The sequence below is a fragment of the Leucopleurus acutus genome (genome assembly GCF_964270905.1).
Source record: "Leucopleurus acutus genome assembly, chromosome: X".
NCBI lineage: Eukaryota > Metazoa > Chordata > Mammalia > Artiodactyla > Delphinidae > Leucopleurus > Leucopleurus acutus.
Genome location: NC_139148.1, coordinates 89,242,869 through 89,314,957, shown reverse-complemented (window position 1 = coordinate 89,314,957; position 72,089 = coordinate 89,242,869). Strand labels below are relative to the sequence as shown.

Here is a 72,089-nt window from a genome sequence, read left to right as displayed (position 1 = left end):
CGGGAGAGGCCACAACAGCGAGAGGCCCGCGTACTGAAAAGAAAAGGGGGCTGGAATCGATACGCTGCAGGCAGGTCGTGCTCGTCCAGTGCAGAGTGGACGGAGGCCTGTCCAAGGAGCAGCTGTGGTGATGGGCAGAGGAGGCGAAGGACAGGCAAGAGTCTGTAAGGAGTCCGTGAAGGTGAAGGAGGACACACTGGGGACCGCGTGACTGGCCTGCCCCACTGTGGGCACTTACTGCCAAGCGGGGGTGGGGATGGGGTCTTGCAAGTGTGGAGTCTGGGGACCTGTGGGGCTCACTGATGAAGAAGCCAGCCCAGCAGGCACTTGGATAGCAGGTCGAGAGCTGCCTACTGAAATGTGACTTAACTAAAATCAAATTACAGTTTCAGTTCGTCGGTTATGTGGCTGCCACCCTGGGCTGTGCTGCTGGAAGACACTCCCACCAGCACAGAGGATCCTTCTGGATGGTGCTGGGAAAGCTCTGCACAGACTTTTCAAACACTGTCGCTCGCAGCCAGCGTGTGCCAGCCCTCCCCAGCCAGGTCGACGCCAGTGGTGACCCGCAGCTTTCTCCCAGCCTCCCGTGCTCTGCCTGTCTGCGGACTCCAAACAGCAAGTGCTTAGGAAATGGAGCCCAGCTTACAGAAAGTCTTTTTTCTCTAGAGCAGATGCTCTGAGGACCGTCTCTGAACAGATCATCATTTTAGAGAGCAGGGAACACTGGGGACGGACACACACACACACACACACACACACACACACAGGAGGGTCTTGGGTGCCTAGGGCATGAGGTCCTGAAATTCACCTGGAAATGACCCCGAGCAGAGTAAGTGCCACCCACAGTACAACCGGAAGGCAGAGCCCTCATCCCAGCATCAGGTGACCAAGGCCGAGCCACCCACTCCTGGAGCTTTAAGCCACCTGCGTAACCCCACAGCAAAGTGTGGAGCCCCGTGGCCAAGCAAGGCCGGCTCCAGAGGCCAAGCAGGACAATGCTGGCAATTCCAAGCACTAATTTTAAAAGGAAAAAGTCAGGTTTATTTTTAGGTAGCACCTGTGCATGCCACCAAATAAATATCCTCAGGAAGTAGGTTAGAGACAAAGGAAATTATTCTAGTCTTCTTGAAGGCCCCAAGACAAGAGAGGCATCATCATAACACAAGAGATACTGCAAGAGGGAAAGTCAACTTCTCTCTCAACAGCAAAACTTGTTTCTTCTCCTGCCAAGAGAGGATCACCCACATTAACAAAGTCCCCTTCCCCATGCAGCCACAGCCACTTCAAAGCAGCAGAAGCCTAATCACAAAGCATAAGAAAATAAAAGACCCAATTAACAAACTTCCAATAATCCAGGGGAGAATGGAGGCGGAAGTCTCTGTTTTTGACAAACTGACTTAGACAGAAAGTGCTGCCCAGGAGCTGGGCTCCCACCAAAGCAGGTGCAGGCTGAGGTGCAATGGCAGCTTGGGCAGCCAGGCCGCCGACACGTGACCTGGAGCCGGCTTCTGACCTCTGCAGCCTCCTTTCTGTGGGCGGCACCCTGAGTATAGAGGGAAACACCCCCTCGGGGTCTGGCTGGCAGGATGCCGTGAGATAATCAAGGGTCCAGAACAGCATCCGGACGGGAGATGCTCCCCAGGCACCATGCCCCTTCTCTGGCCCTCCACAGGGCATTCCTGCATCTGTACCCCCAGAGCCACACTCTCCCTCCTGGCGGTGTCCCCCTCCTGCCTCCAGTGGCCCTAGACCTCTGTCCCAGGTCCTCTCCTCAGACTCTTTAAAAGCACCCGAAGGATCTCCCAGCTGAAAACGCACCCGCCCTCCCCTGACAGGAGGCTCCCCAAGCTCCTGAGCTCTGGGTCCCGCGGACTCTGCAGCTCAGCTGCACACCTGCCCACACCCGAAGCACTGAACTTCTGGGTTGTTTTATGAAATCTGCCAATTTTTAAACGCTGGCAATGAATTTTTAAAAAAAGACTTTTGGGCATCCCTGGTGGCACAGTGATTGAGAGTCCGCCTGCCGATGCAGGGGACACGGGTTCGTGCCCTGGTCTGGGAGGATCCCACGTGCTGCAGAGCGGCTGGGCCCGTGAGCCATGGCCGCTGAGCCTGTGCATCTGGAGCCTGTGCTCCGCAACGGGAGAGGCCACAACAGTGAGAGGCCCGCCTACCGCAAAAAAAAAAAAAAAAAAAGACTTTAGCAGACTTCTCTGGTGGCGCAGTAGTTAAGAATCCGCCTGCCAATGCAGGGGACACGGGTTCAAGCCCTTGTCCGGGAAGATCCCACATGCCGCGCTGCAAGTAAGCCTGTGCACTACAACTACTGAGCCTGCGCTCTGGAGCCCGCGAGCCACAACGACTGAGCCTGCGTGCTGCAGCTACTGAAGCCCGCACACCTAGAGCCCGTGCTCTGCAACAAGAGAAGCCGCTGCAGTGAGAAGCCTGCGCACCGCAACAAAGAGTAGCCCTCACTCGCCGCAACTAGAGAAAGCCCGTGCACAGCAATGAAGACCCAATGCAGCCAAAAATAAATTAATTAAATCAATTTAAAAAATAAAATGAAATAAAAAAAGACTTTAGCATATGGGCCATCAAAACATATCTGCACAACACCCTAGTGTGGGATGAGACCCTCCCAGGGGTGGACAGACAGGATGAGCCGCCTCCTGTCGGCACTAAGGACAGGAGTGGGCAGGTCTAGGAAAAGGTCAGGAGGTGCCCTAAAGGCCTTCCAGAAACAAGCAAATGGCACTTCCTACACACCCACCACAGCCTAAATAATGTGTTGGGTACATTTAATCCTCTCAAAATATGTTCATTTATTTAATTCAACTCAATTATTTGTTTAATTCAAATATTACTGAGTAAAGATAATCCACAGAATAGGAGAAAATATTTGCAAATCATATACCTAATAAAGGACTGGTATTCAGAATACATAACGAACCCTTACAACTCAATAATAAAAGCCAAATAACCCAACTAAAAACAAGGGCAGGGGGAAGGCGGAAGATGGCGGAAGAGTAAGACGCGGAGATCACCTTCCTCCCCACAGATACACCAGAAATACATCTACACGTGGAACAACTCCTACAGAACACCTACTGAAGGCTGGCAGAAGACCTCAGACCTCCCAAAAGGCAAGAAACTCCCCACGTACCTGGGTAGGGCAAAAGAAAGAAAAAAAAAGACAAAAAATAGGGACGGCACCTACACCAGTGGGAGGGAGCTGTGAAGGAGGAAAAGTTTCCACACACTAGGAAGCCCCTTCTCGGGCGGAGACTGCGGGAGGCGGAGGGGGGAGCTTCGAAGCCTCGGAGGACTGCACAGCAACGGGTGCGGAGGGCAAAGCGGGGAGGTTCTCGCACAGAGGATCGGTGCCGACCGGCACTCACCAGCCCGAGAGGTTTGTCTGCTCACCCGCCGGGGCGGGCGGGGCTGCGAGCTGAGGCTCTGAGGCTCGGGTTTCGGTTTCGGATGGAGCACAGGGAGAGGACTGGGGTTGGGGCTTCAACATAGCCTGAAGGGGTTAGTGCACCACAGCTAGCCGGGAGGGAGTCCGGGGAAAAGTCTGCACCTGCCGAAGAGGCAGGAGACTTTTCCTTCCCTCTTTGTTTCCTGGGGCGTGAGGAGAGGGGTTTAAGAACGCTGCTTAAAGGAACTCCAGAGACGGGCGCGAGCCGCGGCTGAAAGCGCGGACCCCAGAGACGGGCGCGAGCCGCGGCTGAAAGCGCGGACCCCAGAGACGGGCGTGAGCCACGGCTGAAAGCGCGGGATCCAGAGACGGGCGCGAGCCGCGGCTGAAAGCGCGGAATCCAGAGACGGGCGCAAGCCGCGGCTAAAAGCGCGGACCCCAGAGGCGAGCGGGAGACGTTTGTCCTAGGGTTCTATCCATCCATGTTTTTTTTTTTAATTTTTTTTCTTAATAATTAATTTTAATAACGTTATTATACTTTACCTTCGTTCTTTCTTTTCTTTCTTTCTTTCCTTCCTTCCTTCCCTCCTTTAGACAACGAATCATCCCAAATTGAGGAGGTGGTCTCTGACAGCAAGATTTATGATTTTTCCCCATTTACCTCTTTTAGTCAGGGTGTATGTGTATGCTTCTGTGTAAGATTTTGTCTGTATAGCTTTGCTTCCAACATTTGTCCTAAGGTTCTATCCGTCCCTTTTTTTTTTCTAAAGAATTTTTTAATTCAATAACTTTATTATACATTATTTTATATTTACTGTATCTTCTTTCTTTCTGTCTTTTTTCCTTCTTTCCCTCCTTCCTTCCTTCCTCCCTCCCTCTCTCCCTCCTTTCTTTCCTTCTTGCCTTCTTTTCTTCTTTGCTTCTTTCTTTCTTTCTTCCTTCCTTCCTACCCTCCTTTCCTTCTTCCTTTCCTCCTATTACTACTAATTCCCTCTACTTTTTCTCCCTTTTATCCTGAGCCGTGTGGATGAAAAGCTTTTGGTGCTCCAGCCAGGAGGCAGGGCTCTGCCTCTGAGGTAGGAGAGCCAACTTCAGGACACTGGTCAACAAGAGACCTCCCAGCTCCACATAATATCAAACGGCGAAAATCTCCCAGAGACCTCCATCTTAACACCAGCACCCAGCTTCACTCAACGACCAGCAAGCCACAGTGCTGGAAAACCTATGCCAAACAACTAGCAAAACAGGAACACAACCCCACCCATTAGCAGAGAGGCTGCCGAAAATCATAATAAGGCCACAGACACCCCAAAACACACCACCAGACGTGAACCTGCCCACTAGAGAGACAAGATCCAGCCTCATCCACCACAACACAGGCACTAGTCCCCTCCACCAGGAGGCCTACACAACCCACTGAACCAACCTTAGCCACTGGAGACAGACATCAAAAATAGGAGGAACTACGAACCTGCAGCCTGCAAAAAGGAGACCCCAAACACAGTAAGATAAGCAAAATGAGAAGACAGAAAAACACACAGCAGATAAAGGAGCAAGATAAAAATGCACCAGACCTAACAAATGAAGAGGAAATAGGCAGTCTACCTGAAAAAGAATTCAGAATAATGATAGTAAGGTTGATCCGAAATCTTGGAGATAGAATGGACAATAGATTGGACAAAATGCAAGAATCAGTTAACAAGGACCTAGAAGAACTAAAGATGAAACAAGCAACGATGAACAACACAATAAATGAAATTAAAAGTACTCTAGATGGGATCAATAGCAGAATAACTGAGGCAGAAGAACGGATAAGTGACCTGGAAGATAAAATAGTGGAAATAACTACTGCAGAGCAGAATAAAGAAAAAAGAATGAAAAGAACTGAGGACAGTCTCAGAGACCTCTGGGACAACATTAAACGCACCAACATTCGAATTATAGGGGTTCCAGAAGAAGAAGAGAAAAAGAAAGGGACTGAGAAAATATTTGAAGAGATTATAGATGAAAACTTCCTAATATGGGAAAGGAAATAGTTAATCAAGCCCAGGAAGCACAGAGAGTCCCATACAGGATAAATACAAGGAGAAATACGGCAAGACACATATTAATCAAACTGTCAAAAATTAAATACAAAGAAAGCATATTAAAAGCAGCAAGGGAAAAACAACAAATAACACATAAGGGAATCCCCATAAGGTTAACAGCTGATCTCTCAGCAGAAACCCTACAAGCCAGAAGGGAGTGGCAGGACATACTGAGAGTGATGAAGGAGAAAAACCTGCAGCCAAGACTACTCTACCCAGCAAGGATCTCATTCAGATTTGATGGAGAAATTAAAACCTTTACAGACAAGCAAAAGCTGAGAGAGTTCAGCACCACCAAACCAGCTTTACAACAAATGCTAAAGGATCTTCTCTTGGCAAGAAACACAAGAGAAGGAAAAGACCTATAATAACGAACCCAAAACAATTTAGAAAATGGGAATAGGAACATACATATCGATAATTACCTTAAATGTAAATGGACTAAATGCTCCCACCAAAAGACACAGATTAGCTGAATGGATACAAAAACAAGACCCTTATATATGCTGTCTACAAGAGACCCACTTCACACCTAGAGACACATACAGACTGAAAGTAAGGGGATGGAAAAAGATATTCCATGCAAATGGAAACCAAAAGAAAGCTGGAGTAGCAATTCTCATATCAGACAAAATAGACTTTAAAATAAGGACTATTAAAAGAGACAAAGAAGGACACTACATAATGATCAAGGGATCGATCCAAGAAGAAGATATAACAATTATAAATATTTATGCACCCAACATAGGAGCACCTCAATACATAAGGCAAATACTAACAGCCATAAAAGGGGAAATCGACAGTAACACATTCATAGTAGGGGACTTAAACACCCCACTTTCACCCATGGACAGATCATCCAAAATGAAAATAAATAAGGAAACACAAGCTTTAAATGATACATTAAACAAGATGGACTTAATTGATATTTATAGGACACTCCATCCAAAAACAACAGAATACACATTTTTCTCAAGTGCTCATGGAACATTCTCCAGGATAGATCATATCTTAGGTCACAAATCGAGCCTTGGTAAATTTAAGAAAATTGAAATTGTATCAAGTGTCTTTTCTGACCACAACGCCATGAGACTAGATATCAACTACAGGAAAAGATCTGTAAAAAATACAAACACATGGAGGCTAAACAATACACTACTTAATAATGAAGTGATCACTGAAGAAATCAAAGAGGAAATCAAAAAATACCTAGAAACAAATGACAATGGAGACACAACGACCCAAAACCTGTGGGATGCAGCAAAAGCAGTTCTAAGGGGGAAGTTTATAGCAATACAAGCCCACCTTAAGAAGCAGGAAACATCTCGAATAAACAACCTAACCTTGCACCTCAAGCAATTAGAGAAAGAAGAACAAAAAAACCCCAAAGCTAGCAGAAGGAAAGAAATCATAAAAATCAGATCAGAAATAAATGAAAAAGAAATGAAGGAAACAATAGCAAAGATCAATAAAACTAAAAGCTGGTTCTTTGAGAAGATAAAAAAAATAGATAAACCACTAGCCAGACTCATCAAGAAAAAAAGGGAGAAGACTCAAATCAATAGAATTAGAAATGAAAAAGGAGAGGTAACAACTGACACTGCAGAAATACAAAAGATCATGAGAGATTACTACAAGCAACTCTATGCCAATAAAATGGACAATCTGGAAGAAATGGACAAATTCTTAGAAATGCACAACCTGCCAAGACTGAATCAGGAAGAAATAGAAAATATGAACAGACCAATCACAAGCACTGAAATTGAAACTGTGATTAAAAATCTTCCAACAAAGAAAAGCCCAGGACCAGATGGCTTCACAGGCGAATTCTATCAAACATTTAGAGAAGAGCTAACACCTATCCTTCTCAAACTCTTCCAAAATATAGCAGAGGGAGGAACACTCCCAAACTCCTTCTACGAGGCCACCATCACCTTGATACCAAAACCAGACAAGGATGTCACAAAGAAAGAAAACTACAGGCCAATATCACTGATGAACATAGATGCAAAAATCCTCAACAAAATACTAGCAAACAGAATCCAACAGCACATTAAAAAGATCATACACCATGATCAAGTGGGGTTTATTCCAGGAATGCAAGGATTCTTCAATATATGCAAATCTATCAATGTGATAAACCCTATTAACAAATTGAAGGAGAAAAACCATATGATCATCTCAATAGATGCAGAGAAAGCTTTTGACAAAATTCAACACCCATTTATGATAAAAACCCTGCAGAAAGTAGACATAGAGGGAACTTTCCTCAACATAATAAAGGCCATATATGACATGCCCACAGCAAACATCATCCTCAATGGTGAAAAACTGAAAGCATTTCCACTAAGATCAGGAACAAGACAAGGTTGCCCACTCTCACCACTCTTATTCAACATAGTTTTGGAAGTTTTAGCCACAGCAATCAGAGAAGAAAAGGAAATAAAAGGAATCCAAATCGGAAAAGAAGAAGTAAAGCTGTCACTGTTTGAAGATGACATGATCCTATACATAGAGAATCCTAAAGATGCTACCAGAAAACTACTAGAGCTAATCAATGAATTTGGTAAAGTGGCAGGATACAAAATTAATGCACAGGAATCTCTGGCATTCCTATACACTAATGATGAAAAATCTGAAAGTGAAATCAAGAAAACACTCCCATTTACCATTGCAACAAAAAGAATAAAATATCTAGGAATAAACCTACCTAAGGAGACAAAAGACCTGTATGCAGAAAATTATAAGACACTGATGAAAGAAATTACAGATGATACAAATAGATGGAGAGATATACCATGTTCTTGGATTGGAAGAATCAACATTGTGAAAATGACTCTACTACCCAAAGCAATCTATAGATTCAATGCAATCCCTATCAAACTACCACTGGCATTTTTCACAGCACTAGAACAAAAAATTTTGCAATTTGTATGGAAACACAAAAGACCCCGAATAGCCAAAGCAATCTTGAGAACGAAAGAAGGAACTGGAGGAATCAGGCTCCCTGACTTCAGACTATACTACAAAGCTACAGTTATCAAGACGGTATGGTACTGGCACAAAAACAGAAAGATAGATCAATGGAACAGGATAGAAAGCCCAGAGATAAACCCATGCACATATGGACACCTTATCTTTGATAAAGGTGGCAGCAATGTACAGTGGAGAAAGGACAGCCTCTTCAATAAGTGGTGCTGGGAAAACTGGACAGGTACATGTAAAAGTATGAGATTAGATCACTCCCTAACACCATACACAAAAATAAGCTCAAAATGGATTAAAGACCTAAATGTAAGGCCAGAAACTATCAAACTCTTAGAGGAAAACATAGGCAGAACACTCTATGACATAAATCACAGCAAGATCCTTTCTGACCCACCTCCTAGAGTAATGGAAATAAAAACAAAAATAAACAAATGGGACCTAATGAAACTTCAAAGCTTTTGCACAGCAAAGGAAACCATAAACAAGACCAAAAGACAACCCTCAGAATGGGAGAAAATATTTGCAAATGAAGCAACTGACAAAGGATTAATCTCCAAAATTTACAAGCAGTTCATGCAGCTCAATAACAAGAAAACAAACAACCCAATCCAAAAATGGGCAGAAGACCTAAATAGACATTTCTCCAAAGAAGATATACAGACTGCCAACAAACACATGAAAGAATGCTCAACATCATTAATCATTAGAGAAATGCAAATCAAAACTACAATGAGGTATCACCTCACACCAGTCAGAATGGCCATCATCAAAAAATCTAGAAACAATAAATGCTGGAGAGGGTGTGGAGAAAAGGGAACACTCTTGCACTGCTGGTGGGAATGTTAATTGGTACAGCCACTATGGAGAACAGTATGGAGGTTCCTTAAAAAACTACAAATAGAACTACCATATGACCCAGCAATCCCACTACTGGGCATATACCCTGAGAAAACCGAAATTCAAAAAGAGTCATGTACCAAAATGTTCATTGCAGCTCTATTTACAATAGCCCGGAGATGGAAACAACCTAAGTGCCCATCATCAGATGAATGGATAAAGAAGATGTGGCACATATATACAATGGAATATTACTCAGCCATAAAAAGAAACGAAATTGAGCTATTTGTAATGAGGTGGATAGACCTAGAGTCTGTCATACAGAGTGAAGTAAGTCAGAAAGAAAAAGACAAATACCGTATGCTAACACATATATATGGAATTTAAGGGAAAAAATGTCATGAAGAACCTAGGGGTAAAGCAGGAATAAAGACGGAGACCTCCTAGAGAACGGACTTGAGGTTATGGGGAGGGGGAAGGGTGAGCTGTGACAGGGCGAGAGAGAGTCATGGGCATATACACACTAACAAACGTAGTAAGGTAGATAGCTAGTGGGAAGCAGCCGCATGGCACAGGGATATTGGCTCGGTGCTTTGTGACAGCCTGGAGGGGTGGGATAGGGAGAGTGGGAGGGAGGGAGACGCAAGAGGGAAGACATATGGGAACATATGTTTATGTATGACTGATTCACTTTGTTACAAAGCAGAAACTAACACACCATTGTAAAGCAATTATACCCCAATAAAGATGTTAAAAAAAACAAAAAACAAAACAAGGGCATAGGATCTGAATACACAGTTCTCCAAAGAAGATGTACAAATGGCACAAGAAAATATCAGGGAAATGAAAGTTACAGCTACAATGAGATATCACATCACACGCACTAGAACAGGTACAAATCAAAAAGACAGCAACAAGTGCTGGCAAGGCAGTGAAGACATCAGACCCTCCTACACTGCTGGTAGGAAGCAAAGCAGTGCAGCTGTTGTGGAAAACAGTCTGGCAGTTCCTCAAAAAGCAGACACAGGGTTACCCTCTGAGCCACCAATTCCACTCCTATGGATAAACCCAAGAGAATGGAAACATGCGTCCACACAGAGACTTGAACACAAACGTCCACAGCAGGATTATTCATAAGAGTCAAAAAGTGAAAACAACCCAAATGTCCTTCAACTGAGAACGGATTTTTAAAAAGTGATCCATCCATATAATGGATACTCTTTGGCCATAAAAAAGGAATGATGGGGGAAGGGAAAGGGGAGTTTAATGGGCACAGAGTTTAGCTTTTGTAAGATAAAAAGAGTTCTAGAGATGGAGGCCACTGAACTATAAACTTAAAAATGGTTAAGATGGTACATTTTATGAAATATGTGCTTTACCACAATTAAAAATAATAAGATTTTTTTAAAAAGGAATGAAGTATAGGTCACGCTATACCATGGATGAACCTTGGAAGCCAGACACAGAAGGCCACATATTGTATGATTCCATTTATACGAAATGTCCAGAATGGGCACATGGGCAGAGACACTGAGTAGATTAGAGGTGGCCAGGCCTGGGGTCAGGGAGAAGGTGCAGGACTGCTAATGGCTGTGGGGTTTCTTTTCGCAGTGATGGAGCTTAGACTGTGGCAATGGCTATACAACTCTGTGAAGAGGATGAAAACACTTAAGCGTGCACTTGAAATGGGCAAATTTTATGGAATGTGAATTATATCTCAATACAAATGTTTAAAAACAGCCTTGACTGTCCACTCTGTGCCTGGCCCTGGCCTGGCCCTAGAGCCACACAGAGGCCTCCAGGCTAACGGGAACAACAGGTAGAACGCCTCCTGGTCACCTCAGGTGACCCAGAGCTCCAGAGACCATCATCTCTGTCACCCTGTGCAGCACGGCCTCGAAGGCCTGCTGGTCAGACAGAGACTCGGGCCCAGCCTGGTCCAGGCCCTGGCCAATGCAAGGATGAGGGAGCGGGGAATAGGTCTCAGGGCTTAATTTACCGGTTGGTTCCTGGGGCGCCTGCCCAAATCTTATTCCAACCTGGATGGAGTGATTCTGAAGAAAAACCCAAGAGCCACAAAGGCGATGCTAAGTGAAAAGTTTAAAAGCAATTTATTTTAAATGATTACAGCTTTACCAAAAGCTGTGGCTATGATTTCCTTCTGACTTTGATTATAACCTTCCAGCAAAATATTCGTCTCATCAAGGCAAGTCTGCATTATTTTCTATTCTTAGCATGACTGCAAAATATTCTTTGATTTAACATTTGATATGTTTTGTTCTCAAGGGCAAGCCCCACGAGAAGAAAAATGTACCTCAACAGAATGAAATATGACTACCTGCTGCCACTTTTCTTTCTTGTTGGTTCCTGCTCAAATATTCTGCATTCATTTAAACTCAAGGCCGCGTCTCTGATGTTATGCTCCTCCCACACTGTTACCCAAACACAAGCAGTCACCCACTATCCAGGGGCAGAGAAATTGCCGCAGACGGAGCTGGACTTGCATTTCCTGGAGACGCTGAGGGTGCTGAGCTTGGAAGGAGAGGAGGTCCTGGCCAGGTGCGCACTGAGGAAAAGGAAATGAAGACCCAACAGATTCTAGGAGCTAAAGAAGCTAGGGCTAAAGAAGCATTTCCACTTACATCAACGCCTTTAAATATGCCTCAATATTTTAGGACAAACGTATGATACCATAACATAACACAATGCATTTCTGTTTTTGTTTTTGTTTGTTTGTTTTGTTTTTTTGCCATACGTGGGCCTCTCACTGTTGTGGCCTCTCCCGTTGCGGAGCACAGGCTCCGGATGCACAGGCTCAGTGGCCATGGCTCACGGGCCCAGCCGCTCCGCAGCATGTGGGATCTTCCTGGACCGGGGCACGAACCCATGTCCCCTGCATCGGCAGGCAGACTCTCAACCACTGCGCCACCAGGGAGGCCCAACACAATGCATTTCTGGACAGATTCATTAAAAGACTAGGGGCTAAGAAAACCAGAGTATCTTTTTTTGTTTGTTTGGTTGGTTTTGCATCAGAAAAACACCCATATTCCTGGGGTGGTTAGGCCTCCAGTTTGTCGTTTCTGCTTGGGCCACACCGCCTGCTGGGGACTAAGCGCAGACACCCAAACAGCAGTGTAAAAACCTGGTGGAAAACACACGGTCGTTCGCACATGAACCTGTCTCATGGGTCCAAAGAGAGCATCTCAGACAGACTGCAGGCGCACTCTTGGATAAAACAGCCCAAGGGACCATGCTTCTCCATGTTGTCACACAAGCACAGAGAGCTGGAAAAACAGAGAAGGGGAAGTAGCTTAAGTGTCATAAAGAATGCTCCCTCCCAGAGACAGGCACCCCCCAGGGCTGCTGACTGACCTCCAAAGCTAGGAGCCCTGAGTCACACTTGCAAGGCTGTGGTAGATCAGCTGCTCCAGCCAGGGGGGTCCAGAGAGGGCCCAAACCTGGCAGGAAGCACCGCTTAAATGGAGGGGCGTGGGGGGTGCACAGGAGGCTAGCGATCAGGGTGACAGTCATGGCAAAAGAGCTGCTGTTCATTAACCACAGGAACAAAAGACTGGGAGACAATGCACTGTTAATCGTGGCAGCCACCAGAGGACTATAAATTGCCAAGCCAAGATACCAGCATTTTTCAGACCTCTTCCTTCCTGCCAGAGTGAGATTGAGGATGGATCCAAGTCCCTCACCCCCACCCAAGTCTTTAAAACATACATTACTGAATCTTTTTGAAGTTCTAACCCTGAAAGATTTATACTCTAAAACACATCAGAGAAAAATACTGCCCAGAAACACCATCAGAGGGCCTGGAGCGGATGGGCACCCTTGTCCACTCACACTGAGAATGCCCGTACTCCAAGGGCAGATCAGCGTGGGTTCAAACTAGCTCTGACCCTTCTGATCTGTGTTCCCTAACCTCCCTGAGCCTCTGCCTTTGCATCTGTCCCATGGGAGTATCACCTCTTACCTCCCAGATTGCTATGAGGGTTAAACAAACAAAAAAAGTCACAATGCTGGCACTAAATACATGCTAAGTACTGTTGTCACTATTAACCCCCAGCACCACTTAGGAGTTTTATCTATGGCCACAGGGATCAAGAAGATAAAACCCAATTTTCTCTAAGTTAAAAAATGATCTTTTTGTACATGAAAGTATTTTGGGGGAGCGATGGAATTAAAGAGAGCTGGCTTTAAGATACACTAAGCTTTAAAGGTATCATCATGGAACTCAGACAGTCACTCTAATTTCCTTCTGCTTTGGATAGGGCATTTAGCAAGGGGTCTGAATCACTCCCAGTGAGCTGGGAACTGCAGCGGCAGCCCCGCCTCCCAGCAATCTGGGCACAGGTGCGCTGCCAGCTGGAGTCCCTGCTCAGCCACCTTGCCTCTTTCTAAAGCTCTGGCCTCATCACATCACAAACCTACTTTAAAAGCATTCCAAGACCCTTAGAAGAAATCTGCACTGAGGGCCCCATCTAAGCCCCACTCACCACTCTACATGATCCCGCCTTTACCTTCCACACCTCTCCCCACTCACCAGGCCCATTTCCAGCTGCTAAATGCTGGCAGCTACCCCTGGCTCTGAACAGACAAGACAGCAGGCTCATGCCTCAGAGCCCCACTGAGGCTGTGCCGCCACCAGGCAAGCTTTTCTTTCTCCACCATGTCCCGCAAAGCAAGTCACCCCTGTGCAAAGAGCCCTAATGAGTCACTCTGCACACCGCACAGCACTCTTCTCCTGGCTCTGCTGTCAGCCCCCAGAGGGGCCCTGCTGGTGACTTTCAACCCGCCCCCCAACCCCGGCTTCATTCATTTGGGACTTCCGAGTGCCTCCTACATGCCAGGCTCTGGCCCAATTCCTGCTATGCTCTTGTGGAGGACAGAGGCCATCAACAAGCACATCAAGCATATCAGACAGCACCAAGGGCTAGCAGGAAACAAAACACGGACATGAGGAAGTATGACGGTAGAGAACTGGGGACACTTTAGGCCAGTAGGTCAGAGGAGGCCTCTCCAAGGAGGTGACACTCGAGCTGAGACTTAAATGAGGAGGGCACAGCAGGTGCAACACTGGCCCATCCAATAAGTAGGAGAAGGCCAGTGTGACTGGAGGTCAGGAGCCATGGATGAGCCTCAGGGGAGGGCAGAGGCCAGATCGTGGGTCACTGCGAGGGCAATGAGCGCCCGGACAGTCTTCAGCTGACGGCTGACCTGATCTGAAGACATCCATAAAAGGAGCAGACTGTCCACCATGTGGGGGGTCAGCAGAGGGAGGAAGGGAGGGCCCATAGTCTGGAGAGGAAGGACAAGTAAAGACACACGTGGCCTCTGCAACATGAGGATAACGAAGGGGATTCACCAGACCCGGGTCAGGGGCGGCAGAGCAGGTTCCAATGCCTTCCAGGGAACTTGACTTTCCAAGCTTCAGTTTTCTCATCAGAAGGGTGGGGCCCATGCCCCCCTACACCCCCATCACTCAGCGTTATCGCACAGACACAAGTTTGTAGCCACAGGCGTGGACCCGGGCAGGCACTCAGATGCAGCTCCTTTCCCCCCAAAAGAAAAAAGCCACTTTTTCTTCTCACTTCCCTGAGTGGAGGGTGGTAATCTCATCTATTGAAGGAAGAAGAGTAGCAGCCCTGGTCCCACCACTGCAATGTGCTCAGGTCACATGTTAACACCTGTAAGAAGACAAGGAGAGTCTCCTCTCAGGGGTGAGAGAAACGTAAGAGCCGCAATGTTCGTACAACAGGAGAGAAATCCCTCTTCATTTCTTCAACAATTTACAGTCTAAACCAAGGACTTGTCAAATGCTTGGAGGCGTTATAATTTGGTGCCTGAAACCTTCTGTCCTATGAAGAAACACCACGAACGTACACGTGGAAGAGGAGGGCAGAGTACAGTGACCCGGGAAGTGGCAGCTTTGGAGTCAAGCAGAGCCCTGGGTCGGCCACTTCCTAGCAGCCTCCGCGAGTCCCAAGTCCCTCGATGGCTGAACAGTAACCACCACACTCCCTGAAGCGTTTGCCCGGGAAGTGGCAAACATGCAAGAAAAGCAAAGCCAGTTGAGATCTGCCAGAGTTTGGACAGTCCAGAATCACATCCGAGGTCACAAGGTCAGTGAGGGAGAAAGCCAGGCCTCACCACAGACTCCAGAAGCATGTCCTTCACTCCCTACACCTGTCACAAGAAAAGACCAACAATCTGCCTTCCCATTTTTTAACCTCCAACCTACACTGGCTCAGAGAACGTGTCCTAAAATGTACCTGGATGTGACCAAACAGAAATCAGTTACAAGGGGAGGGGAAAGCAGAGAGGATTGCGAGCCCCTTCACATGCATCTGTGGCTGGAGCACAGCTGGAGTAGAAGGTGTGAGGCGGGGGACCGGAGCAGGTTCCTGCTCCTCTAAGAGCTTCCGGTTCCTCTCCTGAAAATGGGGAAATTATCTCAGACTGCCCGCAGCATGGACCAGACGGGAGGTGATAAGGTGAAAGTACTCAACACTCATCATACAGCAGGGCCCGCTATGCCCAGCGCGCGACCAGTGCAGCTGCCCACCAGCAGGCCGATAAAACCATCTGACCAAGAAGTGTTCCTATACGTGCTCGTGGGTGCAGAGAATGCCACCGGAAGGGACTGGAGGAAGTGGAAAGCAGGGAGGTACCAGGTCCCTGAGTCAGCAGTGAGGAGTCTCTGAACTATATATCCACCCTTTGTGCCATGTGCTACCATTTTTCTTTATAAACAAAACACCTGTCCATGGAGTCAAGTATACTGAAATGGATGTGGAAAAGTAATCCACAGAGGTGTACTAGTGGCTTCCTCTGGCGAGATGGGAGGGGTAATTAGGGGCCTTCTGCCTGGTTTGTAACATTGTATTTCTTCAGAAGTAGAATGTATTCATGTACTACTTGTATAATTAAAATTAATTAAATGGTACATCTCAGGAAGGCTTTTGGGCAGTACCCACCACGACTCTCTGCCCCAGCATCTCAGTTCTAGGGTCTTTCCTTACAGACACACTAGCACACCCACCAAAGACATCTGTTCTATAAAACTCACTGAAGCATCGTTAGCAAAAATGAGTAACGACATAAATGTCCATCATTAAGACATTCAGAAAACGGTGGTGCAAGTGTACAACAGAATTTCATGTGACCTTTAAAAAGAATGATGTTGCTTTATATGTATGAATGGGCAGGCCTGAGTATTGAGTGAAGTACTCAATTGAGTGGTGTTACCATTTTGTGGGAAAAAAAAAAAACGAGAAAAGGAGGGGTCGACATATACACAGGAACGCTGCCTGCACACGGAGTTCCTCCGAAATGGCACAGGAGGTGACAGCGGCTGACTCCGGAGATGGGCAGCAGGAGACCAAAGGACAGCGAGTGGACGCCTTCTGGGCACTTTCAGGGTCTCTGCGTTTCCCTAACCTGTGCGTGTATTACGAACGCATGTGGTTAAAAAAAAAAAAAAACAAACACTTTCGCTGTTTTCGGGGCGGCGCGAGAGGCTTCCCGGCGGGCGCCCCAGCCCTGGCGCGTCCGAGCCCCGCACCCCCCGCCCGCCCACGCTCACCGCAGATGATGGTCCGGATGAGGGAGGCGTGCCCGGGGCAGTCGACCAGCGTGACCTGCAGCCGCGGCTCGGCCCCGGGCTCGGGCTCGGGCTCGGCCCCCAGCGGCGCCGGCCGCAGGCGCGCGGGCAGCGGCACAGAGAAGCACGAGAAGCCCAGGTCGAGCGTGATGCCGCGCTCGCGGCTCTGCGGCTGCTTGTCGAAGGCGGCGGTGGAGGCTGTGGTGCTGAGCGCGCGCGCCAGCGCCGTCTTCCGCTGTCGATGTGGCCCAGGACGCCCACGTTCACGTTCACCCGCCGGCCCGCCATGCCGCCGCTGCTGTCAGCCCGCTAAGCAGCCCCCGCCGCCCGCGCCCCGCTCGCGCGTTCCGGCGCCGAAGCTTCCGGCCGCGCGGTCAGTCCGCTGAGCCGGGGAGCCAGGCGCCGGGGCCGACTTCCGTCCGTCCTCGCGTTCGTTCGTTCGTTTCCACGGGCTCTAGCTGAGCGCCCTCTGGGCACCCGGCGCCTTCTGTCCACCGCGCGGGGACAGGTCGCTCTCCCCGCAGGACATGGGGGAGCTGGAGGGGGGGAACAATAACCGGGAGTAAAGACGGAACCAGACCACTACGGACCCCGAGAAGCCCTGGGGAAATACAGCAGCGGTGGAAGGACCAGGCTCGGGGCAGGGAGGGCGGGCCGCGAAGCTGAGCCCGTCCTGCCGAAGAGCCAGCGCGGGGAAACCTGGGAAGGCTGCTTGGAGAATCTCGGACCCGGGCAGTCAGCCTGGCCTCAGGGGGCTGCCAAACTGTACGCAGAAGGTCGTGTGAGTGCGCGCGTGCTGGGGAAGGCCTGCAACGCTCATTCTCTTGAAATGTCACCCACAGAAAAGGTGTCGCCTACGGGCAACAACACGGATCACAAATTTAAAGGTCTGCCCTGCCCAGGCAGGTGACTCGCCAGAGAGTAATCAGCAGGGTTTAAGGTGCCCGGAGTGGTGGAGACTGCGGAGGTGGAGAGCACATGTCCTGTGGCGACAGATGGGGAGCCACGGCTCAGCTTTGGCCAAGTGACACCAGGCGGGAATGCTAGCCCAACATTGCCCCATCTTTCCGCTTTTCAAGAGACTAGAGTGTTTCTATGTGAAATCTGAGAGACATTTTGCCTGGTGAGGCCGCCGAGACTTGGGGCTGCGGGCTGTAGCTGTTACCCGGCCCGACTTACACCTAAGCGCTCACCAGCAGCAGGGCTGGGGCTTTAAGCCAGGTCTTACCGTCTCCAACTCCCACCACAGCTGGCTCCAAGACAGGTGCTGCCCCAGCAAGTAGCCTGGAGTCTAGCCCTGTCTCCACAAGTGCCAAGGAGACAGCAAGCTCTGAGTTGTCTGAAAAGTCAGCCAGATTCAGACTGTATCTTGGGGTCAGCTGTGCCCCTGCACCAAGCAGAGAAATACAGTCCTCTGCCTAGGCAGGTGTGAGTCATAAGCTCACTCCAAGAGCCAGGGAGAGTGTGAGGGACACCCTGTAGGAACTGGAACCCTGTTGCCAGCAAAATGCAGGTCACATCACGCCCCCTCCTTTGTCCTTTGTCCCTATCCTGGCTTCTACCCCAGTGAGGTGAGTTTGCTTTAGACCAGGCTGGTGCCCTGGTGCTCTCCCCTGTCCCAGCAGGCTGAAGACCCCTTACACATCTTTGCTTGCCCTTGGCCTGGCACATCAAAGGCTCCATAACTGTTTCTTGAATGGACCCACCTCCAAACCTCCAGCCCACAAAGACACGATCCTCTGCAGCAGACTCCTGGGTCCCAGCCTGGGTTCCAAGGCCGGACCTGGTCCCTGGGAAATGATTGACAGGGAACGGCCCACAGAACTGCGATTATTTGGGATTTGTTCTTAACGTTAATGCGATGCTGGTTCCTTTCTGTTTCTTTAATGCCATTTTGTACAAAGGTAGTTCAAAGTTCTTTACGAACAGCTAGTAATTAATTCAACTTCATTAAGGCCAATTAATCCAGGATTAATTATAAATTTGCTCAGAGGAAGTTATTATACTTTGCTCTTTGATTTGAGTTTGGCTTTAAAGATTCTTACAGGAGTAAAATGGAAATTTCCCTTTTCTCTGAGGGTATCTACCTTGCCAGTGATTGTGTTAACCACGTACCTTCCTCGACATGTCCCATACTAACCTCAGATGAGGTTGTCACCCAGGCCACCACTGTGCTCCATGGCACTCCCAGTACTGAACAGATCTGCTAATGCCCTGTTAGCTGCAGGGTGGGAGCTGATGTCCTGGCAAGAACTGGCCCCACACAGGTTCAAATCACGGCCCTACCTTGTGCTGGCTGTGTGCCTGGGAGCACACCTTCCACCTGGACATGGATACAAACTCTTTAAGGTCTACAGTGGTCGGCGTCCCCTCCCTCTTCTTCTGTAAGACTCCTCAACTCTCCTTGGAGGTATCACACTCCTCTCCTCCAGTCATGATGGGGGCTGACTGAACGATAGCTCTAGGGGTGGGCCTGAGACTCAGGTCCATTCCAGTAGCCATGACCATTGGTTTGGCAGTGAGCATGTGACCCAAGTTAGCACAATCGGAGAAAACCCTGGAATTTTTTCCAGGACAGGCAATAGAAAAGTGTGCTCTCTGATATTGGACTAAAACCTGGGGAAATCAGTCTGGGCCCTAATGGGACCCCTGGAGGGAAGCCTGGCCGCAGCAGAACAGTGGCCTCCAAAGATGTCCGTGTCCTGGAACCTGTGATGGTGTTGCCCTCCATGGTAATGAGACTTGGCAGGTGTGATTCAGTTAAGGATCTTGCGATGGCGGGGATGGGGGAGGTGGGGAGCTCACCCTGGATTATCCTGCGGGCCTGATGTAGTCACCAGGGTCATTATAGGAGGGAGGCGGGAGGATCAGAACCAGAGATGGTGTCATGAGAAGACGCTGCTGGCTGTTACTGTTTTTAAAGGCAGAAGCAGAACATAAGTCCAGGAAGGTGGGCAGCCTGTAGAAGCTGGAAAAAACCCAGACTGTGGGTGCTCCCCCAGGGCCTCCAGACAGGAACGCAGCCCTGCCCACACCTTGATTTTAGCCCAGTGAGGCCCATTTTGGATACTGGCCTGCAGAACTGTAAGAGAATACCTGTGTGTTGTGTTATGCCATTAAGTTTGTAGCAATTTGTTACTGCAGCCATAGGAAACTAATACAAACATTTACTTGGAGTGTGGAGTCTCTTCCCATTTATTAAATCAGTGAAGGGCTCCTAACTCCCTCCCACCTGGTCAGAGAATCAGTCTGACAGCTAAGACCTACACTGGAAATAGCCTCACGGCCTGTCCTCTGGTCAGACCTGCTGCTTTAGCCCAGGCTGTCCTGACCTCTGACCCCATTGCCATGTGACGCCAGTGGGACGCCAGTGGGATAATGGTCCAGATGGAGCCCTGGGGACCTGCAGGCTCCAGCTGCTTTCTCGGCATCTGCTGCTGGGTTTCCCCACCGCAATGGGATGTGCCTGCTGAGACGGACGGAAACTGTTCCCTAGCAGAGAAGGTTGCAATGGGAGGCACAGGCCTCACCCTGGCTAACCTGACCCCGTCCCCAGCCCCACTTCCTGCCTCGGGCTCCAAAGCAATTCCGGTGAGTGCCCTCGGGTACTGTTTCCATTTGAAAAGCATGACAAAATTACCATGAAGGGCAGGACACACACACAGCAGGCAGATATCCAAGGGAGAAACAGCCCATGTCTTTATGTTCCAAAGCTCTGATGCCATTTTCTGTGCCCCTCCCAGTGCTTGAGCCCATTGTAAAAGATCTCACTGAATTCTTTTAATAAACCTAGGAGGTGCTGTTATCGCTACTTTACAGCAGAGGGAAGAGGGCCAGGAGAGGTGACTTGCTCAGGCCCTCTGTTCCCTGCCAGCTGATCCTTGTTTTATGTCAGGTTTTTTCCAACCTCAGTGATATGAACCAACTTCATAATTTATGCAATATCCAGGTACCACCTACAACTTCATATTTTTCTTTAAGTTTGACTTAAATAAATAAAAGTATCTCCCTTACACAGAAAAACATTATCACTTGCCATAAATAGCTGGGAACCACAACAACCTCAGAATCAGGATCTTTAATAAAAAGAGAGATTAGCAGGCGTTAGAAAGGGGTTAAAGTCACACTCCGCCCCCTAAGACTCACTAAATTAGAATTAAAAAGGCAATAATGTTCTCACTATGTGGATCAACTTTATTTAATTTTATGTCTTTGTACCACCTCTAAGATGCCAGCAACATTATTTAATTTTATGTCTTGTACCACCTCTAAGGTGTCCCTTCTGTCCCCAGAAATCAGCCTGGGGCTGAAATAACAAGCATGCCAATTAGGTTGGCAACAATCAGAAAGGGGGGTGAGAATGTGGGAATATAAGACCAGGGACTAAGCCAATTAGCTTAAAAAGGGGACTCCTTCAACAGGGACTTTCTTTGATTTTGATTCTGATTGGTTTGGATCTTGGGGATCATGGCTCTGAAGTGCACCCCAGACACTGGGAATTATCCTGCTTGTAATCATCGTAATAATCTTAGTAGTGCATTATATTCTCTCAAGAGCTTTAAATGCATGTTTGCAGCCGCTAAGCACCAAGCAAATGATCTCCCTACGACTGAAACATCAGAAAAAGAACGAAAGAAAGACTGACAAAGAACGTGCACCCGACGTCATAACCTGTGAGCACCACACAGAGGGTCAGCAGAAGCTGCAAGGCCTCCAGAGTGGTAGCTGGGAATAACACTAATGCCTTAAATTTGTATTGCATCCCTCAGGCTGAGAGACTGGTCAAAAGGAGGAAATTGTTAAAACTAAGACAATGGGCCCAAAATGCAGTGGTTTATGCTAAGCCTCAAGTCACCAAATCAAGACTTAGTTACTGGACTTCCCTGGCAGTCCAGTGGTTAAGACTCCACGCTTCCACTGCAGGGGTCGCAGGTTTGATCCCTGGTTGGGGAACTAAGATCCCACATGCCACGTGGCATGGCCAAAAAAAAAAAAAAAGGATTAAGTTTCAGCTCTTTCCCCTTTGAATGGTCGTGGCACCCTTGCTGATATACTGAGGGTTTATTTCTGGGCTCTCTATTCTATTCCATTAGTCTATATGTCTGTCCTTGTGCCAGTGCCATGCTGTTTGATTACTGCAGACCATTATTAAATGTCCTATTAGTTAGGATACACTCTCAGCACTCAGCTGAGCCTGGAGACCATGACAATGTGTGGCTCCACGGGGCCCCTGGGTCACTGCCCCCCTCCACATGCAGCAGCCTTCTCAAGATGTTGGAGAAGGCAGAGACAGGCTTGACCTGGGCTTGTGGGCTCAAAGGTCAGGTGTGAAAGAAGTCAAAGCAAGGAGCAAGCAGAAGCACTGGGAACCAGTGGCTGAGATGCTCAAGCTTGGACTGGAGAAAAGGGGTCAAGGCACTGGAGGTGAAAGAGCAAGACTCATGGGAGTGAGAGTGAGAGAGCAGGCAGGTCTGCAGTTGTCACACAGCACAAGCTGGGATGCAACTGTCTACTCCATTCCTTGTATGTGTGTCACTGCACAAACCCATGGGTGGAACCCTAACTCAAGTTATTTTAAGCCCCAATGTCAGTGCCATTTACACTGCCAAGTAGGGCAAAGCTGGATCTGGGAACGTAGAGGATTTCATCAGGAATCTGCCAGCTTTCCTTTCCTTTGTGCTGGCTTCATTCTCAGACAGAGTCTTCCCATGAAGTGGCAAAGATGACCTGGAAACCTAGGACCCAAGTCTCTTTCCCGATGTTTCCAGTAAAAGTGCAGGTCTGAGTGTCATTGGACTGTCCGCTCACATCTCTGAACCAATCACCATTCTGGGGAGGAGGGGATACTTTGATAGGCCAGGCCAGGGTCCCGTGTCCATTCCTGAAATAAAGCTGGGCGTGGCGTCAACCCATCTAAACCACCTAGATGCCAAGTGGGGGAAGGGTGGTTCTCTACAGAAAATTAGAGTGAAGGTGGCCAGAAGAGGTAGGAAGGGTGCTGGTCGGGCATAATAAGCCCTGTCCACTGCTATGGGCCTCACCTACCTTCACACACCTTGCACACTTTGGACACTGGCCTGCTGCGTCGTCTTCTGTTGAAATGAAAGGAACTGCCTGGCTCTGCAGCCAGGCCCAGTTTCTTTGCCCACTGGACCTGGGGTCTAGGCCTGGGAAAGGCATTTGCTCAATTTGTGATCTTGGACAAACTCCATCCCCTTTTAGGGCCTCAGTTTCCTCACCTGTAAAAAGAGAATGCTAGGCTGGATCAGATGTTTGAACTGTTCTTTAGCAAGAAAAAAATGTAACAGCTCTGGTGGAGGGGGAAGTGGGGGCCAAAAGGTTCCATTCACTGACAGAAACCATTATCAAGTCCCATAAGATCTGCTGTGTAAAATACCTGCAGCAAAACTGCATAATTTTGTGTGTATGTGAGGGTCCAGAACCCTAATGAATTTATAAGAAGCCTTAACTGTGAGCCAGGCTGTGTGCCAGACACTGGGGTTAAAATGATGAACAACACAGACGTGGTCTACACTTTCATAATGCCTGCCGTTTAGTGGGAGAGACTAACATTGACCTGATAGTCTTGCAAGTAATCAGAAACCTAGACTCAAAAGTTAAGATGGAGAAGTACAAGGAGGTGTGAGAGTCAGGAACTCTTGCACCTGGATTTGACTTCAGGTCTGTCTCAACCCTAATGCAAGCTCCCCTGAGCTCTGGGCCAGTCCCTCCCTTTCTCTGGACCTGAGTCCACTCAGGTGTGAAATGGTGACATACCATCTGCTTCTGAGGATGTTATCCTTCTGTCAGGGATCGGTCCAGGCATTACCACGTCATGGTGCCTTCCTTGGCTCTCCAGCTTTTCCAGATGGCCCTGCTCTGGGCTTGCACACCACGTGGGGGTACCTGCTTTGGCACACCTCATGTTGCAAGTCCCAACTAAGGACTGAGCTTCTCAAGGCTGGAAATTTTGTATTTTATGTGTGCATCCTAGCACATTGTAGTGTCTGGCTCACAGGAGGTGCTAACAAATGTTTGTGGAATGACTGGGTGGATGGGAAGAGTACACTTTTTGGAGGAGTGTTAATATCATCATGGAACCGGACAGGACACAGCCACTGGCTAATTGTCTCATATGAGGTCGTGAGATGGGATGAGGTTTACACCGGCTGCAAAGCCTGAAGTCCTCAGGTGGAGTTCCAACTCTTCTGATTACTTGCTGTGCGTTCTTCAAAAGTTATTGGGCCTCTTTTAGCCCGCATCTTTATCTGCATTAGGAATTACACTAAACGTCATCCACAGCCAACTTAATCTAAGTAAAGGGAGAGGTGGAGGCGAGGAGAAGAGGAGGACGATCCCAAGGCGGATGCTGAGCACAGCCTCCCCAGGGAGATGAAAGGCGTGGGAGTCAGAAAACTGATTAGTGGGCACAAATCGAAGCTTAAGTTCTAAACCTGTCTCTTCATCTCCAACACCGAGGTCGAACTTGAGCTCCGCTAAAGGGTATCCATTCGAATGCTGTCACGGACGCGAAGGCGCCGTGAAGAGCGGAACACAGGCCCTCACTGGGGCGCAGCAGCCCTTTCGGGCCCACGCGGGCAGGAAGCGCCGGCCGCTGGGAAGCCAACCTCGGGACACAGCCGGAAGCCGGTGGGCGGAGCCTTCCTGGCAGCCGCGACGGGCAAAGCCAGGAGCCAATGGGGCGCTGAGGCGTTCCCCCTGCGGCCAATGGGGAGCTGACTGAGGCGGGGCCGGACCAGCCGCCTGGTAACGGCCGCGTGGTAACCGGCTGCGCGCTGCTAGGGCTGAGCGGGCGCTCGGGCCTCAGGTGCGCCGGTTGAAGATCGAGGAGGTGAAGAGCACCACCAAGACGCAGCGCATCGCCTCCCACAGCCACGTGAAGGGGCTGGGGCTGGACGAGAGCGGCCTGGCCAAGCAGGCGGCCTCGGGGCTCGTGGGCCAGGAGAACGCGCGCGAGGTGTGGCGGCGGGGCGGGGGCTGAGGCATAGGGACTGAACTGAGGGGGGAGACCGAGGCGGGGACGGGGCTGAGGTGGGCCCAGGCGGCGCGGACCTGGGGGTGGGGCGTGGGGAGGACGTCCTGGGGCGCGGCGACGACCCCGCGGCCTCGCTTCTGGCCGCGAGTCCTGACTGACCGCCGCTCGGGGCCAGGCCGTCCGCGCGGCACGGGGGTCGGCGGGGAGTAGATGGGCCAGGTCCCTGCTCTCCGGGAGCTCGCGTTTCAGACACAGACATTTAAACCGCTGAACAGAAGGGCCGTTATTAGACTTCGGGGATCAGTTCCTGCGGGGCTCTGCGGGCCCGGGCACGGCGTTTGAGTTGCTGTGAGCGCAGTGGGAGGCTCTGGGACTTTTATAATCGGGAGGTGATCCGCCTGAGCAGGTGGCAGGTACAGAGGCCTTTCTGAACATTCCAGTTAAGCCCACTTCTGCTAAGTGATGCTGGTGCCAATTGCCTTCGGCCGCATTATCATCACAAAACTGTTCAGGCTCTTTGTGTGTGTGTGTATTTTTTTTTTTTTGATGAAAACATTCAGAGTGGGAGAGGTCACTTCACCCATCCGCTTGCCACCCAGTTTAGTAATAGTAATGCTGGAGTTCGTGCCTGTGTGCCCCTGACTCCTGAAGCAGCGCGCTCTGTGGTAGGACCGCCCCCTTCGGGCCCCCTTCAGCCCTAACGTCAGCCCATTTTGCCCCTGCGGTGGCTCGGCAGCTACAGAACTCCTGGAAAAGGCTCTTGCCTCCTAGCCTGATTGTGCTAATAGAAAGGGCCAAAGAGAAGCCTCTGGTTTCCATTTGGAACATCAGGTTTCCAGAGAGGAAATAGTGACAGGGCCAAGGTGACTTTGAAATTTCTCTTTATCCAGATTCTGCTCTCCGAGGGCCTGTCTCTGCAAGTAGCTGACATTGTTGAGTGCTTTTCGTGTGCCGAGCACTGTGCTAAGCAGCTCCGTTTCCATTGTCACCACCCTTATACCTGTCCCTCCTTCACTTTGTTGTGACACTTTTCAGACATACCAAAAAGTTGAAAGACTTGTGTAGTGCGTACCTGTGTTCCTGAATTCTACAAGTAACATTTTAGTCTGTTGCTTTGTCTTCTGTCTGTTCATTTATCCATCTAACAATCTACTTTTGCATTTCAAAGTAAGTTATAGACATTAGCATACTTTACGATAAACCCATTAGCCTTTGTGCCACTATGCTATGAACTTTGTTTTCAGATGAGGAAACGGTGGTTCCTAGAGGTTAGGTTATGGATCTAAGGGTACTCGGCTGGTAATTGGTAGAGCCAGGATTTAAACCTAAGTCTATCTGACTCCAGAATCCATACTCTTGACTCTGACGCTGTGTACCTCCGTACGAATATGAGCTTCCCAAGGATAGAGACCGGGTAGTATCATATACCCAGAACTTGACTCATTATAGGGACTCAGAATTTACGTACTGAATTATTAGTCATCCCACCTCTGCTACCAGGTCCTTGTCTGAGTCTGGTCACATCAGCAGCCTCCTTGATGTTTAATGTCCTCATCTGAAAAATGAGAGTTAGACTAGGTTATCTCTTAAAGGCCCTTCCAGTTCATACTTTTTAAATTTTGGAATTCACTGGACATGTCTCACTGGAGAGAAGGAGCCTAAATGGAAGAAGATTAAATGCAAGGGGAAGTGTGTGAATAAGAGTACGTAGCCAAGGTTGGCAAAGGCTCTTCTACCTCTTTTGAGTTGCCCAAAGAGTTCCAGTGCTGAGGATTATGATATCAGAGGTTACTGTGGAAAGACCATAATGGCTATTTTGTCTTTTTAGAAATGCAGCGTCTGAAGAATATCTTCTAGGCTGTTAAGTGCACTGTGCTTTTCCAGCTGAGCCAGAAATGGAATAGGGCACATCCACATGCATTCCTTGAACCCACGTTTTTGAGGGGTTGTCTAAGTGTGGGACCAAGGTACGTCTCCACAGTCCATGGGGAAAGTGGGAGAGGAGATAAGATGTGCTCACAAGACCCTGTCCACAAGGTACTACCCAGGTAGAGGAGCTATGGGCCTGCCCTGAGGCAAGGACGGTGCACCTTGGAGACAGTTGTGCTTTCAGTTTTTAGATCGGTGTGAGAAACCTTGAGATTGGGTGTTTAAGGAGTGTGACTTTCTCAGCCTTACTCCTTTAGAGTTAAATATTATAAAATACATAAAACCAGGAACCTATTTATGGAATATTTGAACATATATACACACACGTATCAATACGCAGTCAACTCTTGAACAACATGGCTTTGAACTGCATGCGTCCACTTATTCGCAGATTTCTTTCAATCAATACGTATTAGGGTGCTACATGACCCCCAGTTGGTTGAATCCAGGGCTGCTGAACCACAGATATGGAGGGCTGACTGTATAGTTATACGCTGATTTTCGCCTGCGTGGAGGTTGGGCGCCCCTAACTTCAAGGGTTCATTCGAAATACATGCTGTATGTATATAATGTCCATACCTGTCTATATATAATATAGATGCTGTAAATGGCTTAATACTCCGAATATTTAAAATATACGAACAAACAAGTAATTTAATCTTGAGGATTTGAAAGGCATTCCTTGGATCTTAGGATGCTGTAGGTTAAACCTCACGTGCAGCATTTGCTTACAGCATTCTGGGATAGTTAACTGATGGCCAACTAGTAGAATATGTCATTGATTCTTAGCCCTTAGTGGGTTAATTTGGGAATGTGATGAAAGCTGTGAGCCCTCCCTGGAAGAATGCACATTTGAACATATACACACAGTCTTGTTTCCAATTTTGAGGTGTGTGGGCCCCTGGAGTATATGCCACTGCTCCCATTTGTACCCCTCCTGTCCGTTCTCCACATAGCAGCCATCAAGATACTTTTTTTTTTTTTTTTTGCGCTACACGGGCCTCTCACTGTTGTGGTCTCTCCCGCTGCAGAGCACAGGCTCCGGACGCACAGGCCCAGCGGCCATGGCTCACGGGCCCAGCCGCTCCGCGGCTTGTGGGATCTTCCCGGACCGGGGCACGAACCCGTGTCCCCTGCATCGGCAGGCGGACTCTCAACCACTGCGCCACCAGGGAAGCCCCATCAAGATACTTTAAAAACAAATTTTCAGAACATGACATGTGGCCTAAGACTTTTTTACTGGCTTCCCATTACATGTAGAATAAAATCCAAACTTTACTATGGACTGGAAGATTCTGTTCTGAGTGCTGCCCCTCCTGCCTCTACAACCTCATCTTCCCGGTCTGCTTGTTTTCTGAACTCTGGTCAGCACAGCTTTTCTGTCCCTTGGACATGCCAAGCTCATTCCTGTATTTTGAATTTATTGTTTCCTTTGCTTGGAACACTGACTCCTGCCCTGCCTGCAGCTTCGTATATCAAATATAATGTCAAAGAGGCCTTCCCAGATCACTCTTTATTATAGAGTAACCTCTGCCCCCAGCCACTTGCTCTTTTGTTGCCCTTTTTTCGTCATAGTAGAGATTCTGTGTTTGTATGTCTCCTCCACTAGGACATGAGCTCCATGGCCCTCTACTGCCTCTGGCGCCTAGAACAGCGCCTGTGGTGTCCTGGCACTCGATGAGTCTGAGTTGCGTGGACCAGACACTGGAATTTTTCCTCCTGTGAAACATTTTAATATTGATTTATTATTTCTTTCTATTGTGGTTTCTAGGCATGTGGTGTGATAGTGGAATTAATCAAAAGCAAGAAAATTGCTGGAAGAGCTGTCTTGTTGGCAGGGCCTCCTGGAACTGGCAAGGTACTCATTTTCTCTCATTTTTTAAAATCTACCCAAGAGGATGATCTTAATGTGTAAGCCAAATTCAATTTGTATCTTAACTAGTCTTTGTTTAGCTAAATTGGTTATACATATGTTTTTAAAACCGATGTGCAATAATACAGTTGAGTATCTAAAATCCATGCTTCTAAAATTCAAATTACCCTGGCTGACCTCCAGAGAAAAGAGAGTGAAGTCTTCAGAGGTGTCTTATTGTCTCTGTAATTTGTCTTTTATCTCTTTCAAGTTTCCTTTGCTTTGGAAATACATTTCTCTTGGCCTAGGGCTTCATAAAATCTTGGGAGTGACATCTGGGAAAGAAAACCAGTCAGCAAGCAATTTTCCAAATGCTAACTTGACCCAGCACTATTCTGGCTGTGTGAGAGATGGAAAGAAAAAGGAAAAAAGAATTAGAGACGTGATTTTTATCTCCAAGGGCCTTATAGTCTCTCCAGGGCAGAGAGGACACCATGGCAGCATGAAAAACTCCAGTTGAGCACTAAGCTGCGAGGCATCGCCCGATCTTAAATGCAGCTGGAATTGTAGCAGGAGGTGACACTTGGCTTGGTGTGGCTGGAGGGGTTGAAGCTTGACATTTGACTTTGCAGGGAAGAAAAGGGCCTTCCAGGTCGAGGGTGCAGGACAACTTGTGGGATCTGTGAGGGACTTGGCTGGGTGCTTGAAACGCACTAGAGTCCCCAGTCTGGGCCCTGCTTGTTCTTCAGGAGGGCTGCTTGGTGCGGGAGAGGAGGAGCCTGGGGGAGTCATTGTGTAAAGAAAGGGGTTCCAGCTCTGGTGCTGAGACCCCAGGCAAGTCCCTTAGCCTTTCTGAAGCAGTAGCACAGCCCTGCCTGTTTGAGGGAGTTATTAAAGTGGCGGTTGTAAGATGATGACTCTAATTATCATTTTGAAGTCATATGATTGAATTGATAGTATGTCTTTTACTGGTGTCTAACCATAGAGGAGGAAGTGCTATATTTGTGAACAAGTATAAACGTGAGCTTTAATTCCCTTTCTGCTTGTCACTGTATTTACCATTTATTTGCTTACTGTTCCTTCTCATATCTTAGACCTTTGCTCTCCCTCCATTTCCTTCCTAAAGTACATCATTAAGAAGTTCCTTCTAGAAGTTTGTTGGTGGCAAAGTCAGGTTTGTATTTATTGTGTTGCCCTTGTTTTGAAAGATAGTTATATTGGATATATAATTCAGTTGACAGATGTGTTCTCTCAATACTGTTTCTCTCAGTGATATTTGCTACCTTTTGGCTTCTAGTGTTGCTTTTGAGAAGACTGGTTTTGAGGATTTTGTCTTTTCTCTCTGGATGTTTTTGGGATATTTTGGTTTTGGTGTTTCACTGTGATATGTCAAAGTGGATTTATTTTCATTTATCCTGCTTGATATGGATCTGAGTACATATTGTGTCTAATAAGTTCTGGGAACTGGTCAGCCTTTGTCTCTTCAGATGCTGCCTTTCCCTGTTCTCTCTCTTCTCTTCTGGAACTCCAGCTAGGTGAGGACCTCCACTGCAGAGGTCCTCCACTTTGGCCGAGTTTGCCCCCCCGGGGAACATTTAGCACTGTCCTGAGATGTTTTCGGTTGTCACACTTGGTTGGGCCGGGAGTGCTGCTGGCATCTTGTGGGTGGAGGCCGGGGGGGTTGCAGGGCACCCTGCAGAGCACAGAGCAGCCCCTGCAGGAGGAGTTCTCTGGCCCAAAATGCCCACGGTGCCAAGACTGGGAAATCCTGGGCTGGAGCTTCTCATTTTGTCTTCTTAGTCTTTGAACTTCTTTTATGTTTTCTGTTGTTTTGACTCTTCTGCGTTCTGGGTAGCTTCATTAGACCTCTCTTCCAGTCTGTCTTGTAAGCTGTTAGGAAGCTACTCTTTAATCCAGTCCATTGAATATTTTCCATTTTGAAAAATTTGAAACCTACAAAAGAGTGGAAAGAACAGTTTGATGAATCCCTCTGTACTCTACTCATAGGTTACTAAGGGTAAATATTTTGTGAGATTTGTGTTTTCTCTATGTTACTTCTGAACCATTTGAAAGTAAGTGCAAAGGGACCTTCTCTGTCATTCCCATGATATGGTCATCCACCCAAGAAATGTAATGTTGCTAATAAAATTGGCTAATATCTAGTTTATATTAAAATATCTCCAAGTCATTTCAGTTTGTGGCTCTTTCATTTTTTTATATTTTTAAATTGAATTATAATCACATATCACACATTGCATTCATTATTGTCTCTTTATCGAGAACGGTTCCTGTCCCCTGCATTTTTGGTTTGTTTTCTTTTATGACACTGACATTTTTGAAGAGCCCAGGACAGTTGTTTTGTAGAGTACCCTACAGCTGTCCTCCAGTGGTTGTCTGATTGTGTCTGAAACATTCAGTCCTTTGGCAGAACGTGATGCAGGTGATGTGTCTGGAACCTGCATCACAACAGGGGGCTGACGCCACATTCTACTGTGAGGGGACTGGTTCCCTCTGAAATTTATAATCATCTGGGAAGTGACAGTCCGAGACGTCCTGAATATCCTTTTACCCTATGGCTGTAGCATTCATTGATGGTCATTGCCTTATCAGTTATTGCATTGGTGGTTGCAAAATGGTGATTTTCTAAATCTGTCGTATCCTCTACATATATTAGCTTGCTTTTTTTTTTTGTAATGAAGAAGCCCCTCCCTCCCCCACTCATTATTTTTAATTTCTTCATCTCTTCAAAATCTGTTTTTTGCTTATTTGTTTGTTTGTTTGTTTTGGCCACGCCATGCAGCTTGCAGGATCTTAGTTCCCTGACCAGGGATCGAACCCATGCCCCCTGCAGTGGAAGCGTGGAGTCCTAACCACTGGGCCTCCAGGGAAGTCCCAAAATCTGGCTATTCTTGATAGCCTCTTGTTCCTTGTTCGTGAAATACTTTCTTATTTATTTTGTATCCTGTATCTGCTTGTGGACTCATGTTTGATCAAATCTGAGGCTTCCCTGATCTCTTGATTAGGACCGAGTGCTTCCTGAGAGGACTTGGGAGGGCCCCTGCTGTGCTGCCAGCACAGGATACGTGAAGGAAATTTTGTGGCTTGGGTTTTCTGGCCATCAGGCAGTGTAGAGACCAATCCTTAATCTGTTTGAGAGCCTGCTGGTGAGACTTCCTCAGCCAGAGCTGTGGTGAGACGGACAAGCCTGTCTTTATCCCTTGGAGATTTTCTCTGTGGCCACCTTGTCTACTGACGTGTGCCCTTCAAGGCTCCTTTTTATCCAGGGGTTTCTGGCATCTGTCAAACACCTGCCCAGCTTTTCAGAGTAGTAAAATACCTTGCAATGATAGTTTACTACTTTGGGTCTATCATGACTACTTACTTATTCTAGATATTTTGTAACAGGAGGGAGTGGCCGTGGCTCTAGTGGCCGCTTTGCTGGAAGCATGGGTCTCTGGTGCTTTTGTAACATTGTATCCATGGACCTCAAGGTTCAGACAACTTAACTGAGTGGCCGGCAGGAGTGTGGTGCTTGTTCAGAGTATGGCCATTCCCCTCCTGAGGCCTGCACACTCTATTTTTTTTTTTTTTTTTTTTTTTTTGCGGTACGCGGGCCTGTCACTGTTGTGGCCTCTCCCGTTGCGGAGCACAGGCTCCAGACGCGCAGGCTCAGCGGCCATGGCTCACGGGCCCAGCCGCTTCGTGGCATGTGGGATCTTCCCGGACCAGGGAGCGGAGCACAGGCTCCAGACGCGCAGGCTCAGCGGCCATGGCTCACGGGCCCAGCCGCTTCGTGGCATGTGGGATCTTCCCGGACCAGGGCGCGGACTCTCAACCACTGCACCACCAGGGAAGCCCTACACACGCTTAATAATGGGGCTTTGTGTTTGGGTTTTAGAAAAAGGTGTTCGGATGAAGTTGAAAACAAAGTAGGTTTTTTAATCTTTTGGCAACAGCCTCTTTTTTGTGCCACTTGCATGGGGGGTGGGCACACAGAAATAGGTCTTGGAGATTGGGGTTTGCATCCTGACCCTTCTGCTTGCTAACTGTTTGACTTTGGGTGAGCTGGAAATTTCTGAGTTTCAGTTTCTAAATTCACAAAAGGTGAACTAGATTATCAAGTTCATAGGCTGCTTGGGAGGGTTCAGTGGGATCCCTCGTGCAAGTCACCCAGCCCTATATACTAGGTGTAGGTATAGTCTGCACAGTAGCCATATCATATGCCAGCCTTCTGGGAGCCTTTAAATGGAGGAAACTAAACACACCTGAAGCATTTCTTAACCAAGCATTTATCATATTTTAATGGAATATGTCGATCATCTCTTCTGTATTTGGTAGTGGTGGGGGTCTGCATTGAATCAGATGCAGCATTGTCTTTGGAGTTCACAACTGAGGGAGGGGTGTTGGGGCCTGTAGCGACGGGGAAGAGAAAGAGGAGTGACTGGAAAGGTGGTGGGCTTTGGATAGAAGGTGAGCGTGGCTGGCCTGAGGCTCCTCCTGGGAGTCCTGGTGTCATTGTGCTGCTACATGCCCCGTTATGCTCCAGAGATTTTCCCTTCGCTCTCAGGATACAAGAGAATACAGCTTTAGAGGTATCAGCCTTGAGGGCACAGACTCAGATGCCTACTCAGACGGGCAGTGGGGCTGAGTGAAGCACCCGGGAGCCCGCACGAGCCCTTGCTGGGGAGGCAACTGCCCACATGTCCACTCCCAGTGCTGCCATGTGGTCACAGGGGCCCCTTGTGGCCAGACCTTCTTGCTTCTCAGAAGAAGCTAAATAATTGTATTTTTATGTGAAATTTCCCAACATTAGAAAATGGGCAACAACTGAGTTTAAAAACACACATGAGGACTTCCCTGGTGGTGCAGTGGTTAAGAATCCACCTGCCAATGCCAGGGACATGGGTTCAATCCCTGGTCTGGGAAGATCCCACATGCCACGGAGTAATTAAGCCCGTGCGCCACAACTGCTGAGCCTGCGCTCTAGAGCCCGTGCTCCGCAGCAAGAGAAGTCACCGCAGTGAGAAGCCTGTGCACCACAATGAAAAGTAGCCCCCGCTCGCTGCAACTAGAGAAAGCCCGTGCACAGCAATGAAGACCCAACACAGCCAAAAAAGAAAGAAAACACACATGAGACTCTGCAGGCCAAAAGAGGAGCAGTCTGTGGGCAACTAGTTTGCTACTGGTGATCTAACCCAGGACTTCGATTTGACAGATGAGGAAGTCAGGCACCAGAGATTTGCCATGTACCCAGGGTCACGTATGCTAACACATATATATGGAATCTAAGGGAAAAAAAGGTCATGAAGGACGTAGGGGTAAGACGGGAATAAAAACACAGACCTACTAGAGAATGGCCTTGAAGATATGGGGAGGGGGAAGGGTAAGCTATGACAAAGTGAGAGAGTGGCATGGACATATATACACTACCAAATGTAAAATAGCTAGTGGGAAGCAGCCACACAGAACAGGGATATCAGCTCCATGCTTTGTGACCTCCTGGAGGGGTGGGATAGGGAGAGTGGCAGGGAGGGAGACACAAGAGGGAGGAGATATGGGAACGTGTGTGTATGTGTGGCTGGTTCACTTTGTTTTAGGGCGGAGGGTGGCACACCATTTTAAAACAATCGTGCTCCAATAAAGATGTTAAAAAAAAAAACACTGACAATAAACTTACTTCCATATATCTTAACGAATTTCACAAAGAAACAAAGAAAAAGAGGTTCTGAATGCAGTTTCCATAATGATACAGCCCCATCTGACGCTATCTCCTGTGTACTGTTGCTAGGTAAGTCAACTTTGCTTTCTGAAAGTAAAGTCACATACGACATCTAGTTTAGTTGTACATATGTGTGTTAGAACAAGAAGAATTTGAGTATTTACCTTTAGGTAAACAGCATCACAACTGTTCTGTTGCTCCCCTTTCCCAATTCTCTGTGTTAGATAAAGCCACTCCTCCTCCTAAAACCACTGGCACCAACTCCCAAAGTGGCCACCTCAAAACAAAAAAGATAAAAGAAGGAAAATTTGTTCCCGTGAAATCCTGCCAAATCACATGCAAGAGAAATGGTTTATCATGCTGCCTAAACACAGTGCCTGATAAATGTAATGCCTAAACTGGACCCCAGATACACAGGTCTTTAAACATAGAGTTTCTTCCCCGCCCCTGTGATATATAGTAGAGCGTGGTGACAGGGCCCCACTGATGTAGCTAAATGTTTTCAAAAGGTCCTGAGGAACTCCGGATCCTCATCTCAGAGAAAGAATGATTGATTTGAGTTATCAGGTCTGACAGGAGCAAAATCTGACTTAAGAGGGATAATGAAGAGGCCAGAATTGGTCTTTTGGTCAAAAAAGTTGACCCCAATCACCATCAGGTGAGCATAGATAGGCTCGATAAAATTGTTCTGCATCTTGCACTGTTGATCTGCTCATCTGTATCTAATTATAACAACTATATCAGGTCTTGGTATCAGATTCCATCCTATGACTACATGGAGATGTTTCCTAAATCCGGCGTAAAGTTTCATAATAGGCTCTATTTTAAATAAAGATATGCCTCCTTTTTTGTCTCCTGAATTTATGTGTCCCACAAATAATTCTCCACAGTTACATGAGACACAGTGACCTGCATGAATAACTGTCTTCTCTTACAATTCTTTACACCAAACTAGGACATTTTTCAGTAGGCCTAGAACCACAGAGTCTCTTGTCTTTCTTAATACCTCAACTTTAACCACAGTGGAAAGTTTGATCTGTTGCATTTTCTTCAGCTCATTTATGCAGCCATGCCACATTGCAGGAACCTAGCAAAATAATCCAAACAGTGTAAAGCATCGTTTACCGAGGCCAGCAAACCAGAAAGATCAGATCACACTTATTTTGGACATACTGATGATCCTGCAGCTTCCCACACAAATCAGCAAAATAGGTGTTTCTGGATTTGCAATAAAAAAAAAACCCTACGATATATATTGTCCTCCTTTCTCTGTTCTTTCTGTGGAGACACAGATGGAATATGTACTGTAAAATCTAATGAATTCAGTTTCCACTCATTTGTAATTGTTGTAATTCAGGCACGGGGAGTATGGTGACTAAACTTTATGATACCTTCTTTTCAGTGTTTATTTAAAAGAAGGAAATGTTTTCGGCTATCATCAAGCAATTCATAAACCACTCATATACACAGATTTCACATATTAGAGATACGTTTATATCTATACACAAACCTTAAATAGAGGCCATGAAATAGACTCAAATTTGGGTCTAATTAGCGTGGCATCCCAAAGAGCGCTCTCAAGATCTCAACTTTTCAGTAAGTGGGGCTGATTTGCCAGATTTTGTGAATTAGTAAGGCTGAACCCAATGTTACCTTCTGGTGAGGAAACTGGTGGGTGAGCAGAACAGAGTCTGGAGCCAGACGACCTGTGGGCCAGTCCTGGTGTTGCCACCTGCAATATCCGTGACCTCTTAGTCAGGTGATTGATTTAATACCTCTGGACTTAAGTGTTCGCATCTGTAAAGTTCTGTAACAGTACGTAATCTATAGAGTTACCTCTCTTAAATGAGTTACCCTTCTCAAGTGTGTGGCCCACAGTAATCACTCTACCCTTTTCCTCTGAAAATAAAAACTACAACTCATTAGATTTGGTTTAATTTCCTTTAGACCTGCCTGAAACTGAAGTCAACAGCGCTTACCTGTACCCACTGCTTAGGCTCTTAACAGTACTTTCTACACCATGCCCAGGACTGTGGTTTTGGGGAGGACTTATTTCATCCTTATGTGTTAATTTGTTATGTGTTAAATTTCATGTGCTATCGGGGGGGAGAAAAGCACATAAAATTAACACATTAGAGTGGGGTGGGTGTAGGTAAAGCCCAAGCTTGTGCGCTTAGAAGGTCACTCGGAGGCACCAACATCACAGAGCAGTGCTAGGACTCTGCACTATTGTTTCTTGACTGCTTTTTTTTTTTAACATCTTTATTGGAGTATAATTGCTTTACATAGTTGTGTTAGTTTCTGCTGTATAACAAAGCGAATCCGGTATATGTGTATATACATCCCCATAATGCCTCCCTCTTGCGTCTCCCTCCCACCCTCCCTAACCCACCCCTCTAGGTGGTCACCAAGCACCGAGCTGATCTCCCTGTGCTATGCGGCTGCTTCCCACTAGCTGTCTGTTTTACATTTGGTAGTGTATATAAGTCCATGCCACTCTCGCACTTCGTCCCAGCTTACCCTTCCCTTCCCCTTGTCCTCAAGTGCATTCTATACGTCTGCGTGTTTATTCCTGTCCTGCCCCTAGGTTCTTCAGAACGTTTTTGGTTTTAGGATTCCATATACATGTGTTAGCATACGGTATTTGTTTTCTCTTTCTGACTTACTTCACTCTGTATGAGAGACTCTAGGTCCATCCACCTCACTACAAATAACTCAATTTCATTTCTTTTTATGGCTGAGTAAATATTCCATTGTATATATGTGTCACATCTTCTTTATCCATTCATTTGTCAGTGGCCACGTAGGTTGCTTCCATGTCCTGGCTATTGTAAATAGTGTTGCAATGAACATTGTGCTACCTGACTCTTTTTGAATTATGGTTTTCTCAGGGTATATGCCCAGTAGTGGGATTGCTGTGTCATAACCCTCTTGCACTGTTGGTGGGAATGTAAGTTGTGCAGGACAACCTTTGAGGACTGAGGAAGGTAGAGTATCTTTTGTATGAGGAGAAAGCCCTTCAAGGGTCAGGTGTGGAAGTTTCCACGGGGTGCCTTTTCCGATACCCAGAAGCCAAGAGCAGGGAGATGGCAAAGGAGAGGCAGCTCTGGTGGTCTTCAGTGGGGAGGGAGCTAATAAGGGTATAGTCCTTCATCTGGGCACCTCCCTGGCAGCCCCCAGGTCGCCACTGTTTGCAGCTGAGAACCAGGAGTTCTGTTGGGTAAGAACCTTCCCTGGGTCATGAAAGGTTGGGCACAGGGCCTGGCACCCAGAGAGAGCCCAGGGCTTGTCTGCTTACTTCACCTCCATTCTCTGTCTTCACTTCCTATATTCTCCAGCCTCAGTTGGGTTCGTCCCTAACTTTGTGCTAATCACCACTCCTACCATTCACACTTGGCTGGGTGGTAAGAAAAATAATAATACTCATAAAACTGAAAGAATAAACCCACAATAGTAATAAAAGATAGCAACAATTATAGCACACATATTAGATGAATTACTTGCTCAAGATAAGTCAACCAGCCAGTAATGGTTCCCAGTATCAAATCCTGGTCTTCTGACCAAAAAGGCCCCACCCCTAACCCCTGTTTCTACATTGAGTGTACTTCTATGTTAGGACTCGGGCTGACACAGGGGAAGAGACTCAACCCAGGTCCTGTGGTCAGTTGATGGCTCTGGAACTGGACATACATTTGATGACTTCTGTCTAGCTGACCTGTTCCTGTTCTTTGCTCTTCTGTGCTAATCCTTCTTCCTGGGGCTCAATAAGAAATTGCCTCTGGTCAAACTAGAATGAAAAAAAGGAGACAAGAAAGCATGAGGAAAAAGGAAATGATGAGATGGCACCAAAGTTCACTTCTTGCTGCTACATTTCCAGATGCTGTTTCAAATCTATTTTATAGGACAGAGGAGGCAAGGTGGGCCAGGAGTAATATATCTCAAAGTCCTATTGCCTGCCAGACATTCTTTGAGATTTTCTCCTTTTCTTCTTACAAGTCTAGAAGTAGGCGCCCTTAGTCCCATTTTACAGAGGGCCAACCTCAGACTCACGGAATGTGTAAATTCTCCAGGGTCACATGTCTACACTTTGCCCTCTACACAGATCAAGCAGCAGCCTCCTGTTTTAGATGATAGAATTCCAGGGCTTAAAAGACTGATAGTGGAAACCTCGCCTGATGTGGAATCTGGGCTGTGTCATGCTCCCCATTGGACATGAAGATGATGGTAGGGATGAAATCCTACTCTGTGGGCCAAGAGGACTCGGTGTGGGGGCCACAATGACTAGCTGATTCTTGAGGTGCTGAACTGGACCCAGAAGGCAGCACAAGCTGTTGCCCTTTGGAAAGAGAACCTGAATGGTAGGATATTAACATGTACACAACTACTATATGAAAGGGCTTTTACATTTTATCTCATTTAATCCTAAACTCTTTTCAAGACCAATAGGTACTTATAAATGATCAGAATCAGAATTTTTTGTGTGTATTTTTTAAAATTGAAGTACAGTTGATTTACAATATTGTGTTAGTTTCAGGTTCACAGCAAAGTGATTCGGATATCAGATTATTTCCCATTATATGTTATTAAAAGTTATTGAATACAATTCCCCGTACTTTACCATAAATCCTTGTTACTTATCTATTTTATGTATAGTAGCTTGTATCTGTCAGTCTCATACTCCTAATTTGTCCCTCCCACCTCCTTCTCCCCTTTGGTAACCATAAGTTTGTTTTCTATATTTGTGAGACTGTTTCTGTTTTGTATATAGATTCATTTGTATTATTTTTTAGATTCCACATATAAGTGATGATATATAATATTTGTCTTTCTCTGTCTGACTTACTTCAGTAAGTATAATATTCTCTAAGTCCAACTATGTTGCTGCAAATGGCTGAGTAATAGTCCAGTGTGTGTGTGTGTGTGTGTGTGTGTATGAGTTTTCATTTCTTTCTGGATATATACCCAGGAGTGGGATTGCTGGATCCTATGGCAGCTCTGTGTTTAGCTATTTAAGAAACCTCCATACTGCTCTCCACGTGGCTGCACCAATTTACATTCAAACCAACAGTGTAGGAGGTTCCCTTTTCTCCGCACCCTCTCCAGCATTTATTATTTGCAGACTTTTCGATGATAACCATTCTGACTCATGTGAGGTTTTGATTTTCATTTCTCTAGTAATTAGTGATGTTGAGCATCTTTTCATGTGCCTGTTGGCCATCTTTATGTCTCCTTTGGAAAAATATCTATTTAGATCTTCTGCCCATTTTTTGCTTGAGTTGTTTATATTTTGATATGGAGTTGTATATTTTTGGATATTAACCCCTTGTCAGTCACATCACTTGCAAACATTTTTCTCCCATTCCATAAGTTGTCTTTTCATTTTGTTGATTGCTTCCTTGACTGTGCAAATGATTTTAAGTTTAATTAGGTCCCATTTGTTTATTTTTGCTTTAATTTATTTTGCCTTGGGGCCCTGATCTAAGAAAATATTGCTACGATTTATGTCAGAGAGTGTTTCACCTATGTTCTCTTCTAGGAGTTTTATGGTGTCACGTCTTATATTTAGGTCTTTAAATCATTTCAAGTTTATTTTTGTATATGGTGTGAGGGAGTGTTCTGATTTCATTGATTTACATGGAGCTGTCCAGCTTTCCCAGCATCACTTGTTGGAGAGACAGTCTTTTCTCCATTGTATATTCTTGCCTCCTTTATTGAAGATTACTTGACCGTAGGTGGGTGGGTTTATTCCTAGGCTATCTGTTCTATCCATTGATCTATATGTCTGTTTTTGTACCAGTACCATGCTGTTTTGATTACTGTAGTTTTGTAGTATGACCTGAAATCTGGGAGGGTTATGCCTCCAGCTCTGTTCTTTTCCTCAGGATTGCTTTGGCAATTCTGGGTCTTTTGTGGTTCCATATAGATTTTTGGATTATTAGTTCTAGTTTTATGAAAAATGTAACAGGTATTTTGATAGGGATTACATTAAGTCTGTCGATTGCTTTGGGTAGTATGGCCATTTTAACAATATTAAATCTTCCAGTCTAAGAGCATGGGACACCTTTCCATGTCTCTGAATCACCTTCCATTTCTTTTATCAATGTTCTATAGTTTTCATCATATAGGTCTTTCACGTCTTGGTTAAGTTTATTTTTAGGTATTTCATTTTTTGATGGGATTATTTGTTTACTTTCCTTTCTGATATTTCATTATTAGTGTAATGAAATACAACAGATTTCTGTATATTAATCTTGTACCCTGCTACCTTGCTGAATTCATTTCAGGGAACAGAACTTAAAAGTTAAGTAACGTGACCTAGAAACAACCTTACCAATTGCTGCTCCAGGATTCATAATCTGGAGTTACACAAAGTAATCTGGAGTTACATTTTATCCTATGAACTGACATTCAACATCCTAGAAGGCATTATTATTCAGTTGTTCTCTCTAAAATAACGTGAAGTGAAATAAAAACACTAAAACTCATTAAAAAGGATTAGATATCCTCTGCATTACAGAAGTCACAAAAGGTGTGGAAAATCTGGGGGATATTGTATTCAGACGTAGGTTTATCTCTTCAATGTACAAAATATTCTTAAACAGTAGAGTTAGGTCAATGATATCAAGAGCGGATGCACAGAAAAACCACTTGAAAAGAAACCAAACTAAATAAATTAATAGGAAATGAATCATATTAAGCAAACAGGGTTGTCATGATGTACAAAGTAAAATATGATGACCCTTTTTCTGCAAAAGAATATATATGAACATGGGTGTATGAGGGTGATTAAATATGTTAGTGCATTACATACGGAGAAAAATCTGGAGAGTAGGCACCTATAAGTGAAGAGAAACTCTCTTTGTATTATGGTGGGCAAAAGGTAGGGACAGATGGGTGTGGCAATGTAATTTTGGTTTCTTAAAACGCATGTCTATATTTTTCCATACGTGTTAAACAAAGAGAAGTATTCATTGGTGCCCTAACAAAGTACTGAGATAAAGTTTTGTTAAACAGGTATATCAGCAGCCAAGTCACAAAATAATAGTGCAGAAATACATTTATTGACTTAGACACTAAACAGATTTCTTTGGTAATAAATCACTGAGTGTGGATTGTTGAAGATAGAAGATGTTTTTATTTTATAACTTTGCATTTCTATGCTGTTTCCAGAATGGAAACATTGAATAAAATGTTGAAAATACAAAAGATTGCAAACTGATTACCAATACGCTATTCATATATTCATGGCTTCGGAAGCAGATCAAAAGAATTGATTTGACAGTTTTTTGTATGTGTGTGTATTTGTATACATCCCTTTGCCTCAAATTTCTTTACACCAATTATTCATACACTCATGCAGCTTTCTACTCAGTTCACTTAGGGGCCAGATTTCCAGTCCCAGGGCTTGAAGATCCCAGCATGGGCATGAATACAGAAGGATCGCTGCCAGTGTGAAGTCTAGAAATCTTGCTTTTAGGATGAAATTCATTCCCCTCCCCACCAACACCACAGTCCCTTCCATCCCCCATCCTTTGCCAAGGCCCCAGTTCAGACTTTTACACCTGCAGTTCTGACTCTGGTCACCAGGTGGCATCGCTCTCCATTTTCTACACATTTTTCTTTTTCCCCTCAATGGAAAATATATATTTTAAAAACAGAAGTGAAAAGTTTCCTCAAAGTCTATTGTAAAAAACCAGGTAAAGTGTGATCTTAACTTACTTTGAAACATTCAGATGTGTATAGAAAGACTAAAAGGGCATATGTGTAGCTTCTATCCTGCTTCTCATTCATTTATTAATGTGTACTGTGTGTGTACCATGTGACAGGAACTGTCAGTCCAATTCCTTATCTGCATCCCAGCCTCCCTCTTTTCATCTCCAGAACTTCATAACTGGAAAAGCCCCCAGAAGGAGAGAGAATTGACACTATCTTATTTCTGCACATGCCAAAAGGCTTCCACTTCTCTTCGCATGGTGAATTAGATATGTTGGAGGGGAGAATTTGTGGGCGGAGGGGTGAACAGCAACACAACTCCTAGGAGTGAAGACAAGGTGAGATATAACCAGGACACTTTCTAAGCGTGACTGTGGCTTCAGTATCCAGTACAGTAGATGTCAGAGTAAAGAAAATGAACAAGAACCAAAGAGAGGCCTTACAGAATGATGAAAGATCAGGACACCAGGGAGACATAAAGATCCTAAATGTGTACACACCAAACAAAGGAGCCTCAAAGTACATGAAGCAAAAACTGACGGAGCTGAAAGGAGAAAGAGCCAGATCTATAATTATAGTGGGGGCCTTCCATACCCACCTCCCTCTTAGCAAGTGACAGAATTACTAGGGAGAAAATCAGCAAGGATACAGGAGACCTGAATAACACAGTAAACTAACAAGATATACATGACATAAAGAGAACAGTCCGCCCACCAACAGCAGAGTACAGGATTTTCCCGGAGGGTCTCTGTAACATTCACCAAGTTAGACCATCTCCTCGACAATCAGAAAAACCCCAATAAATTCTAAATGAATTGAGGGACTTCCCTGGTGGTGCAGTGGTTCAGAATCCGCCTGCCAATGCAGGGGACACAGTTTTGAGTCAACGTCAGGAAGATCCCACATGCCGCGGAGCAAATAAGCCCGTGCGCCAGAACTACTGAGCCTGTGCTCTAGATCCCTCGAGCCACAACTACTGAGGCTGCGTGCCGCAACTACTGAAGCCCGCGTGGCTAGAGCCCATGTTCCGCAACAAGAGAAGCCGCCGCAACAAGAAACCCAGGTACCGCAACAAAGAGTAGCCCCCACTAGCCGCAAGTAGAGAAAGCCCGTGTGCAGCAATGAAGACCCAACACAGCCATAAATAAAGAAATAAATATATTAAAAAATATAAAAATAGGGGCTTCGCTGGTGGCCCAGTGGTTGAGAATCCGCCTGCCGATGCAGGGGACACGGGTTCATGCCCCAGTCTGGGAAGATTCCACATGCCGTGGACCGGCTGGGCCCGTGAACCATGGCTGCTGAGCCTGCGCATCCGGATCATGTGCTCCACAACGGGAGAGGCCACAACAGTGAGAGGCCCGCGTACCGCAAAAAAAAAAAAAATTAAATATAAAATAAATAAATATAAATGAAAAAATGAAGAATTGAAATCTCACAGAGTGTTCCCTGGCCACCATGGAATCAAATTAGAAACCAGTTATAGAATGCAAAAAGAAGAATCCCTAGATACTTGGAAATGGTGGTTGAAACATCATTCCAGGTTATCATTCACACCCTTATTATAGAAGGGCTGAAGTTAGGAAGAGTTGCCTGCTGAGCTGAAAGGCATTTCAGGCTGGCCCAATAGAGAGGTCACTCTGGCTCTTTCCAACAGAGTATTGTTCAGGGCAAGGCTGGAGGGAGGGAGACAGTTCAGGAGGCTGTTACCTCAGTGCCACCTGACATTAAAGCTCCAAGTGCACTGGCAAAGGAAGTCCAGCTAGCTTGCTGGTTGTTAGTGGAATCGGTATGGTGGCTCATTGGATTTGGGAAGCACGAGAGAGGTATTGGTGTGGTTGCTGGAAAGTCCTGAGAGAAGGCAAGATTCGGGTGCCTTCCTGGTATCTATATGACTGGTGTCCAGTCTAGCCCATGGACGCATACACCTCGGTTCTTTATCAGTCCTGCTCCACTGTTTTAAAAGTTTCAGCGCAGTTGTCCTCTCCTCCCTCCTCCCTCTTTGTCCTCCTTGTCGTCCTCTTCCTCATCCTGCTCCTCCTCGATTCTTCCCCTGATAGTGCCATCTGTTGGATAAGGCTGTCCTCTCTGCACAGGCAGAAGAGTGTCCTTTCTGAGGCTTGTGGGACTGGTCCCTTAGGCCACGTTGGCACTTGGCCTGCCCTACCATGCTGTTAGCCTAAGACATGGTACGTGGTAAGTGGACCACAGATGTGTCTGCAAACTTGTATTTTTGCTCCTCTTTTCAGAATACAGTGATGGTGGTAGATCACCTCAAGGAAGAAAGAAAGGTTGGAGTTCTTTCCCAGGTAATTCTGACGAGAGGTGCCCTCATTATGAACACGATGGGAGTGAGCCTCAGCCCTCACACCTCAGGAGGATGATGGAAACGTGGTGAAGAGGGATGTCCAGGAGGACCCCGAAGTAAGCCAGTAAGTGGCCAGGCAGCAGGGTTTGTGCACAGCAGCCCCTGGGACTATGCACCTCTCTCACTCTCCGTGGACTTGTTTTTCTTCTCTCACTGCAAAACTGAAGCATGCTAGAAGTGAAATAATGGTTGAGCAATCCTAATTGTAGAGCTGGTGTCAAAGAGACGAGGGTGTACAGAAGACTTTCTTAGCACTTATGGCCACTCACCGTCCTTCTCTCCACATCCCCCCTGCAGCTCTCCCTGTACCATCCGAGGCAACAAGAGAGGAGTGAGATGGCACAGTGAAGGCCACATGCATACTACTGTGTGGAGAAACAGAAAACCTCTGGAGAGGGAAATGGGGGAGAACACACAAGATGGAACCCCAGGGAGCTGGTTCAGGGTCACAGTGAGTATCCTGAAAAATGTACGGAATGCGCAGGAGAGAAAAGGCAGGGGGAGCTGTGTTGGTCTCATGTAGAGATGCTGGTTTCTTTCACTGGGGACAGTTTGTAATCTGTCCTTTTTATTACCAGGAGTTAACAGTCTTGTTCATCTAAGGGCAGGGTCAGAGAAGCAATGTACAGGGAGCAGGCTGACCGTGAGGAGAACGGAGGAGCCTGTCTCAAAGCAAAGATGGAAACTACTGCCAAGGATATGGAGCGACTCCACATTGGAGGTCTCAGCTTGGCAAGCTGAGTGTGGGAGACAGAGGGTCGAGCCTCTGGAGACCTTGTCTGAGGGGCAAGCAGTGTGTGCGCTGGGTAGGATCTCCTGGAAATTGATAAAAGGAACATCATCTCTGACACCTTGATTATGTGGAAGAGAGTTTGACTGGAGAGAAAGAGTATTTAGGAAATCCATATTACACACACCCGTAAGAAATCATGCCAGTGGTCCCTTCTTTACAAGCCCTTTCAAGCTCAGTAGAAGGCCGGAAAAGAACAGGAAAAGGTTCGTCCTCCAGCCTAAATTCCCTGTTGTCTGTCCTCTCTCCCATGCCTTCTTTTCATCCTTAGATTCCTTATGGGATAAAGTATGACAAGACATGGCTAATGAAGTCAATCCAGAGCCATTGCAGTGTCCCCTTCACTCCAGTGGACGTAAGAGAGGATGCCGAAGCCAGACGCGTGGGCACAGTGAAGGGGGAGAGAGAGAGTCCTGGTTTAGCAGGGTCTGCTGGCTTCTGATTCTATTGCTGTTGCATTCAATCCCTGTAGTTCCACTTTATGCAAAATGGGGCTCGGTTCTTTGTCCAGGAAGCTAGCACTGCCTCTGCATTGATGGATGTCAGCTACAAGATTCGTGACGAGGAGAGCCGAAAGGTGTGTGTCGAGGGCGTTACGTGTACCTCATCCTGAGGAAAGAGTACAGGCCAGGGGCTGGTTGTCTTCTTTGGAACTAGAGTTCCCGGTGCTTACCCCACCTCTTCTTCCTGCAGATACCTGTCTTTGTCAGCCCCTCCGCTGTTCCCTACTCTGTGCGGGATAAGTTGAAGCCAGAAGAAATGGAGCAGCTAAAGGTAATGGAGACTCACGGCGAGTAGTGTGCCAGCGCTCAGACCTAACTCTCCTTCCTCCAGACCCCCGTCCCCCTCGCCCCCGATTTCCCTGCCACCACCACAGCCTCAGAGCGGCTCTCTCCATCTCTCTCTCTGCAGCTGACCCTGAGCAAACGATTTGATGTCTCCCAGCAAGCTCTTGACCTCCAGAGGCTCCGCCTTGACCGAGGTACGGCTGACAGCAGTAATTCTAGGGCGGGTGAGGGCAGAGGGGTCTTCCTGGAGGGAGACTTAGGGATGGTAACGTGGGGAGGGGCAGGTGCTGGCCCCACACCCCACTCAGCCATCCTATTCCCTCCCCTCTCCTTCCTGAAGACTTGGTGGGCTATGGTATTGATATATTTCTGAATCGAAGAAGCTGCATGGCTGCCACCCTGCAGGTCATCGAAAAGTATTTCCCTGAGGTGAGGCTGTAGGCCCAGTGCTGGTATTAGGGTAGGGGATGGAAGAGATGGGGAGGAGGGTTTGTCTCCAAGGTCCTAGATAGTAACCTTCACTCTACCTCTTCTTGCCCCAAAGCTGTTGTCCTTGAACTTGAGCAGCAACAAACTGTACCAGCTGGATGGCCTGTCTGACATTATACAGATGGCCCCCACGGTCAAGATCCTGAACCTCTCCAAAAATGAGGTGAGAAGAGGGAGCCAGGTCAAAGTTGGGTTGAGAGTGGGGGTGGGGCATGTTAGTGGCCATCAGAGTGATGACAGGAGGCAGGTGAAGGTACCTGTGTGGGAGGGAGGGTTCTGGGGATGCAGGGATCCGGATGTCCCTCTTTCCCTGGGATTCCTTCTCCCACTTCCGCACCATATTTCTCAGCTGACGTCTGTGTGGGAGTTGAACAAGATGCAAGGGCTGAAGCTTGAAGAGCTGTGGCTGCAAGGGAGCCCATTGTGTGACACCTTCCCAGACCAGTCCACCTATGTAAGGTCAGTGTGAACACCCTGTCACCCTTCTTGGTGACCTTCAGCCATGGGAGCCTAGACTATCTGTGACAGTGCCCCTTTGCCAAAGGTGGCAGCCCTGGTCTTCTGGGAGGATCACAGGCCCCACCTTCTGCTCTCTCTGTGCCTATCACCGGTGAGGAGTTTCCTTCCCCTGACCTGCTCACCTCTGCAGGCGCTCTGGGGTCTGTTTCCAGCTCTCTGCACCCAGCTATATTCCAGCAAGGCCTCCCAAGAGTGTGCCCCAGGAAGCAGGGCTTCTCCTCCTCACCAGGACCAGGAGCGACCATCCTTGATCCAGATGCTGGCGCCCTGGACTGAGAAGGGTCCTCCAGTCCAGGGCCTCTTGCTGAGAGAAGCCTTCTTTCTTCGTGCTGAGATGGGGTTTGCCTCCCCAGTTCTGAGAGGGGCCCTCTTCCCCTTCCTCCAAATGGATCCCCCCTCCTCTCCCATGTTGACATGGGGGCTTTCCTGCGCCATGCTTAGGGCTGAGGCCATGGGTGGCTGCTGTCATGACATCCATTCTGCTGGCCCAGTGCCAGGAGCTGGACCTCCTTGGGAAAAAGCAGGGCTCCCTGAGTCAAGGGGCCAGACGTGGGCCCCCGCCAATGATCAGAGGGCTTCCTGAGGCAGGAGTGGAAGGCAGAGGGCAGAGGTGGTAGAGGAGAGAGAAGGACAGGCCTCTGAGGGGCACTTCCCATCCCTCCCTGCACACGTCACATCATCCCGCCTGGCCCTTCACAGGAGCCCTGGGCAGCCTGAGACAGGTATGATTCCTCAGATAAAGAACCAACTCAGAGAGGTGCAGGGGTCATCGGGAGAGAAGACGGTGATCATCAGAGGGGGCCACGGATCCTCAGCCCCATACTGAGCTGGGACCTGACCCTTTCCTCCTTCTGGGGAAGATCTGCCCCCATGGCTGCTCGGTTTCCCATGCCCAAGTCTGGCTGAGCTCACACAGGTGACAAAGTTTCAGCCAGCATCCAGTGGGCCCCCAGCCCAACATGTGCATATTTTCCCTTCCTACCTGGTGTGTCTGGGCGATTCTGGGGCAGGTGAAGAGCCGCAACAAGTGTGCCGTTTCCCCTTTCTTCTCTCTTCTTCCCGGACCCCGACCACGGAAGAGCTTCTTTACCTTCCCTTTGTTGTCTCTCTCCCCCCTGTCTCTGTGCCCCTATGTCTCTCTCATCTCTCCCTTCCTACCTTCACTCCCTTTCTGTCTTCATCCCCTCCATCTCCCTCCCTGAGCCCCACCTCACTCACCTCGCTGGCCCAGCATCCTGGGCCATCCCTGGAGGGTGTCGGGGTCTTGCCAGAGTGCTGGACCCCCAGTGAGGTAGCAGAGTCCCGGGCTCCCACTCCATCCGCTCTTCTCCCCACAGCCTTCAGTGGGGCCCTGGAGGAAGGGAGGGAGGAGAAGGAAGCCATGCGGCACGGGTTTGAAATGCTGGTCCCTGTGGCACTGGAGAAGGGAGTCCGAGTAGTCTGGGTGGGAGCTACCCAGGCGAAGGAGAGGAAGGGAGGCAGGGAAGGAATATTAAAGTGAAGGTACTGAGAGAGATGAGGAGACAGTGCCTTTCAGACAGTAAGATGACAGATGCTCAGTGCTCAACAGGCAAGTGGACTGAAAACCCCTAAAATCAGGAGCAGAGGTGGGCAAAGGGTGCTGCTGGATTGGCCAGAACACACTGATCTTTGTTTATGGTATTACTGTTTTAACTCAAAGGAAGCATTGCAACCTTGAACCATCAACCACCTCTTCTCTATTTTTGGTTTTGGACAGGGCCATCAGAGAATGTTTCCCGAAGTTGTTACGCCTGGTAAGTGCCTACGTAAATCATTGTCTCTTACGAATGTCGGTGGCCTCTGCACCTGCCCTCAAGCCCTTTGGGTCTGCCTAGATCACATATTAGCATCAGAACCTTAACCATTTTGGGGGACATGGACTCCTGAAAATGACATGGATATACTTGCTGGAGAAATATCCATAAATACACACACACACAAGTTGCATATAACACTAGAGACTTCCAAGACCTCATGATGAAGACATCCAGTGTAAGCTCTCCCATGGAATTTCCAGGTCCCTTTCACACCTGACCTCTGACAGTCACCCTCACACCTGACCTCTGACACTCACCCTCCTGGACCCATCTTTTTCCCCGGTACTCCAGGAACACTCCCCTGGTCTCCACTCCTGATTTCCTCTTCCCTTCTCCAGGATGGGCAGGAGTTAGCCTCACCAATTAACATTGACGTTGACACTCCCTACGTAATAAAGCCCTGCAAGGTGACGAAGAGGATCAAACAACATTTAGCGAGGTGCAGGAGAGGCTTTATCAGCCTCACAATCTCAAATGCCTTTTGATTCCAGGGAAGCTATAAAGGATCTGAGACACTGAAGAGTCTAATCCTGCAATTCCTGCAGCTGTAAGTACCCTTGGGAGTCTGAGCAAGGGGAGGAGGGCTAGGACAGTTGCGGCCACCTAAGCACAGGTCTGCTCATCGGACTTCTCACGTCTCATTTGAGGTCCAGACCACAGAGATCGACTGTCCTCATTACTCCCTCTCAGGTATTACTTGATCCATGACTGTGGAGACCGACAGCATCTCCTTGGTGCTTATCATGAGGAGGCCTGCTTCTCCCTGACCATTCCCTTCCACTCCGAGGACGCAGCCATGTGAGCATCACAGCCCAGACTCTGCTCCCGGGCCGTGTGGCTCCCCAGCAGACACAGGTAAGCTCCTACATACGCCCACCACCCACTCTTCCTCTTTGTCTCCTAGAAGCACCTTGTGCAAGTACTTCAAGGACAGCAGGAATATGAAGAAGCTCAAGGACCTCCATGCGTGTGTGATGGGAAGACTGGGTGGGAAAGGGCGGTGAAGGGGTCAATCATAGGGCCCAGGGCGTGGCAGCCCCTGACCTTCGCTCACTTCCCCTCCCCTCACAGACCTGCGGGTCCAGCTGCTGAAGCACACAAAACGTGTCATTGTGCACACCCTCTGTGTGTTGCCCAAGACTCAGCATGCCTTCAGCTCCTTCGTGGTGGACACGTGGTTCCAGACGGTGAGCGCCTGCTTCCTCCCTCGGGCGGGCCCAGGAAGCCGCAGGTGGGTGGGAGGTGGAGGTGGTGACTGGGTGCCTGGGCTCTTCCCTTTCAGGAATCGATGCTCTGCTTTTCTGTCAACAGGGTGTTCAAGGAAGGTGAGTGTGTGTAGACCCCCCTCCCCAGATGCTTCACTGCTGTCTCCCCCTGCCCAGGGTGTGCAGGGCAGACAGGCGAGGGGACACAGGCTGTGGAATTTGGTGGCTCTCATCCCAGATCCTTACTCTGAGAACTTGGGCCATTACTGAACCTCTCAGTTTCCTCATTTGCAAAATGGGGTAGTAGTATCCACCTTTTGGGCGGCTGTGAAAAATGCATCCCGTGAACTTGTGTAGTGTTTGTCATGGGCCCTGTCACTGGGCGCAGACTGCTCTTATAGTTGCCCTCCCCATACCCGACACCTTGGCCCCTGTGAACAACTACCCTCTCAGCATGAATGTCCAGTCACACCCTGACTGGGGACCACCACGTGAGCATGTACAGCACATGTGGCTCTAAGGGGTACTGTTGTTTGTTTGCTGTTGAAGTGGAAGGAAGTTCTCAGGGCTGTGTGCGTGCCTTCACCCGAATCTTCATCGCTACCCCTGCCAGCTATGCCAGGTGAGAGCCCTGTTGTGGGCGGGAATGCCCATCCCAGCCTGGGCTCAGGGGCGTGGGAATGTGGTGGTGCAGATCTTAGGTTTACTCAGAATTGTGGAAAGCCAGCAGGGAGATCCCAGGAGCAGTGTAGCCTAGTGGTTAAGAAGAACATGGCATCTGGAAGTGTGAGTCTTCATGGGCTCTGGAATCGGCCTATGGGTTCTCTCCTTGACCCAACCCTCACTCGTTGTGTGACCTTAGTCAAGGCACATGACGTCTCTGTGACTCAGTGTCTTCTTCCGAGAATGGCAATCAGACCGTCTACTCCTTGGGCTGTGGTAAAGGGTAAATGTGAAATTGCCCGTGGGTTGGGGATAAACCTATAAATCAAGTGAAGGTGGTAGACAGTCTCTCCAAAGGTGGGCTTTGTGGGGAGGGGCAGAGGTACCAGTAACGGAACCTGGGATACAGACACAGCAGGGGTATGGAAGGAAACTAGTTGCTGAGTGGCAGTGGGAGCAGGATCGTTGTTTGGGGTGTGGGGTGGTCCATGTGTCCATGTCTGAGGGCTCATTTTTCCTCCAGTCTATGCATTGTGAATGACAAACTGTTTGTGAGGGATGCCAGCCCCAGTGAGACTCAAGAGTGCGTTCTCCATCCCAATGCCTACACCCTCCTCCCTGTCCCAGGAACAGCAGGAAATGGTGCAGGCTTTCTCCACCCTGTCTGGGATGAAACTCGAGTGGTCTCAGAAGTGAGTGCTGGGTGTGCATGGGAATATGCGGGGGAGTGAATCATGGAAACTCGAAAGCAATTTGGAAAAATAGCTTTTTGAATATTTTGCTTCCAAAAAATAAAAGTGAGCCCATGAAAAAGGTGTCATACTATTATATGTGTAAAGGTTTTTCGAGATGGTATAATGCTCAGTGACATTATCTTGTGTATGGAAAATCCAGGACAATCCACACACACACCAACCAACCAACCAACCAACAAAACACCCTACTAGAGCTGATAACCAAGTTCACCAAAGTTGCAGGATACAAGACCAATATACAAAACTTATTTGTATTTCCGTGTACTTGCAATGAACAACCCAAAAATGAAATTAAGAAAGCAAGCCCAGTTACCATGGCATCAAAATAGTACAACGCTTTGATACAAATGTAACAAAAGAAGTGCAAATCTCATACTCCCGAGTCTGTAAAATGCTGTTGAAAAAAATAAAGAAGACCTAAATAAATGGAAAGACACTCCATTTTCATGGGTTGGAAGGCAATATTATTACATTGGCAGTACTACCCAGAGCAAACTAGGTTCAATGCAGTCCCTATCAGAATCCTTCTTTGCAGCAATTGACAAGGTTATCCTAAACTTCCTATGAAAGTGCACCAAAACAATCTCGAAAGAGAAGAACAAAGTTAGAAGACTCACACGTCCCAATTTCAAAACTTGCTACAAAGCCACAGTAATAAAGACTATGTGGTACTGGCCTGTGGACAGTGTATGAATCAGTGGAATAGAACTGAGAGTCCACAGATAAACCCTCACATTTATGGTCAACTGATTATCAACCTGACAGAGTGCTGAAAATATCTGATGGGAAAATAATAGTGTTTTCAACAAATGGTGCTGGGACAAGTGGGTATCCGCATGCAAACCAAAGAATTTTGACCCCTGACTCACACTCCATGTACAAACATAGCCTGAAAATGGATCAAAGTCTAAAAGTAAGAGCTAAGACTATAAAAATCTGGGAAGGAAACGTAGGTGTAAGTCTTCACAAATTAGGCAATCATTTCTTACATATGACACCAAAAGCACAAGCAACCAAAAAAAAAGTAGATAAATTGTTGACTTCATCAAAATTAAAACCTTTTGAGCATCAAAGCACAGTATCAAAAAGGTGAAAAGCCCACCAACAGAATGGGAGAAAATATTTGCATATCACATATCTGGCAAGAATATGTGAAGAACCCTTGCAACTCAACAATACAAAGGCAAACACCCCAATTTTTTTAAAATGGGGACAGGCTCTGAATGGACATTTCTCCAAAGGAGACATATAAATGGCCAAGAAGGAAATGAGAAACTTCTCAACATCGTTAGTCATCAAGGAAATGCAAATTGAAACCACAGTGAGTTACCAGGTCACACCCACTAAGATGGCTTTAATCAGTGAAACAAATGATAACAAGTGTTGGTGAGGATGTGGAGACATTGGAATTCTCATGTGTTACTGATGGGAATATAAAAGGGAGCAGTGGTTTGGGAAAACAGTTTGGCACTTCCCCGAAATGTTAAACATGGAGTTACCATATGACCCAGTAATCCCACTCCTAAGTATCCCACCAGGAGAAATGAAAACATATGTTCACTCCAAAACTTGTTCAGGAACGTTCATAGCAGCATTATTGATAATAGCCGAAAAGTGGAAACAACCCAAATGTCCTGTAGCTGATGAATGGATGAATAAATCTTGGTACATCCATGTAGTAGAATATTATTCAGTCATAAAAAAGAATACTGTTCTGATACACGTCATGACATGGATGAACCTTGAAAACATGATGCTAAGTGAAAGAAGCCAGTCACACAATGTCAAATATTGTATGAAATGTCCAGAATCGGAAAATCCACAGGGACCAAAAGCAGATTAGTGGTTGCCAGGATCTGGGGGAAGGGGAGGAATAGGGAGTGATCACTAATAGTTAAGGAGCTTCTTTTTGGGGTGGTAAAATTACTTTGAAATTAGATAGTTGTGGTGGTTGCACAATCGTGTGAATGTACTAAAAAGCACTGATTTGTATACTTTAAAATGGTGTGTGCATTATATCTCAATAAAAGATGGTTGGAGACTTGTACTTTAGAATTTTCCATTTGTTATTTTCTTGAACATCTTTCTTGATCAGTATATATTGAATTCCCTTGTTCTTTTGAACAGCTCTACTTTTCTGTTTTGAATTCTAGTGGGCATGAATGCTAGTGATAGATGGTTTGCTTTTCACTGGGTCTTTCTTCGTCATTACACATAGTGTTCATACTGGTACATTTGTCCCAGCAAGAAAGTGGCATAGATTTAGAGGTGGCATTGCATGGTCAGCGTGACTGTACTGTGGTACTAATGGAGATCACCTGTTGTTCTCCCACTGCAGGTGCCTTCAGGACAATGAATGGAACTACACCAGAGCTGGTCAGATCTGCAGTATGCTCAAGGTGAGGTCTGGGAAACAAGTGGGTTAAAGATGAACGTTTCTGGGCCTTCAGGGAGGCCAAGAAGGTGGAGGCCTGTGGCCTGGGAATGGAACTCGGGGAGCAGGCTCTTCTGACATTCCGACTCCTTCTCTCCAGACCGAGGGCAAGATCCCAGAGGAGGCCTTCAAAGAAATCCCCTAAAAGGAGTGCTTGGATTTCATCTTTGTCTTCATCCACATCATCTTTTCTCTCCAGCCTCAGGCCACGCCCATGCCTGGGGTTGGAGGCCTGGCTGACCAAGAAGCCGAAGTTACGTTGTAGGCCAGGTAACATTGCCACCTGAAGGGTCAGCTGTTCTGTGTCTTTTCCCCACTCACGATTGCTGTTTGGTTTCATAATAAAGAGTGCTGTTGCAAGCTGTATGTTGTGTGTCCTCCATTGCTCTTCCCTGCCCCAATCACAAGCCAGTAGGTCCAGGCCTCAACGTCCCTGCCTTCATCCCTGAGGAGGAGGCACCTTCTAACCCAAACAAGTGGTTTTTTTATACACTTTTTTTCCATTTATAAAACATGAAGATTCTGCACAGAAATGGGATAACAATGGGATTTAAAGTGCATGCATCAAAACTCCTTTATGTCCCAGCTAGATGGGTTTACATATGTCATGTGTCAAGTTGGGAAATTTAAAAATACATGTAGACCATTGAAAATGGAAACACAGCATACCAAAACCTGTGTGACAGAGCAAAAGCAATGATCAGAGGAAAATCTATTAGTTGTTAGGTAAACGCAAAATAAAGCCACAATAGGATGCCACTTCACACCTACTACATTGCCTATAGCTTTTTTTTTTAAGGAACATAACAAGATGAACTTTGGTGAGGATATGGAGAAATTGGAACTTCTGTACATTGTTGGTGGGGATACAACTGGTTTCGCTGCTGTGGAGAACAGTTTGTTGGTTCCTCACAAAATTTAACACAGAAGTACCATATGACCCAGCTACTCCACTCCTAGGTGTACACCCAAAAGAATTGAAAGAGGCGCCAAAACAAATGATTGTACGTGAATGCTCACAGCAGCATTATTCATTATATTCAAAAGGTTGAAACAACCCATCTGTCCATCAAGGGATGAGTAGATAAACAAATTGTAGTATATACACACATTGGAATATGTATTTTTGCAATGATTGAAATCCTTGTGATATGTGCTCACAGAAGTTGTCCTTCTATTTTATCAGTGGTCAGAGAGTGACTTGACAGAGATTTCCTGAAGGACCTGGAGCCAAAAAGGAAAGGAAAACAATATTGTCTAGTCTTTGCAGATTGGCTTCTGATCGGGGGCACTCCACCAATGCTTAGCCAGGCTGCCTCCAACTCTGCCTTAGCCTTCACCTCCTGCTTTTGAGGAGCCCAAAGGTCAGCCACATGTGCAAGCCTGGCTTCCTGTCAGACCTTCTGAGCCTGTGTCCTACCTTGTGCCTATGCATTGCACTCTGGAATCTATGCTATGCCTTCAAAACTCTTATTCCCCCAAGAATTTTCCTCATCACCCTCACCCTTTACAGGCTTTGCGGACTCTCTGCTGCTTGACTTATCTTATTTCACTTGCCCCAGGCAGCTATGGGTACGATATGTTTTTAGATGTTTTTGAGAGACGCAACTGAGAAAGCCACTTCGTGCCTGGGAGGGGCAGTGGGAAACAAAACTCATCTCCTCTGCCATTCCCTCAGGGGTCCTCCATAGAGGTCAGAAGGCACAATCACAGTTTTGGGGGAAAACAAGATCCATATTATGACCCCTGGGACCAGCCAAAAGCACCGTGAATATGGCTGCAAGTCTCATGGGAGATCCAAGAAGGAAAGAGATATGAGAACATATGTATATGTATAACTGATTCACTTTGTTATAAAGCAGAAACTAACACACCATTGTAAAGCAATTATACTCCAATAAAGATGTTAAAAAAAAAAGGAAACAGTTTGGATTTAAGTGGTAGGTTACAAAAAGCAAGACAGAATATTCCTGACACGACATGATACAATGTGAAAAAAAAAAACTCAGGGTATAAAACTGTATATTACAGTATGGTTCCTCAGAAGAAGATATTAATGAATGTTAATGTTTTTATGGTTCCTCAGAAGAAGATATTAATGAATGCTTATGTGTTTTCTTTTATGTTTTGTTTTATTTTTAGCAGTACACGGGCCTCTCACTGTTGTGGCCTCTCCCGTTGTGGAGCACAAGCTCCACACACACAGGTTCAGTGGCCATGGCTCACGGGTCCAGCCGCTCCGCGGCATGTGGGATCTTCCCAGACCGGGGCATGAACCCGTGTCCCCTGCATCGGCAGGCGGACTCTCAACCACTGCGCCACCAGGGAAGCCCTATGTTTTTATGTGTAATTATAAACATTAAGAAGTCAAGGCAAAGGAACGCGTGAGAGTGTCAACTATGTTTATAAATGGGTGACTGGAATGCACAAGTTATTCGTTCAGATCTATGCTTTGCTTGTATAAAAGGATGTTTGTGTCTGGGTCAGCGTCTTCCCAGGTGCTTAGGGTGAAGCACTATACCTGTTGGCTCCTTACGCAGCATAACAAGGACAATTTATCATTGATAAGCAGATATGAGTATCTCCTCACTGATTAATAAGCTGCAATACTTTACATGACTCACCCAACTTTTCCCGATCCGCGGTTCCTTACATGTAAAAATCAGGGGATAAGGCTAACCACCAGCTTAATCAAGTTATAGAACACATACTACACTCCCTAAAGGTTCCCAGTTAATCTCTTCTTCTTCCTCTGGCCCCATGCAAACTTTGATCTGCTTTCCATTTCCATATATTAGCTTTTCCTGCTCTAGAATTCCGTATAAATGGAATCACATATCCTGTACTCCTTTGTGTCTGGCTTCTTTAACTTAGCATAATTTTTTTTTCTTGAGATCTACCCATGTTCTTGCCTTTTTATTGCTGGGTAATATACCATTGTATTGATTTGTTTACCTTTAATTTTGTTTTAATCAAGTTTCAGAAGGAAGTGAAATTCCAACCTCGTGTTCAATCAGCCATCTTCCTGGTCAGTGTTCTTTTCTTTTACAATGGATATAATTTCAACCTTTACCACTCCGTTATCTCCCTAGAGAAATACTATCTTTAGGTCTTTTCCAGCCTTTTCTCTTTTTCCTGTTCCCTCAGTACCAATCACTCCATGTGTTGCGTTTGTTCTGTCCCTTCCATGCTTACCCTGTGTTGTGACCGTCTCCTGAAGAGAAGACTTCACTGTCGAGTCAGCCCTGGACTCCTGGGTGTTTGGCTTTAACCCATACCTGGCTCTGGGCTCATCAGTGGTTTAGCCTTCCTCCCTGACCCTAGCACTGGTGGCCCCTGGCTTACCGCTGTGTTTTCCCATTCCCTCCCTCCCTCGCTCCTTCCCTTCCTTCTTTCCTTCCTTGAAGGAGAGCACTCTCCATTTATTACATGGGAATTCTTATTTCATACTTTCCACCACAGTTATGTATTTATTATGATTGGAATATTCTGTGTATTCATTATTGGAATATTATTTTTCCATAACCACAATTATAAGATTTTTAAACTAAATATTGTAAAATACTTGCACCCTCATCATTTAAATTGTTCAGGCAGTTCTCAACCTCGTTTACACACTAGAGTCACTTGGAAAGATTGAAAAAATCACTAGCGCCAGCCTACACCCACAACAATTAAAACAGATTTGGGGGCAGACCCAAACAATCACATTTTTAAAACTCGTCATGTGATTGCAGTGTGCAACCAAGGTTGAAAACCACTATGTTAAAAGGCATCAGCTTTGGGGTTATGCTTGGCAGAAGACCTTAGGAATGCCTGCCACCTCACTTTGCTGACTTTCTACTCAGTGCTCTTTTTGGGGACCTAGTGATTCCATTAGCTTACAGTGGGGATTGGTAAACTGTGGTCCACAAGCCTGTTTCTGTATGACCTGCAAGCTAAGAATGTTTTTCCATAGTCGAATGGTTAAAATAATCCAAAGAAGAATCGTATTTCCCGGCATGTGAAAATTATTTGAAATTCACATGTCCCTGTCTGTATATAAAGTTTTATAGGAAGACAGCCATGCTGTGTCTGTGGCAGCTTTTGCTCTACAATGCAGATCTGAGTAGCTCCATCGGAAACTGAAAGACCTGCAAAGCCTCAAATATTGGTCATCTGGCCCTTTCCAGGGAAAGTTTTTTGAGCTCTGGCTTAAGAGCATGTGTCCTTAAAGCAAATGCACAGTAACAGCAGTAAATGGCTGACTGTCCCTTTGGCTAAGCCTGGGAAGAAAATTTACTGTAGTTACTTGCGACTTCACTGTAGGGTCCTTCCTTAGTAGTCCACTCATTCATCGTGTTCTGGGTCAAGTGTGGGAATTGAGTAAGGGACTACCATTCGCCATCACGATAGCTCAAGTCACCAGATCTAGAGCTTGATTTATTTATTTTTATGTTCTTATATTTTATTATAAATACTTATCTATATTTTATTTATTTTTACACTGATCAAATGCAACTTTGGAGTATGTTCAGATATTTCAAGATCCAAGGGATCTGTTGATCAATTAGCCACCTTCAACGATTGCTGTAGGTCAAACCAATGTGACTACCCTTCCAGCCTTGCTACTTATTAAGGTAAACAGCACTCACCTTGAGGCAGGAGGTTAAGTGCTCCTACTGGGCCTGCAACTCCAGGACCACAACATCCCCACTGAAATGAGGGGATCTCCTATCTCATCTGTGGCCTACACAAGTCAGCCACTTCAGAACACTTCGAAGATGAAGATGCCCTCCGCACTAATGTGTTTCTCAGTGCTGTGGGGAAGGGAGCATCCTGTGAGTCCCTAACAGCATCTGTTTGGTCCACCGACACATTGACTTCAAAGACATTTCATTCAAGTGACCACAGGCAACAACTCCTGCAACTGTTTCACCATTGTGTGCCATGGAACACCAATATTTCATCCTCTAATGTCACTTGGATCCTTACTGTCTTCAGATCCACCTAAGCCAAATACCTTTTCTCAGATTCCCACTTCCTTCAGGGCCCTTGGCTTGCAACCAATTTTGGTGTCAAGTACTCTTTCAATCAAAGTTCCCACTTGCCTATGCCAGCTATTCGTTCTAATAGCTATTTTATAAAAATAAGACGCTCTTAATAAAATATATTCCATAGCTGACAAAAACTCTGTGAGGGCCAGAAAAGCCGGCTTGGATGCTATGCAGCCAGGGGAAGTCCACTCACGCTTTGGGACTGCTATAGCTGAAACACCACTGCTGCCTGTGTGCTAACTGACATGTATGCATTCCAGGCACTCTGCTGTGACTGCTCCATAAGAACCAGAGATCCCTCCCATCATACACAGTTGACCATGTCACTGAGCCATACGTGGCTCCCATGTCATTCAGTTACGCCTCCAAGTCTCAGGATGGTGCATATGCTTGAAACCACCGATATCCCATTTAGAACCCGAGCTGTAAGGGGTTCTGGTTAATGTGTACACACACACACACACACACACACACACACACACACACACACACACTGGTTTCATCACACACTGGTTTCATGTTTTTAGCTTTTTGGTCACTAAAGAACAGGAAAGCTTATGAATGTTCATGTATGTCAGAAGAGTTGCCAATGGAATCCGATTCATAGTTGATTTTATAGAATGTTATAATTTTTGCTTCTGTAAATGGTATATTCCGAATGGAAATGGTACTTTCTATTTGTTACAATTATTTTGTGTATATTAGTCTTATACTCAACAAACTTATTAATCTCTATCATTAATCTTAGTTTCCTTAGCGTCTCTTGAATTTACATGAAGGTAACTATGTTATCTTGACAGCTTTATTTTCCCTTGTACACATTTATTAATTCCCATGTGTATAGATGCATATATACATTCTGGCTCACTGTACTGCCTAGGAGATGTAGTATGATGCTAAAACAAAGTGGTCATGTAAGTCATCTTTGTCTCTCTTCTGATTTTAAAGGGAATGCTTCCAACATTTCGCTATTAAGTATGATGTTTGATGTAGTTTACCCTATTTTTAATATCTGTTGTCAGTCTAAAGAAACATCTTTCAATTTATGAATTGCTGAGAATTCCTGTTATTGTCAGTTTTACTGCTGATTGGTTGTTTCAATTTTTGTAGGCCTTTTTTTACTGAATATTTTGTGATAATCCTCCTTCCTTTATTTCACTAATGGGCTAAGTTAACTTCACAGATCTCCTAATGTTAAACCAATGTGGCATGCTTGGGACTAAACACGACTTTGTCATACTGTGTTTCCTGTCTTCGCCGTGGCAGGATTTAGCTTGCTATTAATTTATGTATACGTTTTGCATTTGTGTAACTAACTGAGATTGGCTAATAATTTTGCCTTCTCGTGTATTCTTTGTCAAGAATACATTTAATAATATTAAGATTTTCTGTTTCTTTAGCATGGAAAATCGTGTTATTCTCTGGGATTGATCTGTTTTCTCTAAATTTTAAATTTATCAGCATATCTTTTCCATAACACTGTTGTATCTTTTGAATCTTTGCTGAAACTGAAAGTGTGGCAGCTTTTCTCATTTCAGAGTGGCTTCTCCGTGCCATATCTCTAATTTTCTTGACCCTTGTTGCCAGATGTTTCCTTATTATCTTGTCTCTCTAAAGTGCTTGCAGCAGGCATTTTTATATTGTTGTTGGTCTCTGTCATATCTGTTATCAGTTCCATTAATTTCTGTTCTTATTTTTATTATTTTTCCTTGAGAAGAGTGGAAAGACATGAGATTAATTTTTATAAAGTAAATGATCCATGAACAGGCTTTTCATCTACCACCAGGTTTTATTTTCTAATTTTTATGTTTGAATATAATGAACACTCAAATATCCAATCCATTCATCTGTATGGAAGAGGCCCACAGCTTTGCAGTGCTGCCACTGCCACCACGTGTATTCAGTTCCACTGTTGGCACATCAGATGATTAAGGAAGAGGGAACTGGAGCACTGAAGTAATAGGATCTCTACTATAAGTACAGCTGACCCTGGAACAACAGGGTTTGAACTGCGTGGGTGTGTTTATACATGCATTTTTTTCAACAAAGGTATAAAACATACACATGAGGAACATTGTGTACAAGACAGGTATTGTAGTGGATAGCCTATCCTTACACAGGCATAGGTGAGTGATATTTAATAAAAAATTAATGACGTGTTAGTTTTCTTACTGTTTTATAACTTTGCTTTCAAAAAATTACATACCCGTACAGTACGTCTCTCTGTGTCTCTGTCTCTCTCTGTCTCTGTCTCTCTCATAATTGGAGAAACTACACACCAGCCTATCATCACCACAGGTATGTGTTTCTTTTAGTATAACAATGTTTCCAATGTTGTATTATGAAGATGATTGTGATACTGTATGCAATAAAAGTTTTATAATGATTCATTCATTAGTGTATGGTCTAGACTTGCATGAAGAAATGGTATCTACCCCAGTAGACAACCATAAAGCAATCATATTGCTGCTTCTTCATTATCAGTGCACGAATCCCTATACCTGTAAAAAAATATGAATTCCTTTTCCACCCGATCTTTCTACTTTTGGTGTCTAGTGTTAGTAGTACATATAACATCTAGAATATTTTCTATCATATAAGACATTATTGATGTGTGTACTGATGGACAGACGATTCATTTTGTAAACAGATGATGCAAACTTTCGGTATCAATAAATACAGCACAGTACTGTAAATGTATTTTCTCTTCCTTATGATTTTCTTAATAACATTTTCTTTCCTCTGGCTTACTTTATTGCAAGAATACACTATATAACACATATAACACACAAAATATGTGTTAATCCTCTGTTTATGTTATCGGGAAGGCTTCCAGTCAACAGTAGGCTATTAGTAGTTACGTTTTGGGGGGACTCAAAAGTTATCTGCAGAGTTTTGACTGTGCAGGGGGTTGGCGTCAGCAACCCCCGTGTTGTTCAGGGGTCAGGATTATATATGTATTTCATTTAAGAGAATAGCATACAATTTAGAAAAGAGAATGTAAAGAACATCGACTTTGAAATCATACCTCTCTGGATTCAAATCCTGCTCTGTCCCGTACTGCCCATGTGACTTTACGCAAGTACTCAATCTCTCTGCATTTCAGTTGCGTCATATAGCAGTCAGTGGTCCTGTTTGCCAAGTGTTTCCATTTCTCCCCTGCTCCAAGCCCCTGGCAGAACTGTACTTCTTGCTTTATCCCCTTGGTTTGGGCGGGGCCATAAATGTGACTAGTTCTGGATAATGGGTTTGAGTGATATGTGAAATAATTCTGGGCCACAACATATAGTTGTTGGTGTGAGACCTCCCTCCAGGCATAGGGAGCACTGTGGGGAAGTGGAGAGAAGAATGTGGTCCGTATAGTCTTGGGAAGTCTTCCCTACATTTTCGCCAATGATAGCAGAGCTACAATAAAGACTGCTCAACCGTTAACCTGATCCCATCATTCCTCACTCTTCCAGGTTAGAGAGAAGAATGACATATTTAACTACAAGGTTTTGTTTTTCACTGGTTGATACTGGTCAGCCATGCTGCCTCGTCACTTACTATCTTGCTTGGATGTCCACGTGAGCATCACTTCTTAGTGATTCTCTATCTTGCTGCTGCTGGGAAGTGGCCTGTTGAGACCAATAGTTGTGTCTCCTTCGGTAAATACCCCGGCATCTTGCTTTTCTTTGTAAAGTGTTCACTTGATCAATGTTCTCTGAAATTGAGAACAACACATCAATGGGCCCAGTACCAGAAAAATTCCTGGGAAAGTTCTCATGGCTAATGAAGAAATATCACTGGCTTTATAATCTAAAGAGAAATGTATCACAGTGCTAAAAAAGGCTTAGAAACTTCACTGTGTTTCTGCTTCTCAGGAAATGAGAGGTGGGCAGCATTCACAGCCAAGAAGAAAACAAGCTCAGAGGAAAGGGTCTGGACCCAGGGTTTAGTCTGTGATGTTAGTCCCTGCTCTGCTTGGATCCGGTTATGTGACCTGGGACAAGTGGCTTTTCATCTCTAAGTCTCTCTTCTCTGCCCGGCTCTTGGGACACAATAAAACCTACCCTGAAATCTACCCTGGTGTGATGGTTCAAGGGTCAAAGGTGACCTCCCTGCCTGACGGAAGAATTAGACATATGAAGGATAGGTCCGATGAAAAGATCCAGAATGGAGCCTGGAGAGACATAACATGGAGAATACCAAAAGCGAGGGGGAGATAATTAAAGGAGATGCAGTGAACATACCTAACACATGGTTAATGTGAGTCCCGGAAAGAACGGGAGGGAAGAGTGGAGAAGTGGTATTTGAAGAGATCTTGGTTGAGAAGTTTCCAAAAGTAACAAGATATCAACTCAGTGTAACAGTATTATTGTAATAGGAGATAAAGTATGCTTTAAGGAAAAACAGTCCTAAAATATGCATTCATTTCATCATCATGTAAGAAAAACTCGGAAAATATGTGACCAGAAGACTCAAACTCAAAGAAATGTTACAGGTTCTTCTTTGGGCAGAAGAAATATCCTCCCAGGTGGAGGCACATAGATACAGGAAAGAAAGACTAATGACATTTGTGAATATGTAGGCAAATTTAAATGAGTGTTGACTATATAACACAATGATAGTAATTTCTTCTGGGGATTTAAATACAGAGAGAAGGAAAATGCATGACAATAAATTTGGAGGGTATATGGAATCAAAGTGTCTCAAGGTCCCCTAATTGTCTGAGGAGTTTTAAAGAACTAATTAACTAACATTAGACTGAAACGGCAAAAATGTACATTGTAATCTGAAGGGTAAACACTACAAGAATGGCAAAAGAATGTTTACCTAGCCACATGAGGTAACAATTTAATAGTTATAAAATGTTAATCATTTCACAGGAGAGGAAAGGCAAAAGAACTGAGAAGGGGCAAAAATAAACATACAGTAAGATAGTATATATAAACCAAATTACATCTACTTTTACATTAAAAATTTCAGATTAGTATTCCAAACAGAAAGACAGCTATTATCAGACTGGACAAGAAACCTTCCATCAAATGCTCCTGAAAAGAGACACATGCAAATTTTAATCATCTAGAAAAGCTGAAAATAAAAAAAATGGCAAAATGTATGCCTTTTCCACAGTAACCTACAGAAAGCTTGTATAACCCTATTAGTAAAAGAAAAGGTACACTTTAAAGAGAAAAGCATCACTAGAGAAAGAAGGAGATTTCTTTGTGATAACAGGTTCAATGCAATAAGGAGATATTAATATAAAATTCTAAATTTGTATGCATGTCCTAAAATAGAGCCAAAATATGCAAAGCAAAATCTAACAGAAATAGAGCATGGTCAAATTCACAGTCACAGTGGGAAATTTTAACACAGCTCACTGAGTGATGCACAAAATGGCAGACAAAAACTCAGCTAGAGGGAGAAGGTTTCAAAATGTTACTTAAGTTAACAAATATATTTAATTGACATAGAGCAATGCACATAACAACTACTCATCGAACATTCCAGAATAGATCATATGCTGGGCAACAAAGCAAGCCTCAGTAAGCTTCTATGGACTAATACAATTTACCCTGACTAGTTAATGTAATAGTCAGTGGTAATGGTGGGTTTTCTGCCCCTCCCCCACCTCGTATAAATCCAAGGGATATTAGTTTACACAATCCCACGCCCCACCTAGGTGACCCTCCCTACTCTCCAAATCCTAGACCTGAGAAGATCACATGACTTGTGCCTTTTTCTCAGCCAGGGGAAATAATTCACCTCAGCCATGGCCATTTCCATAAGAGGGGAGGTTTTCCACATGGAATCAGGACGGGTGTGTCAGAGCCCACCTGGCCCATTTCCTCAAGAGAGTGGGAAATAGTGAGCCTGAGCCCTCTGCATGCCTTCTCTAAAGGGGGGTCAGCTTGTTGGGGGTCCTGTGGGTTGGGGTTAGGGAGGGAACCCAGAACCCCTCCTGCCCTGTGGGGATCTGAGGACAAGGTCTCGTGCTGACCAACTCACCCATGGGGTGGCCTGAAGGCAGTGATCTGTCACCACCCTCCTCACAGGCTGCTCGTGAAGAGAATCTGTGGGTCTGGAGCTGGAGGTTTGGAGAATATCAGGAAGGGCTTCCGAAGAAGGAGAGTGCAAGCCCCAAACCACTTTGTCAGAGCCACACAAACAAGATGGAGTCCTAACAGGAAGTCCCTTCCCCAAGGGCACAGAGGAGGAGAGCCCTGGGGGCCAGAGGAGACTTAACTTCCTGTAATTACTGCCCCCTGAGTTTGCTACCAGCCTAACACCCAGGGCACTCTCTCCAACTGTACCACCCTTGCAGAGGAGGCCATCTGGAATCAGGAGGCTTAGGGGACCTTGATACTTCTGGTTACAAACACAGGGAGCTCTGTATGCCAGACTCTGGATCAGCTACACTACATTGTGTTCCTTCATTCTGCAAACCCAGATAACTCTGTGTGCCAGCTGTAGGCCAGACTCTGTACTTGCTACATTGCCTCTGTTCTTTCATGAATTCCTCACAAGGGGACTCTGATATCAGAATCACCAACTTTCCAAGGTTGCTGAGGCTTACTGAGGTGCTGGAGCTTGTCTAGGGTCATTCAGATGCTACCTGGGGAAACAGAGACTGAAATTGAGCTCCACGGAATGGAAGATGACTTCTCCAAGCATAGATTTACTAAATTATTGCTGTAATGTGGGAGATTGTCTTAAGTTAGTGCAAAGTAACAGAATTTTCTTAAAATTGTCAAATGGCTGGAATTAACACCAGTTCATCCTAGAGAGATAATGAAAAAAACAAATCCAAAAAACTAGAAACAGACCTAGAACATATAAAGGAAATAGTAAACAGAGTTTGATGGGTCACTTGAATGATAGTAGAAGAAAACAAATGTCTTTTCCTTTAAAAAAAATATATACATATATATATATGTGTGTGTGTGTGTATATATATATATATATATATATCTCAATGTAGATACATGCCCCTAGTGGTCAAAGCCAGAATTGTAGCTCTGTAAGTTCCAGACCAGAGGCCTTGAGTGAAGGAGGGAGGCGCCTGGGCTCCAGTAAATCAGCCCAAAACTTCTGTAATTTTCCAGTACTTTCTGGAATTTTCCACTCCTTTTCCACAATCCCTTCTTGGATCACTATCCTTCCTGAGGGAGGAAGTCCAGCCACTGAGAGAGATGAAGAAAACTCTGCACATGAGAGTGTGAACATTTGGGGTAAATGAAGCGTGAGACAGAAAATCACACTCCACACAGATAAACTGTCAAGTCAAAAGCTGGAATTTTTTATTTTTTATAAAACATGGGAACATTTTGATAACATGGCAAACGTGAACATTTTTGTCAGTTGGTTGTTTTTTTTTTTAGTTGGTTGTTATTTTCAGTTGTTTCTCTCAACAAATTTTCCTAATCACAAGATATTAAACATTAAAAAATCTATACTTAAAAATGAAATTATTCTGTACCTTCCATATATATATGATCCCCTCACCATGACTCACAGATATCAAATATATCCAATGTAAAAGGATTGGTGTATATTCTCCAGATGTGCTTTTCTTTAGGTAATGTGTATACCTAACTTAAAATATTTGTGTAGTTATGTCGTTATTAATACATACTTCTAAAATTTGTAATCACATACAGTTTTCTGTAATTTGAGTTTTTCACTTAGCCTGACAGCTCCAGTTTTTCATTTTCTCAGTTAATGTGTTTGGTCATCTTTCCAGATGTTTTTGGAGAAACATTTTGCTTTTTAGGCGAATTGTTTGTGGTCATCTTTTGTCCTTTTCTCTACTGTTTAATAAAAGTCTTTTCCATTCTTGCACATGAGCACAAAATTTGTAATACTGTTTGAAATATTGACTTCCAGCTTTTCAATCTTTTATTTTTTTTCTTTTGACAGTACAGAAATTGTGTTAGATTTTATGGATTTTTAAATTAAAAAATAATACACCTATGATAGAAAAAAATGAGTAATACATTAAATTGCATCAAATACTGGCCCACTGGGAATTCTAGACTCAAAGCCTTGAGGGCTTCAGGACAAAATGGAAAAAAGCTTTAGACCAAATTCTACATTTGTGAATAATGGGGAAAATAATTGAATATGTGTTGGCTTATACTAGATACCATGTAAAGTGCCTCTGACCTAAAATAATTCCAAAAATGATCAGTTCCTTCCCTCCATGGAGGCTAATTTCTTGCTGCTTCTACCTGAGTCCCACACAAATCCCCCAGGACAGTTCAATCCCTGTGGCCCTGTACCCAGGCCTCCAGGCTTAAGGGAGTGGATTTCATCTCCATTATCTTCAAGACCAAGACATGGGGAAGAAGGCTGTTTGAGTACGCTATCAGCATGGCCTTGACACCAGGGGAATTCAAAACTACCTATGTGGAGGAGACCTTCAAGATGGCGGAGAAGTAAGACATAGAGATAAACTTCCTCCCCACAAATACATCAGAAATACATCTACATGAGGAACAACTCCTACAGAACACCTACTGAACACTGGCAGAAGACCTCAGACTTCCCCAAAGGCAAGAAACTCCCCACGTACCTCGGTAGGACAAAAGTAAAAAGAAAAAACAGAGACAAAAGAATAGGGACAGGACCTGCACCTCTGGGAGGAAACTGTGAAGGAGGAAAAGTCTCCACACACTAGGAAGCCCCTTCACTGGTGGAGACGGGGGTGGGGGTGGGGGGAGAAGCTTCGGAGCCACGGAGGAGAGCACAGCAACAGGGGTGCAGAGGGCAAAGCGGAGAGATTCCTGAACAGAGGATTGGTGCTGACCTGCACTCACCAGCCCAAGAGGCTTGTCTGCTCACCTGCCAGGGTGGGTGGGTGCTGGGATTTGAGGCTCGGGCTTCGGAGGTCAGATCCCAGGGAGAGGACTGGGGTTGGCTGCATGAACACAGCCTGAAGGGGGCTAGTGCGCCACAGCTATCTGGGAGGGAGTCTGATAAAATCTCTGAACCTGCCTGAGAGGCAAGAGACCATTGTTTCGGGGTGCACAAGAGGGGATTCAGAGCATGACCTAAATGAGCTCCAGAGATGGGTGCGAGCCGTGCCATCAGCGTGGACTCCAGAGATGGGCATGAGACACTAAGGCTGCTGCTGCAGCAAACAAGAAGCCTATTTGCAAGCACAGGTCACTATCCACATCCCCCTTCCAGGGAACCTGTGCAGCCTGCCACTGCCATGGTCCCTTGATCCAGGGAAAACTTCCCCAGGAGAACACACGGTGAGCCTCAGGCTGTTGCAATGTCATGCTGGCCTCTGCTGCCACAGGCTCACCCTGCATTCTGAATCCCTCCTTCATGTGCCCCTGTCTGAGTGGGCCAGAGCCCCCTAATCAGCTGCTACTTTAACCCCGTCCTGTCTGAGGGAAGAACAGACGGCCTCAGGAGACCTACACGCAGAGGCAGGGCCAAATCCAAAGGTGAACCCCAGGAGTTGTGCGAACAAAGAAGAGAAAGGGAAATTTCTCCAGGCAATCTCAGGAGCAGCAGATTAAATCTCCACAATCAACTTGATGTACCCTGCATCTGTGGAATACATGAATAGATATCAAATCATCCCAAAATTGAGGCGGTAGACATTGGGAGCAACTGTAGACTTGGGGTTTGCTTTCCGCATCTAATTTGTTTCTACTTTTAAGTTTCTCTTAGCTTAGTATTTAGAGTTTATTATCATTGGTAGATTTGTTTATTGATTTTGTTGCTCTCTTCCTTTATTTATATATAGATATATTTTTTCCTTTTTTTCTTTTTGTGACTGTGTATGTGTATGCTTCTTTGTGTGATTTTTGTCTGTATAGCTTTGCTTTTACCATTTGTCCCAGGGTTCTGTTGGTCCTAATTTTTCCTTTCTTTTTTTATTACCCTATAAATTTTTAATAATTTTTATTTTAATAAATTGTATTTTATTTTATTTTTCTTTCTTTCTTATTCTCTCCCTTTTCTTCTGAGCTGTGTGGCTGACAGGGTCTTGGTGCTCCAGCCAGGTGTCAGGCCTGTGCTTCTGAGGTAGGAGAGCTGAGTTCAGGACATTGGTTCACCAGAGACCTCCCGGCTGCATGTAATATCAAATGGTGAAAGCTCTCCCAGAGACCTCAATGCTAAGACCCAGCTCCACTGAATGACCAGAAAGCTACAGTGCTGGACACTCTATGCCAAACAACTAGCAGGACAGGAACACAATCACACCCATTAGCAGAGAGGCTGCCTAAAATCATAATAAGGTCACAGACACCCCAAAACATACCACTGGACATGTTCCTGTCCACCAGAAAGACAAGATCCAGCCTCATCCACCAGAGCACAGATACCAGTCCCCTCCACCAGGAAGCCTACACAACCCACTGAACCAACCTTAGCCACTGGGGGTAGACACCAAACACAACGGGAACTATGAACATGCAGACTGCAAAAAGGAGACCCCAAGTACAGTAAGTTAAGCAAAATGAGAAGACACAGAAACATACAGCAGATGAAGGAGCAAGGTAAAAACCCACCAGATCTAACAAATGAAGAGGAAATAGACAGTCTACATGAAAAAGAATTCAGAGTAATGATAGGAAGGATGATCCAAAATCTTGGAAACAGAATGGAGAAAATACAAGAAATGTTTAACAAGGACCTAGAAGAACTATAGAGCAAACAAACAATGATGAACAACACAATAAATGAAATTAAAAATTTTCTAGAAGGAATCAATAGCACAATAACTGAAGCTGAAGAATGGATAAGTGACCTGGAAGATATAATAGTGGAAATAACTACCGCAGAGCAGAATAAAGAAAAAAGAATAAAAAGAATTGAGGACAGTCTCAGACACCTCTGGGGCAACATTAAATGCACCAACATTCAAATTACATTCAACATTCAAATATGGGACTTCTTCTGGGTCCCAGAAGAAGAAGAGAAGATGAAAGCGACTGAGAAAATATTTGAAGAGATTATAGTTAAAAACTTCCTTAATATGGGAAAGGAAATATTCAATCAGATTCAGGAAGTGCAGAGAGTCCCGTACAGGATAAATCCAAAGAGAAATATGCCAAGACACATATTAATCAAACTATCAAACATTAAATACAAAGAAAAATATTAAAAGCAGGAAGGGAAAAACAAAAAATAACATACAAGGGAATCCCCTAAGGTTAACAGCTGATCATTCAGCAGAAACTCTGCAGAGTTTCTGAAAGGAGTGGAAGGACATATTTAAAGTGATGAAAGGGCAAAACCTACAACCAAGATTAATCTACCCCACAGGGATCTCATTCAGATTAGACGGAGAAATTAAAACCTTTACAGACAAGCAAAAACTAAGGGAATTCAGCACCACCAAATCAGCTTTACAACGAATGCTAAAGGAACTTCTCTAGGCAGGAAACACAAGAGAAGGAAAAGACCCACAATAACAAACCCCAAACAATTAAGATAATGGTAATGGGAACATACATATTGATAATTACCTTAAATGTAAATGGAATAAATGCTCCAAGCAAACGACATAAGACTGGCTGAATGGCTACAAAAACAAGACCCGTATACATGCTGTGTACAAGAAACCCACTTCAGACTTAGGGACACTGAAAACACAGACTGAAAGTGAGGGGATGGAAAGAAATATTCCATGCAAATGGAAATCAAAAGAAAGATGGAGGAGGAATACTCATATCAGACAAAATGGTCTTTAAAATAAAAACTATTACAAGAGACAAAGAAGGACACTACATAATGACCAAGGAATCAATCCAAGAAGAAGATATAACAATTGTAAATATTTATGCACCCAACATAGGAGCTCCTCAATACATAAGGCAAATACTAACAGCCATAAAAGGGGAAATCGACCATAACACAATCATTGTAGGGGACTTTAACACCCCACTTTCACCAATGGACAGATCATCCAAAATAAAAATAAATAAGGAAACACAAGCTTTAAATGATACATTAAACAAGATAGATTTAATTGATATTTATAGGACATTCCATCCAAAAACAACAGAATACACTTTCTTCTCAATTGCTCATGGAACATTCTCCAGGATAGATCATATCTTGGGTCACAAATCAAGCCTTGGTAAATTTAAGAAAATTGAAATCGTATCAAGTATCTTTTCTGAACACAATGCTATGACATTAGATATCAATTACAGGAAAAGATCTGTAAAATATACAAAATACAAACACATGGAGGCTAAACAATACATTACTAAATAACCAAGAGATCACTGAGGAAATCAAAGAGGAAATAAAAAAATACATAGAAACAAATGACAATGGAGACTCAACGACACAAAACCTATGGGATGCAGCAAAAGCAGTTCTAAGAAGGAAGTTTATAGCAATACAATCCTACCTTAAGAAACAGGAAACATCTCGAATAAACAACATAACCTTGCACCTAAAGCAATTAGAGAAAGAAGAACAAAAAAACCCCCAAAGTTAGCAGAAGGAAAGAAATCATAAAGATCAGATCAGAAATAAATGAAAAAGAAATGAAGGAAACGATAGCAAAAATCAATAAAACTAAAAGCTGATTATCTGAGAAGATACAAAAAATTGATGAACCACTAGCCAGACTCATCAAGAAAGAAATGGAGAAGAAGACTCAAATCAATAGAAACAGAAATGAAAAAGGAGAAGTAACAACTGACACTGCAGAAATACAAAAGATCATGAGAGATTACTACAAGCAACTCTATGCCAATAAAATGGACAACGTGGAAGAAATGGACAAATTTTAGAAATGCACAACGTGCCAAGACTGAATCAGGAAGAAATAGAAAATATGAACAGGCCAATCACAAGCACTGAAATTGAAACTGTGATTAAAAATCTTCCAACAAACATAAGCCCAGGACCAGGGCTTCCCTGGTGGCACAGTGCTTGAGAGTCCACCTGCCGATGCAGGGGACACGGGTACGTGCCCCAGTCCAGGAGGATCCCACATGCCGTGGTGTGGTTGGGCCCGTGAGACATGCCTGCTGGGCCTGCGCGTCTGGAGCCTGTGCTCCGCAATGGGAGAGGCCACAACGGTGAGAGTCC

The 72,089-nt window shown here is 45.5% G+C and overlaps 1 protein-coding gene and 1 pseudogene across 2 annotated transcripts; both read left to right on the top strand.

Annotated features, from left to right (window-relative positions):
• Positions 1-35,037: 35,037 nt before the first annotated feature.
• LOC309978608 (nuclear RNA export factor 2-like) lies at positions 35,038-49,727 on the top strand (the record flags this gene model as incomplete). Its single annotated transcript, XM_082865127.1, has 14 exons — positions 35,038-35,093; positions 37,505-37,655; positions 44,398-44,457; positions 45,578-45,661; positions 45,779-45,883; positions 46,000-46,080; positions 46,219-46,288; positions 46,435-46,523; positions 46,639-46,746; positions 46,912-47,042; positions 48,841-48,877; positions 49,279-49,347; positions 49,432-49,487; positions 49,631-49,727. Coding segments are annotated over 14 exons (1,194 nt in total), but the record flags the coding sequence as incomplete, so codon positions are not given.
• Position 49,728: 1 nt separating this feature from the next.
• On the top strand, positions 49,729-54,262 carry LOC309978607 (nuclear RNA export factor 2-like; annotated as a pseudogene). The gene is made up of 7 exons: positions 49,729-49,795; positions 50,012-50,127; positions 50,223-50,265; positions 50,695-50,767; positions 51,332-51,500; positions 53,902-53,962; positions 54,197-54,262. The product of its transcript is annotated as a nuclear RNA export factor 2-like (transcript).
• The last annotated feature ends 17,827 nt before the right edge of the window (positions 54,263-72,089 follow it).